Source organism: Vitis riparia, unplaced genomic scaffold, assembly GCF_004353265.1.
Source record: "Vitis riparia cultivar Riparia Gloire de Montpellier isolate 1030 unplaced genomic scaffold, EGFV_Vit.rip_1.0 scaffold835_pilon_pilon, whole genome shotgun sequence".
Classification (NCBI taxonomy): Eukaryota; Viridiplantae; Streptophyta; class Magnoliopsida; order Vitales; family Vitaceae; genus Vitis; species Vitis riparia.
Window position 1 is genome coordinate 34018 of NW_023269807.1, and position 72089 is coordinate 106106.

Sequence of the window (72089 nt, forward strand, 5' to 3'; positions counted from 1 at the left end):
AATAACATAAATCAGGTTTTGTTTAATGGTAATTGTCCAAATCCCTTTGACATTAGAGAGAATTAAGAAGAAAATTTCTTATAATTTTGTTTTTGGTGAATTGTAGGAGCTGCATGACATGGTTTTTGGTAGTTAAAACTTTCATCCAGATCATGATAATGATGCTAATTCAGCAGCAGTAGCTTTTACTTTGTAAATAGTTTCAGATACCTTATTCACAGGCGGCGAATAAGGTATCTGAAAACAGTTGCTTATGCTCGTCCAAAAATACCCTCAACCCAGAGACATTCTTTGCAGCATAGGAAGCATTATGAATGAGGGTCGATTATCTAGAGGGGATTGTCCTGATTCGATTTCACATTTCTTACGAACAAAAGTTACTAGTAAATTGTAATCATGTTCTTGGGTGGAGGCATGCTCCACATCTTCTCCCTCTCTGTCATGGTCCAATACATAGTGATCTTCTTATCAGTCAATATGCTTGCCTAATGGTTGAATAGCTCCATTCATAAGAATTAGGATGCTTGCTTGATGATTACCCATTTTGATTTTTGGCGAATCTTTTATCTTTTATCTTTTATGTCTGTTCTTTTCCTTTTTCTAGGTTCTGATTGTTTCCTGGAAAGTGAAAGGGAAAAGCAACAAAGGAGCCAGAAGTGGAAGAGAAGAAGAATAGAAGGAAAATAAGATGCTGGGTTTTTCCTAACTTTTCTCACCCTTCAAACAAGAAATGAGTGGTTTTAAAACCATATAAATCTTGACCAAACTTGAACACATCCATGTGTTCAAAAAATTACAAAATATTTAAAGTCAAAACGTTTAGTTATGGATTGTTTGAACCTTGGGTGCTAGGGTCATCCCTCTACTCTACACCACCTATAAACACCAAGGTCGTCCCTCTAATCCACACCACTTGAATACAGTAGTCTTAACTCTTAATAGTCCGATTAATTATGGTACCAATTTAGGTCAAAATTAGTAACTTGGTCAAACTCGATATTACTATTTACCTTATTTTATTTTTAATCTTTTTTGAATTAAGCATATGAAAGCATAGTTTCTTTGGAACTAATTATTCTTTATGTTGGGTTAGGTTGGGAGAGGGGAGGAAGAGGTTGGTACTTGGTGGAGGTGTTTCTTGGTGGGTGGCATTGCTAATTTGCTTGCTGATCCTGGGGCCAGTCTTAGTGATTTTCTTTCCCATCATCAAGTTTCTGCACTTTCAGAAATAAAAACCCCACTTTTTTTTTCTCTTTTTTTGGGTAAAGTGGAAATAGTCCGCCTTGGTGGGCTGGGCTGGAGCACAGATATCCTTCCCAAGTTCCAACACTACCAATGGAGAAATGGGTAGGGGAAATGGAGTGGTTTTCATTGATGATGTGGGCATCTCAACTCTCAAGCAAAAATCGACACCAACATGAGTAGAAACTAGAAACCATCCTCAGTGGATGAGCTTTATTTATTTACAACTGACATTTTGTCAAATTTTTTCTTTTTGGGTACTACACAACTCATTTGAGCGTAATTTGCAGTAGCAGGGGGGAGCTCTTGGAATTGTGAAAACAATGGAGTTGAAGGACGTCGGGAAGAGAAGAGCAGCTGCTGATACAGGCTAAGCGTGTTTGGCGGAAAAGGAGGAGGGTGAATTGTGGTTGGACCATACAAAGACCCTCCAGAAGGGGCGGTGCTTCCGTTTTGTATGTTGAGATCCGTGCTCCGACTCCGACCTACTCAGCATCATATTCCACATCCTATGCACATCATCGTACTCACACGTCTGCACGTCGTCATGAAGCTTCAACAGCCCTCCACCTGCCCATTTTCACCCAATCACATTTCAATCCAACATTTCTTTTTCTTTTTCTTTTTTTCCTAATCCTATAAGATGGCTTTTTTATCCATAAATAATCTTTCCTTAATAATGTTTTCGCTTCCTTTAAAAAGTATTATGATAATAATTTTAAAAAATATTTTTAATTTGATAAAATTTAAAAACACTTCGAAAAAACACTTGGTTCGTGATTCTTATAAAAATAAACACGACAAACACGAATAAAAATATTATCGAATACACTCTAAAGCAGACTCTTATGGTCATAAGCAAAATTAAAAAATTAAAAATTAAAAAAAAATTGAAACTCAATCCACAGGATTAAGATATGATTTTGTGTTAGGCCAAAAGGTATTAAATTATCAACAAAGTGGTCTCTGATTGGTACCGAACAACCACACTTCTTGTTCTTAATGGCTTCAGTCTATTGGATGTGCCCCGCCCCCAATCATCTCTAGATTCTTGTAATCTACACATCATTTTTTTTTTAGATCTTTATTTGTTTATTTTCTGAAAATAATTGGACAAAAAAAATATAAAAATAAAAACCCCACTAAAACAATTTGAAAATTTTGAGAGGCATGCAAAGTGGACAATAAAAGTATAAATAGAACAGACAAAAATGTTGTGATCAGAAGGAGAAGAACAATAATGAGTCATGCCTATAGTCATTATTAATTGTACTATAGATGTTTCTATGCGTCATATCCCAATTTGAAATTATTACATATCTTCTGTTAATCTCAACCGTATTTAATAATTATTTTATAATTATTTTATAATTATTTTAAGGATAAAGTCTCTGAAAATTGTCCCATCTTCAACAGAAATTTGTTTTGATCGCAACAGACTCCACCATTTCAATTTTTGAATATTCTATACCCTAAATTTTTTTCTAAACTTTGATTTCATTTAAAAAAAATCAAACACTTTGGATGGTGAATAAGGCAGAGATAGAGCAGAATTTGGAATATTCCTTTGACATTTAAGAGTCACTGTTCATAGCTCACCAGCAAAAATTAAAAAATTAAAAATAATTGAGGAAAAATTAGAAAGAGAAAAAAATTCTTCCGAAGAGCTTGCTTTATTCAAACGCAAGTCATTAAAAAGGAATGAATCTAATCGTTTCCGAATTAAATTGATTTCGACTAGTATTTTCCAGAGCGATTTCTTAGAATTTCTAGAAACCGAGAATTATCCTCGATAGTAATGTCATTCCCTCCAAATCAAACTTTCGCTGAAGTTATTGAATTAAATCAAACATGAAACGATATCTTTAAAAAAAATCATGAGATGAGAATTTAAAATTGAAAAGGAAAGCTAATTTTCCGGGAAAATATGGTTTTGTATTTTTCAAAACGATCCGGTGAAAGAAAAAAATGAGGAGGAGAGAGAAACTGACCATTTTTGCGGGCCTTGACGCGAGAAGAAACGGCTAGCCAAGCTCGTCGGACAGGGAAGATCATCTTGTGCCACAATTCCATCAACTGATCCTTCACCTTCCTCTTTCTCCGGAGGCGACGGCCCAGGCCTACGCGCAGCGCTATTGCCCTAAGCCCTGCCAGACCTGACGTCTGAATATCTCCGCCGCCGCCTTCCACCCCCTACTGCTACTGTAACCACAAGGCTAATGCTGTACGCGAAAAAAGAGAACGTTTGGATTTATGGAGAGGCGAAAAGAAATTCAAAGTAGTGATCAGTGAATCAGTGGATGAGAGAATGAGAGAGAAGAGGCGGAGACAGAGAGAGAGACTTCTGCGCAATTTCTGAGCGAAAAGCTGAGAGACAGAGATAGAGAGGGGACGTTTATTTATTTATATATGGAGATGTTGAAATAGGAATGTACGCACCGACACGTGACGGTGTGGTGGGCGATGCGGTGCCTTCTTATTTTGTTGTTTTTTCTGCGCTTCCTTCCGCTGTTCCTCTTTCCATTTTTATCCTTATTCGTATAACAGAAAATTAAATAATAATAAATTATTTTAATCAATGGTATATTTTCAATATGATCACGTGACACTTTTGCTCTAATAGTCAAAATTAAATAAACAATAATTATTAATCATTCCAAATTATTTTCAAAAATGAAAATTAAATTATAAAAATAATTTTTATTTATTATTCTTAAATATTTTTATTTATTTTAATTTTTCTTATATTATTTTTAAAATATACTTTAAAATATTTTGAATATAAATATTTTTATTGAAAATAAAATTAATAAACATTTTTTTTCGGTTCTAAATTGTTTATGTTTAAAAAGGAAGAAAGAAAGGTGACTGTGGTTTTTAGTGTGAAACAAATTGTGGATGTTGAAAAGGCTTTTCCACATATCTTCGTGGTTTTTCAAAAAAGCAGTTCAAAACTTGGGTAACAAGATAGCGTTGTTCTTAAATGCTAAGAAAGCTTTGACAATTTCAAGTAATACTTGTAGATAAATGTTTAATTTTGAAGAGAGAAAAAAAAGTTACCAAAGGCTTCTACAACAACCTTAAAATCTAGGTTTCTAAATCTGAAATACCATGAAAGGCTGAGGTGATGTTTATATTTTTCACTTACTTCTAAATAAAACTTTAAATTAAATAATGCTTAATAATATTATATATTAAGTGATTGTTTTTTTTTAATTTTATTTCTATTAAGTATTAAGAAGTAAATAAAAACCAAAAAATTATTTTTTAAAAATTTGAAAAATAAGTAATAAATTTATTAAAAAAAATGCAAAAACAAATAATTTGTAATTGAAAAGCAAGTTATTTTAATAGAAAGTTAAAAAAAAAAACAACCCTTTAAGTTGATTATTTTTTCAAAATTTTATTTTTATTAAGTATTAAGAAGTAAAAAAAAAAATCAATAAATTACTTTTAGTATCAAGAAAAAATTAATTATTTTGACTAATTTATTCGGTCAAAAATTTTAAGAAATGAGTAAAAAAAAAAATTTAAATACAAAAACAAATAATCTACAATTAAAAACAAGTTATTTTTAACAGAAAGTTAAAAAAACAAACAATCCCTTAATCTACCTTTACTAGACATCAATTGATTTTCATATGAAATTAAAATCCAATCCAATAATTGATATCAGAGGGAAAAGTCACGAGTTTAAAATATGAGAGCTTCCACCACTCTTATTATACTTAGGGATGGATCACGTGATTGATTAAATGCCATAAAATACTTAATATACCCTCATTGCATATTAATTAATTTTCAAATAGAATGGTCAAACCCTAATGAATCTTATTATTTTGTATATTAAGATTTGTGGACCAGCATTTTTTACGTGCGTCCCCACTCGATTGGCGAGACTCGCTTTTTATTATTTGTGAAAAATTAATTTTTAGAAAAAAGTTAGAGTCGCCACTTATTTTATTTTTATTTTAAAGGGAAAATAAAACAAGAAAGAAAAACCCTAAAATGTGACTCCATAATTTTTGGAAAAAACATGTCTTTGAAAAACTCGAGTCTTGGTCCGGGGATCAGGTTACTTATTGGGAAGGTACCTCTAGGAGGTAGCACCCCTCTAAGCCCTAAAAAGGTCTCTACTGACTGAGTTGAGGGAAACGTGGCAATTAATCGGTTAGTTATGGATACCTAAGTAGGCTAGGTGATTTTGAAAAATAGCATGCTTAGTAGGAAAACCAATCACAATCATGAAGAAGATTTAGGGTACGTACCTGGATAGCAAGCTAAAGCGCCTTTATGGGAAACAAGGTTAGCCCAATAACAAATATAAAACAAATTCAAGCATATCTCCGAGAGGAATCAAAATCAATTAAACACCAAACAATCATCTTTAAAATCAATATTAGTGAAGATATCAAGAATGTAGGACCCCCCACCAAAGTCCATATTACTTTAGCACAAATAAACCTCATGATTCCAAACAATGGAATTCATTGAATCGATTCGTGCAGTTTTTCATTATTTTTATATTTATTTGCATCGTATTATTTTTGTATTTATTTGCATCATGATACTAAATGTCAAGATTTATACGGTACTAAATCAATATCATACATATTTCTAATATATTGACTAAAATTTAATTTAAGTAATTCATAATTCAAATAATTGTTTTTGAAAAGTGAAGGTACAATGATTCTTTGAATGAAATTGATCCATCTCACCAACTCCCATCCCATGAACAAATCATAAGGTTACTACATTGAAAGAACATTAAAGGAGGTTGGTACAATTATTAAAAACTTTCGAGAAAATGAGTGAAATTGTTTGGTACTTTTAATGGCATATCACAAATCAATAGCCCAAGGCTATTGTCTTGTCATCATCCATAGGGTCCATTTTCCCCAAAGCTCCATTCCAATTCATGGAACCTACTCTAAATTTCTCTTTTTTTTTTTATTTTCTATTTCTAATCCAACACAACATTGTTATATTCAATTTTTTTTAAAAAAAATTAATTGATATAATTTAAAATTTTGTCTTTTTGCTATGCCATGTCATTTAGTTCCTTTGAGGATGAGAATGAAAATGATATTTTGAAAAACTTTCCTCTAAATAGCATATTGGAGAAAATATATTTTAGGTTGATTTCATCCTACTTACTCTAATTTATTTACATCATTTTTAAATTTTATCAAGTTATATTAAAATTAAAAAATATATAAATCAAAACCCTATTTATGAATTTATTCTTTTTTTTTCTCTTTATAAAAATAAATAAAGGATTCTACCACCCCATATCTGTCAAATTACATCACCGATTTAAAATTAAATTTTAAGCCTAAAAAATTGAGAGAAATATAAGGGAAATTTTTTTAAAAAAATTGAAGTAAATAAATTATTTTTATTTATTTATTCAAATTTATTTGAATTAGTTTATCTTATTAATATAATAATTAAATAATTTTAAAATATATAAATTCATAATTAGTTAATAGATTACCTTTAACATAGATTTTAAAAAATATTTTTAGATTTAAAAAAATAATTATTAATTATATTTGATTTTCTTTCATGATTTTTATAAAATAATTATACGAGAAAATATCATTTTTCTTAACTTTAGTATTTTTTTGAAAATTAAATATAATCTTATAATTAGATTTTTTTTATTAAAAATAAAACTATTGAATAATGATAATGGGACTTGACGAATCACATTCTTTTGTTAAATTTAATAAACTATTTAATAAAATTAGGAAGATTTTTTTAAAAAATAATAATAATATAATATGGTGCGGTGCAACGTAACAATCTCTCAATCCATAGAGTTTATTAGGGGAGTGTCGGTTCGAATAGTTTAATAGATTAGGTATGCTTTTGACTTGGGCTTTGAAACGTGTCTTGTCCTTATTCACAAAGCTGTGATAAGGTGTTGACTCTTCGAGCAGGCTTTTTAAATTAATTTTTTTTTATATAATTTAATATTAAATATTAAATAAATAGGATGGATGTATATATATAATATATAAATATAGATAGTGTCGGCAACATTCTAGTCCACGTGGGTAATCCCATGAACATATATGGTGAGTGTGAAAGGGATTGAGTGGATGGCGCATCATATGTGGCCATTTTGTTTAATTATTATTTTTTTAACTTTTTCAAGTTTCAAAGTTTCCTCCACTTAGCGAGAAAAATGTGAGTTTTAATTCAATTTGTTTTGAATTTTTATAGGGGGAAGACAATTAGGACTTCTCTCTCCCTCCCTCTATTTTTTATTTTATTTTTTAAATTTTCATTTAGTTCAAATTCTCTCTTTTTTTTTTTTATTGGTAAGAAAAAATCAATCTCTCTCTCTCTTATTGGTAAGAAAAATTAAACTTAGGGAAAATTTGATAAAATCTAACACTTATTACTTAATTAAGAATTAAGATTGTTTGATAAAATTAATTTAAAATTTATTCTATATTAATTTATTCTATATCATTAAATTGATATATTTATTCTAACAAATTATAATCAAATAAAGAAAGTCAAATATCAATCAAGGCCTGAAATAGTAAAAGAAATCATGTAGATAATTAAGACGAATGATGATAAAAATGTAAAATAAAAATATAGATTTACGAATAAGTTAATCATTTTTATTTATTACTTAAAATTGTTTCTTATTTTAATTATATCATTAAGTTATTTTACCAAATATACTTAATTTACTTAATAATTTAAATTATACTATTAAGTTGATTTACCAAACACCACTTAATTAGAAACCTATATAAATTTAAATTATTTAATATTTATATGAAAAAGAAAAATATATAAAATATGTTTGAAGAAGTACGTAAAATAATTTATTAACTTTAAATCTATTTTTTATTTTCTTATTTTTTTTCTTTTCTACTATTTCTTTTCTTTATTTTCTTTCTCATATATTTTTTCTTTCTTTCCCATGTATTTTTCTATCAAAATTTCCAAAAAAAATCAAATATAGGATAAATATTTTCATTTGATTTGATTTAAAAATTACACATTTATAGAAAAATTCACTCAAAATCACTCAAAAAGAAACAAAATACTGCCAAAATTGGGGACTTGCATAAATCACTCAAAAAGTCAAGCCATAGCATTTCATTTTATAGAAAAATTCACACATTTCTATAATTATAATATTTTTTCTAATAATAAAATAAATTTGGCTTCTTTATTTACCTAAAAAATGTAAATATCATTAAAAAATATTTTTAAAAACTATTAAATTTGAGGAAGTAAATTTTTTAATAACTCAATTTGTTTAATCAAATTTTAGAACTCAGTATCTTTTCAATGTTTTTATATAGAAGTTATTCTTATTTTTTTATTTTAGAAATAAAAAACAAACTTAAATCCAAAATGTACACTAAATAAGATGTTTTTACTTATATATAATTCAAAACCAAACATTTTGCTCTTAATTATAAATGAAATTACGAAAGAGATTGATTTTTTTGTACTTTCATTCAAGCATTAGTATAAAATTAGATAAAACCAACTTTAAATTAACAACTTTGAAGTAAAATTTCTTAAATACTTTCAAGATATAACAACTATCAATTTTAATTTTTTATTTTAAAGAAATATTTACACGATTGTTCATGATTTTCACATACAATTATAAAATGTGACAATTTTGAATGTGGGAAGAGATGTTTTTCTTTACATTTCCACCATGTTTCTTCATATTTTATCATTATTTCTTTATTTAACAAACTATATATTGACTTTTTAATAAGTTTAGGAAAAGTATTATATTTTAATAAATTTGGGCAGAAAAATGTGGAGTATTGAATGTAAGATGATAAAGTGTAAAACACGGTCAAAGATCAAGATGGTAAAATGTATTTAATATTTTTTTTTTAACAAGAAGATGATTGCATGCATGCTTCTATAAAAAGCTTAAAAAATACTATTAAAAAAAATAAAATAAATGCCCTTTTGAAAATTTTAAACAAGTTTCATTGAGTGAGTCAATGAAAAGCCTTTTTGGCAAAGCATTGGGAACTTGGAACTACTTTTGAAGAGAGGTTCAATTAATTGAGCCAATATGGAAGCCTTGTATCACAAGCAGAAGAAAAGTTACATCATAGGTCTATTTAACTCTTATTATTTTGTATCAAATTATGTCTCATTACTTTATACCTAATTCCAATATTTATATCTAATTGTATTTTTTTATGTTTTAATTAGGAATAACAATTGGGCTGGTTTGAATGGATCACCTCCATCCCAACCTCGCCCATTTTTTAAAATAATTTTGATCATCTTCCTATTTAAAAAATTATATTGACAGATGGGTATGCGAATTTTCTATACCATTTTTTCTTTTTGAAAAATTCTTAATTTTTAAAATAATTTATTACATTAAAATAAATATATTTTTATAAATAATTAAATATTGTAATTTTCATAACTTATTTTATTGAAAAAAAAAATTATTATTATTATAATTATATATGAAAATAAATATTAAATTAAATTAATTTTATATATTATCAGGGGTGAGATGAGGTGGAATAAAACAATATCAAAATTACTCCAAACCTGTTACAAGTTTTAAAAAAAAAATCTCAAATTCGTTTATTTAAATTTCAAACTCATCCCGTTAAAGATGAAACAGATATCTAGAAAAACTCACTTCATTATCATCCCTATTGTTAATCCTATTATTTGTAACTTCATTTAACAAACCCTATTTAAGATATATTTTCAACCGTCCAAATTGCATGTTCAATAGTCAGCGATTTGATATTCTAAAATCTTGCTATAATTATTTCGGTTAACGTATATTTTCAACGGTTCAAATTGCAAGTTCAATAGTTATATGATTTGATATTCTATAATCTTCCTATAATTATTTCAGTTAAGCTATCATTTCAAAATTTTACCTAAGTATTATTAAAAATTATTTATAATATTTAAATAATATATTCGTGTTAGGTTTGACTCTCCATACCATCACATTTAGGTTTTCTCCTACCATGATTTAGGAACATGTAATATTCAATAATTTTGAAAATGACATGTGCTATATGAAGTCCCCACAATACAAGAATTCAAAATTTTACTTGTACAAGCAACTATCAAAATGACAAAATATGAATCACATAAAAAAAATAAAAAATAAAAAGAACTTTTATTTTGTAAGTTATCAATCAACTTAATTTAAGTATTTTTCTCATATCGTCTTCAACATGTTGTAGCAAAAGAAAGGTTACTTATCATTGTTGTGGTTTGATGTTTTCTATGAAATAAGATTTTAACCTATAAACATCCTTATCAATGGTGGCATCTAGCTTCGTAAGTCTATTACCATGGAAAGGAAACAAACAAATAAATAAAATAAGAGTACAAATCATATATTTTGTGTAGGGATGACAACGGACTTGTCCTTTTGGGTACGCGTCTTATTCCACAACGCTTCGTCTTTAATGGGAAGAGTTTGAGATAAAGATAAATGAGTTAAAGATGAGTTTGAAAAGTTCCTAAAAACCCAAGATGGGTTCAGGTATGATTTTGTCTCGTCTTGCTTTTGCTCTGATTATATATAATTTTAAATAAAAAATTATTTTTGTTGATTTTTTTCATTTTTAATTTTTTTAACATGAATAAAATATGAGTTTTCATAAAATAAATTATAAATATTTCTAATATTTCTTTATTTATAAATCATATTTATTTTTAAAAAAATTTTAAAAATGGGTGGAATAAGGCGATTGTGAGAATTTTCTACACCTATCCCACTTTATCGCATTTAAATTTTTTTATTAAATCGAACGGAATTGTGATGGCATGAGCCATTCCAAACTTGACCCATTTTCATCCCTAATTTCGTATCATTTGACATGTTTTCCAATTCTAAATGTCCTTCAATTAGCATAGTGGGTGGGTGAATGAATTTTTGGATTTTTGGAGAAAAAAAAACTATTAAAAATCCACTCCATTCCAACACGAACAATCATGCTAACGTGATAGGTCAACAAAATAATTCCTTAATGAACATCTTAACATGCTTAATAAATAAGTTAAATTGAGTTATAGATGTATGAATTAATATAAGTAACTAATTAGTACAATTCTAACTCTATCAACTTGTCCAAACTAATATATAGATCTCCTATTTCTTTAAATATTAAAATAAATAAAAATAATAACTTATTCTTGTATAGTTATATGTAATATAAACTTTTTTAAATATTATTTATATTTTCAATTATTTCTAAATATAGTTTTAATTAACGGTCATTTTTCTCTTCATACTTTTCTTCTACATTTTCAAGTTAAAAAATGAATGAAATAAATTCCCTTTGTTTCCAAAAAAGTACTAAGGTGTTGTTTGTTTATTTAACTTAATTTTTAAAGCAGGTTGTTTTAAGATATAAGATAAAAGTAATTTTTTTTCTATTAACACAAAATCGTGTTATAAAAAGTGATAAACTAAAAAATAAATAATTTTAAAAATGATTTAAGTCTTGAAATAACTTATGGGGTGTTTGATAAAACTTAATACTTATTATTTAATGACTTAAGTTGACTTTAAGTTAAATTATACTTAAATTATTGACTTAAAACTTATTACTTAATTGTTACATTAAGTATCAAAGTTGTTTGATAAAATTAATTTAAAATTTGTTTTAAACCATCAAATTGACATATACATCCTCATAAATTATAATTAAAGTAAAGAAGGTTAAGTAACAATAGAGGTTGTGGAGTAACAAAAGAAACCGTGAAGGTGATTAGGATAAATGAGGATAAATATGTAAAATGAAGATGTGGACTTAAGAATAAGTTAATTATTTTTACTTATTACATAAAATTGTTTTTTTATTTTAAATCATACCATTAAGTTATTTTATCAAACATATTTAATTTACTTAATAACTTAAATTAAGTTATTAAGTTAATTTACCAAACATCCATTAATTTTAATTATATTTGATTTTCTTGGATATTTTCTATGACAAAATCAAACATAACAAAATTATTTTCTTTAATATATATATTTTTCTTTCTTTAGTATTTTCTAAGAGTCAAACATAGCCTAACAATTTAAGTTCATAAGATTTGGACCTACTCGGGATTTTCTTGACTTCTTGGTCTTTTCTTATTGGTTTTAGTTTATTTATTTACTCATTTATTGCCAAGTCTTTTGCTTAGGTTGAACAACTTGGTATATCGTAGCAAAATGTTTTAGGTTATGTGGGCTCTTGCGTACAACATTGAAGCTCTAGCACTCTTGTATAGGACTGGGTCTTGGTCTTTCCAGTTAGGTTTGAACATCAGCCATCTTCAGCCTAACTTTTAAGTTTTAAGACAACCTTTTCTTACGTCACTCCTTCAGTGGAGGAAACCATAACCAAGGTTTGAAAAAATTGAAATATATCGTTGATATTTCAGCGAAATATCGGATATTCGAGGTGGCCGAAATGAAATTGGTCACCGATAATGGGCAAAAAAATCAGGAAAATTAAATATTTTCATGAATTTTAAACTATTTTTGTTCAATTGATATTTTTATCAAAATATCCACTGATATTTTTAATATATTTATAAAATCCAAGTATAGATATATTAATGTTTACCGATATTTCAAACATTACTCATAACCCACCTCGTTGTGTTTCTTTTACCTTTTTGTAATGGAAAAATATGTATTTATGCATTTTATTCTAAGGATATATTTGGGTTGAGAAGTGGGTATTTGATAAACCAACTTAATAATTTAATAATTTAATTTAAGTTATTAAATAAATTAAATATGTTTGGTAAAATAACTTAATTATACAACCTAAAGTAAAAAATAACTTTAAATAATAAATAAAAACAATTAGTTTATTCTAATTACTTCCATAATATCTTTTATTATTCTATAACCTTCGTTGTTATTCGATCTTTTTTACCCTAATTATAATTTTTAAAGATAAATATATCAATTTAATGATTTAAAATAAATTTTAAGTTAATTTTATTAAATAATCTTAATACTTAAAATAAGAATTAAGTAATAAGTTATAAGTTAACAATTTAAGTATATTTGAACTTAACGTTATCTTAAGTAATTAAGTAATAAATATTAAATTTTACTAAACACCTCTTTAGAGCATGAATGGTTTCGGAAAATACTAAGGAAAAAAAAATATAGAAAAATTATTTTTTTTCATGTTTGGTTTTGTTATGGAAAATACGAAAGAAAGTAAAATATAATTAAAATTATTAAAAATTTATATATTTTTAAATTATTTAATCTTTATATAGAAGAGTTAAATAAGCAAAAAATAAAATAAAATGAAATGATGAATAAAAATAATTTATTAATTTTAAATCTAATTTTTATTTTCCTTCATTTTTTGTTTCCTTATATTTTTCCTCCCTATTTTGTTTCCTTTGTATTTTCCTTCAAGCTTTTCCGAGAACCAAAAGCAACCTAAGGAAATAGAAAAAATATTAAGAAAAAAAGATTTGGGAAATTCATTTTCTAATATTAGATTTTACTATAAAAAAATATCAAAGAAAATCAAATATAATTTAAATTTAAAAACTTATGTATTTTCAAATTATATATATATATATATATATATATATATATATATATATATAGACACATATATATATATAAAGTTAAAATAAGGAAAATGATTTTGAAATAACATAAAAAAAAAAAATGATCTATTGACCTGAATTTTTTCATTATTTTTTATGTTTTCTTTTGTATTAATTCCTAATAGCATAAGTGATGTTGATTTTTATTTTATTTTTTTCACATGATGTTAGGTTTTATTCAGTCCATTCAAAATTTTCATAATCAAGTTAATTTGATAAATTAGAGTTAGAAATTAAGGTTATGTTTGTTTCCTCGAAAATACTAGAGAAAGAAAAAAAATGGTAAGAAAAATGGTTTTCTAATGATTAGTTATCATAGGAAAAATCCTAAACAAAATAAGATGTAATTAAAACTAGTTGGCAACTTATACATTTTAAAATTATTTAATCTTTATATCGATAAGTTAAAATAAATAAAATGAATTTAAAGTAGTAAATAAAAATAATTTATTGAGTTTTATGTTTTTTTTTCCTTCTACTTTTCATTTATATTTCCTTTCCTTTACATTTTTCCTCAAATTTCTTGGAAACCAAACATCACCTAAATATTTTATTTAGAACAAAATTTCCTTGAGTTGCTTATTTCTAATAGTATGTTGATTAAACCTTTCCATAATTTTAAATATTTTCTTTCCTAGTCATGTGTCTTTCTAATAATATATATGTATATTAATAACTTATTATTTAGTGTATTCATACAAAAAAAAAAAACCACCTAAATTTGTTGATTTGAGTCCATGATAGGGACAAGGGTATCCTAAGTTGCAAGCCATGTCATTAAGTACAATAATAGCATTCTCTCTTTTGTGTGGGATTTTGCTTTGCCATCACATAAAACTAGAAGTCTAAAATTTGAGTCAAAGAACAATTATGATATTATAAATATTTTATTAAATATAAAGTTAGATGCATATATTTTCAAGTTGCTATTATAAGATTAGGATAAACTAAAACAACGAGGACTGAGTTTGGAAATATTATTTAAAAACCCTAGTCTGATTCAAGATAGGTTTAGGTATTGTCTTATATTGCTTCATCCATTATTTATACATATAATTAAACAAAATTTATTTTATTTTCTTGTTATTTTTCGTTTTTTGAACACATAAAATAAAAAACTATTTCTTATTAAAATAAATTAGAAAATTTAAATTATATTCATTTTTACTATAATTAAAATTTTAAAAAATTAAAGGTGATGGAACAAGGTGGGTCACACCTAATTTTATGTTATTTTTTAAAATAAAATTACAGGATGAGATTGAAACGATAGTAACTCTTAAACCTGTTCAGTCCTTTAGATAAGACCACTAAAGTTACCATTGTTGATAAATTCAATAATGTGATCTTATCAACTAACCCTCGATTAAAATTTAAATGATTCAAATATCAATAAAATTTTATGTACTTATAATTTTTCTTTTATGGAAGGTGAAGTCTACTTTAAGCATTGATATGATCATCTTTAGAAAAAGAAAGAAGATTCTACACCATCCAATTGTGGTCTCACAAGCAACAAAATAAAATTGTGTGGAATAAGCCATGAGATACGACCAACTCTATGACAAAGACGCATTAGGTAAAAGTAACCTCAATTTTAGTTTCTTTACTCACATTTTTTGGGAAAAAAATTGAAAAAAAATAAATGGTAAGAAGTGGACAACATTTAAACATGGATAAGGCCTCTTTTTGTTCCTCCATGGCATCTTCTTTTCATTTTAATAATCTCTCTCTCTTAGTGGGTTTCAAATGCATATGTCACTCTCCAAAAAAACTATAAAAATTAAAAAAAAATATATATATATATATATATATATATATATATATTCCTTTTATTTATTTATTTTATTTCTTCTTGCAAAGTTGATGTCATGGCCTCCTCATATTACGCCCACCAAATCTCTCTCTCTCTCTCTCTCTCTCTCTCTCTCTCTCTCTCTCTCTCTCTCTCTCTCTCTCCCTTGATCTTAGTGGGTTTCAAATGTATATGTCACTCTCCAAGAAGCACTATAAAATTTTTTTTAAAAAAATATTCCTTTTTTATTTATTTGTTTTTATTTCTTCTTGCAAAGTTGACGTCATGACCTCCTCATATTACCCCCACCAAAGCCTCATTTGATGGATAATATTGATGTAATAAAAAAAATAGTAAAACCTAAAGTAATTATTGGTATTTTGAACATATAATGGGCCTACTTTTAATATGTTTGAAGTTTTGATTGTGAAATAAAAGGAGGAATTACCAAATTACCCCTAATTTTATTGATAAAATTAATGGTTTAATTAATTGATTGATCATAATTCTCATGCAATGTTGTTTCAAAAAAAGAAAATTAAGTATGAATTTTTATTAAACCAACTAAATTGGATTAAAGAAAATGATAAGAGTGTGTTTGACGATAATTTTAGGAAATGATTATAACTTTTTTAATACTAAGAAATTTTTCTCAAAAGAATTGTTCAAGTGTTAAAAAAAAAGTAAAAAATGTTTTTTAAAATTATTGCGAAACAAATTCTAAAACTTATATATATTAGTTTATTATAATTTATTTGATAATTTGATTACTTCAAAATTAGATAATAATGACTTCATTCTTGGCATAAACAAGTGGTGTTGGTATGATTAGCGTATATTGAAATATGTTGTGTAAGTCAACATCAATGCTATGTAATTAGTACCTTTTTCACCCCATAATGTTTTTGTGGGATAAAAGAAACTTGTAAAATTTTAAGATCTTTGACTTTAGACAATGTAGCATAGGTTGAGAGGTGCCACATGGCATTTTGGTGTTATAAATGGGATATGAGAAGAATGTTTTAGGACTTTTGCTGACTCTTGTGGATAACTTCGAGCTTTGAATTATAATTTTGAATTTTTCTTTTCTCTAAATGGGTGTTTGGTAAATTCATTAAATAATTTTAAGTGACTTAATACATTTGGTAAAATAATTTAATGGTTTGACTTAAAGTGAAAAACAACTTTAAGTATTAAGTAAAAATAATTAACTTATTCTTAAGTCTACATCTTCATTTTACTTTTTTACTTTCATTTGTCATAATTACCTCCACAATCTTCTTTACTACTTCACAACCTCTATTGTTATTTAATCTCTTTTATCCTAGTTATAATTCATGAGGATAGGTGTGTCAATTTGATAATTAAAAATATATTTTAAGTTAATTTTATTAAATAATCTTAATATTTAAAGTAATAATAAATAATAAATTTAAGTTAACAAGTATAATTTAACTTAAGTTATTAAATAATAAGTATTAAATTTAACCAAACACCCCTTTAATCTCTATCTTCATTCTTTATGATATTCTTGATTAACAGACATAAGAATTAAGATTGAATTCTCAACTATAAGTGGTTTCAAAGATCTCCAACATGAATGATTAAATTCTTTACAATTCTTTCAAGACAATACATATTGATGCTTATTTAGGTTCAATGAATGCTTATTAATTAAATATGATTCATTGACAATTGAATTTGATCAAGTGCATGCATCATTTTTGAATTAAATCTTGAGATAAACATGTGCTTGAATTGTGTGAGATTTTGAAAGCAAAAGAATGTGATCATCTTTAGATTGAAAGATATCCTATTCATGGCTAAGGTTGGATCTTAGGTGTATGAATCCCCCTATATAATTCTCTTCTTTTGATTATTATTATCAATTGATGAAATCAATTAGTTCTTGGTGATGAATTTGAATTATAAGTGAAGTGGTCAATTAGGTGTTGGACCTCAAAGATCACTAGGGAATTGGAACATGGGCTCTATTATTGTATGGAAGGAAAGGATGTTAAGAGCTTTTGCTTAATGCATAGCTCAACCAAGATAATTTTTTGGTAGTGTAGATACTTAATTAACATGATTATGAACAACATAACATGGATGATTAAGGATGACAACGAGATGAGTTCAGAATTGAGGTAGGTATGAGAAATCCCCGTACCTTTCCTGTTCATTAACTTTTTTTTTTTAAAAAAATTATTTAAAAATTTCTTAATTACATTAAAATAAAGACATTTTATAAATAATTAAAACCTTATAATTTTTTTGTAACTTATTTTATTATATATATATATATATATATATTATATATATATATATATATATATTAAAATGGGAATTTTAAAATTTATTTTGATTAAATTTTACATATGATCCGGGTAAGGTGGACATGACAAAATAATGTTCAAACCCGCTTTGGACATCCTAAACATGTCCTAAACTCATTTATTTAAATTTTAAATTTGTTCCATTAGGGATGATACCTGAAAAAACCATCTCATTGTCATCCCTAAATTGATTATAAATAAATTGAGACATCTAATCAATCTTTTCTTAATATAGAAAAAAAATGAGATATTGTTAAGAAATAATTTGAACTACGAGAAGGTACATACTCTTATGTTAAGGTAATTTTTTGGCCATTGCTTAATATAAAGTAATTTTTACAAGTATTTATAAACTGATAAATATTATAAAACTTTGTAATTTAATAGTTTTATTTCCAAATATTATAAGATTATTTAAGAAAAAAAGGGAAAATTGAACTTGCTTCACCTTCTTGTTGTAAGAGCGGTAGGGCAGAAATTGGTGGGCCTTTTGGATGAAGGGGGTTGGTTATATGTGGCGCCAAATGCTCCATTTAATTCTACGTAGTAATCTCCGATGGCGCTCTGCAACTTCCGCAACACGCTCCTCTCCTCCTCCTCCTCCTCCTCCTATTCTTCCTCTTTTTCTCCTCTGTCGCCATTTCTTAAACCTCCAAATGCTCTTAGATTCTTCAACAAATTCTCCACCTCTCCTTTCTCTCTGCGCCTCAACTCGTCTAACAACGACAATCCCACCGGGGAAAGCGCCGGCGGCGAAGCTGGCCCGAGAAGGATTTCCGAGCAATCCTCCTGGGAGGCCAAGGACTCCGAGGGAAGGGACTATCTGTACAGGCTGGGGAAAGAGGCTGATAACATGAATATCGCGGTTGGGGCTAGGGCTGGCATGATTGATGATCTTTTTGTTGGGAATTTTCTCGGCCGAGACTGTAATTTTCTTTTCCGAATTGGGTATTTCGTTGGTTGGAAATTGGGTTTGTGGCTTTCTTCCAAAAAATGAAATACTTATCCATTGGCTGAGTCGAGTTCATAACTATTGGGAATTTGAAGCACTGTGAAATGTGTCACTGAGGGTTGAATTTTCCTCGGTTTTCCGAGAAAGCAAACGGTCATCCCTTGGTTGCTTGAAAAATGGGATTTTATTTTGTTTGGGAGAGGACATAGTAAAAAGTGTCGATCAACTAGTGGTTACTTCCTAGGGAATTTTTGAGGGCGAGCCTGATTTTTACCCCCTTTGGAATTGGGGTTTGTTTTTTTGGGGAATGTAGCTTTGCGAGGTTTGATTACGGAAATGACAATGGAGTTTGGGGAACATTTTCGTGTTGGAAACTGTAGTCAATGAAGATGATAGTTTTATATGATTTTTCAAATTTTAAAATGTAAAAGAACAATATTTTAAAAGAGAAAAAAGTTCTCATATTCTGCTGTTAACATGCTCTGAATTTTCTTTTTGATCATCTTTGTTACTAAACTATTGGCCTAGTTGAGGTGATAAGGAACTGATAGTGTGAAATGTAGGACATGATTGAAAGTGATCTTAAAACCAATTTTCCGTTTTCGTTTAAAATAGTTTTTGGAGGATTTGTTCTGTTATTTTTTGCAAAGTGTCATGAACAACAATTAAAAATACTAAGAATGTTCTGGAAAGTTTTGCCTTGTATATAAGTGTATAATAACAATTGAGAATTGTTTTTAGAAACTATTCTCAAAAACTATTTAACTGTTTTTTAAAACATTGCCAAGCAGGCCTTCAGGGTTGTATTTTCCTTGCTCTTCTCTGCAACCAACTGGGGTTTTCAATTTTGATACATGATTTTCACTCTTTGGATTTGCTTAGAAAATGTAATTTGGCTTTTTATTGGTTATGGGGCCACAAAGGGTATAAAACAAAGACATCCAAATATTGGGTTAGTTAACTTTCAGTTATTGGGAACCTGAAACAGTGTCAAGTGCATGATGTTTGGTTTTCCTTGGTTTTCTCAGCAACCAAATAGGGTGTCTGAATCTCTGATAACCATGGTTTCTCACTTTGAATTTGCTGAATTTGCTTAGCTTCTTTGAGGATTTAAATTCTTTTTTCCTTGTTTGCAGCGGATATTGTGTTTGATTACCGACAAAAAGTGACTCGCTCATTTGAGTATCTTCAAGGGGATTACTACATTGCTCCTGTCTTCATGGCAAGTTACATGGTTTTATCTTGCTTTATTTCTCTTATTTGTTAGGATGATTTTCTCTCTTTATTGTTTGTGCTCAATATTCTCTTTCTGGTTTCTCTTCATTGTAGTTAACTGTTGTCACTTACTTTTGTTAGACTGTTGACATTAATGCTTCAAACAAAAATAGTTATTAAAAGTATATTGGAACAATAGAACATGAAGTGTGCAATGTGGGATTACTTTAAAAATGCAAAATTGTTCTTTAGAAAGCAAAATCTATCTAATATGCAGACTAATGTTAAAATTTGTTTGGTCTAAGAAACTAGTTCTATTGAAAATCAATAGCTAAAATAATACACCTTGAAATGCTGCTTTTGTTTACGTTGTTTTTCCTGGTAGAATCCACTTTTGGACACAAAGTAACTATAGCAAATTTCAAAATAAGTTTCCACTGGTTACTTAGAAATCAATCAGAGGGACACCATAAAACATATTAAACTTTGCATTATTAATTTAAATTAAAAAAACCCTATAATCCCCTAATTTTATGTTAGCTTGTTATATATTTTGTTTTTTAAATCAAGGGCAACAACCATATCATTAAATAAATTCAGAAGTATGAAGAAGGATAAGATATCCTTTACATGAACACAGAATCTGATCAAAAGAAGAAAGCATCTAACTCCAAGGTTGTGCATTCCGCTGATGATCCACTAACTAGTTTATGGAGCAAGGAATCCAAGAATAGGAACAAAGTCTTAGAAACATTGATGATTTGACATAATCACGTAACATAGTTTCACTTATCCTGCTTCTTCTTTGGCACCCAAGAGATAACGATACCAGAATTTCCTTCTATATAAAGGTTGGAGAGATCCATAGATTTCACCTACAGCTATTGGCTCAGAAGAGCCAAAATCTCAGCCTCAATAGCCAACCTCAATCCAACAAGATTCAAGGAAACTCTTTGTACCATACCACAGTGACAGAAACTTGTTATGCACACTGATGAAATTCCTTCCTCATTTTAAGTTACTCCTAATTGAATCAAAATTCAAGTGTTAATTATATTATTGTTTTTTATTGAGAAGAATTATTGATTAAAGAATAACAAAAAATTAGAAAAAAAGCAAATAATTTTATGAAGAAGAAGCATCATGAATAAAAAAATTTGGAGATTAACTTCTCATTTTATTTTTTCTTATTTCTTGAAAGCCTTGTGTGTTTCCCTCTTAGGCTTCTTTTTCACATCGAGTTTCAGGCCTCTCCTTCAGAGGTCTTCTTCAAATGAATGGTGCTCATCTATTTATGGAGGAATGCCCTTAAATTATGATGTGCTTTTCAATTCTTAGTTGACAATGAAAACTAATATAATTTGAGATTTATCTGAATTGGCCTTTACGGGTGGCTCTTGATTAGGGTTATCTCCTTAGTAGCCAATGATGGCTTCTCACAACAAGATTTGTCTGAACTAACATGCCAATTACTGCTAACTTCTTTTAAGCTGTTTCATTAAATGTTCATATTTCTTAGGTCAAGATTTATAGCTTGTTATTTTATACTTTCCTATCTTAACATGCATTGTTTTTCCCCTTTACTTGACAGGATAAAGTTGGTAAGTTCTATGAAACTTTGTGAAGATAGAAAACTTTGATGAATCATGCAAAGCAGTAAGAAATTTGCACTGTGTTTCCCTTTCTTTTGTTTTTTGTTTAATTTTTCTAGTATATTTTTGTTGGAAAAATGTTACATCGGTTGATAACTTTCAATAATGTTATTGTAGAAGTATAAAAATGATATGGCCTAGTCTTTGTCACATTATCTTTGTATTATAACTTTTAGTTCAAAATTTGTGTTGGCAAAATTTTGTCTCAAAAGTAATGTTCTATGTTAGGAAAGCAACAATATGTGTAGCCGATAAAAATAGATAGTGTGTCAGAGACAGCATTTGTTCATTGGTTGAAGATTTTCAACCATGAGTTTTTGGAGCAATTTGGGTTTGGTGACTTAGAAACCTTAGATTGATATTTAGTGTGATTAATCCTTGAACTTTGATTAATTGGTTTAGGATGAAGTTTAAGAAGCAAATTAGAAGTTGACAAACTGTAGTTTAATTGACTGAAGCAACAAAATGGGAGTTCAATTCATAATTGGTTTCTTGGATCGACCAAGCTAGATACTCTGACTGGATGTATTGGGCTAGAAACTCTAGCTGGATATATTGAGCTTCAAGGACAAACACAGTTGATTTAATTCTTCTAGAAGTTTATTCAAGAACAAATTCCTACCCCTTAAAGAAATTTGAGAGAGATTTTATGATAAAGTTCAGTAGAGCTTTTTAATCTCCTTTCTAGTTTAGATTAAACAACATCTTCAGAAGACATAATAATGTCAGTGAAATATCTCACCACTTGTGGACTAAATCTTCTTGTGGATTTGGGTGGTGAAATTATTTATGTTTAACCATCTATGTCTATTGATGTGAGGGGAGGGTCTTGCTGGAAAGGGCTATTCTAGCCACTTTTTGGATGATTGGCTTGAGAATGGTGTTAAAATCTTTGAGGACAGACACAGATCTATATATTGGATACTGTTCCTTATCTCACATGTCTTTGGGTGTCTGGAACCAGAGTTCTCTGCTATACGTGTTAGCTTGATCTTGGTCAAATGAAGTGAGGTTTATTGTTGTCTATTGGAAGTGTAGCCTGCTGAGCCTAACTTAACTTTGGTGGTTGTTCAATGAGTAATCTGGGGCATAAGAAGATTGATGTATGCTTAGGAACCATGTGAGTACTGTGGTTAGAGTATCTTCTGTTTGATCCACCTATCGAGGTGGAGACCCTAGCATTATTGTAAGGATTTGCAGGAACCATCTTCAAGGGGAGTTGGTAAATTTAGGGGGAAAGGGACTCAGCTATTGCCCTTTCTTGGGAACTCAGGGTACGAGAGGGTCTGGAGATGCAATTCATGGATGTGTTGGATACCTTTCTAGAGGTCTAGGGCTTTCTTTAGTGGGAACACCATATTGCAAATTTTGGCTAAATGAGGAGCTTCGTTTTTGGCAATGTTTGTTAGATACCTTCTCCACCACTGAGTTTCTTGGTGTTTGATGTGGCCATCTTTTGAGTTGTTGTTGGTGGTTGATTGTATTTATTTCCTTGAAAGATACTAACCCTTGTACTAGAATCCCTTTTCTCTAATAAATATTCCTTTTTTTTCTGTTAACAGAGGAATAAGAAGGAGGTGAAGACGCAAGATCTCATACCAACATTACTGGGTCCTTACTGTTTTTTCTTCCCATTCTAAAGAAACATAGTAAAGATTCTTGGATTTTTTTGTGTAGTAATGAACACTATTCACCCTGCTACTGTATTTTGTTCTCAATTTTAATAGTAGGTCTTTCATCAAAATTAATTGAGAGAGTAACTTAACTGTTTAGTCCAACTCAACTGGTGCTCTGATACCCAAAAGAAAGTAATAAACCTCATAAAAGTAACTATGGGGAAATTTTGGTGTTATAAATAGGAAGCAAAATCTGATGGCTTGAACTTCTTATGTTATCACTTCAATGTCTAAGTTGCATAAATCATGACAATTCCTAGATAATTTCAGTTCGTTTTCATTTTAGGTTTGAATCTGCACATGTACTTGGCTTCTTCATGTTGAAATCAGTTGGAAAGGTTTTCCATAGTCATTTAGTATTTATCCCTTCAAGGGTGCGAAATGAGTAGTTCCATATCTTTTGTTAATATGGTATGATAAAATTGCAGTATTGGTTGTTGGACTCTGTTATGATTGGTGCTATTCCCACTTGTGTTTATGCAGTGTGCCACATTGTGAAGAACTACATTGCTCATCTTCTCAACACCAAAGTACCTCTAATACTAGGTAATATTCACAATCATTTTTCACATCTTACTAGAAGATGTTATCAATGATAAAATGGCTACCTAAAATACCTGGATTCTTCAATGTCACTCAACTTAGCTGTGTCAGAATGACATGATATGGGTGTTGACATGGGTTTCGAGGTACCTTTAACACTGGATTGGTCATCTTCTCAAGACCAAAGTACCTCTAATGCTAGATAATATTCACAATCATTTTACACAGGTTACTAGAAGATTTTATCAATAATAAAATGGCCACCTAGGATACATGGATCCTCCAATTTCACTCAGCATACCCATGTTGACATGCAATGACATGAGTGTGGGTGGGGATCTCTACCAAATGCTCATACTTTTCTTTGGATTTGGCTATTTAATTTTTATTTATTTATGTTTTATTTTCCACCTTCTTGGCAGATAATTACATTATAAAAGAGAGTTTGTTATTAATGAACTTTATAAAAATATTTGGAGATAAGAAAGAAAAAATAAGGAAAAAAAAGAGATCATTCTTATCAGAAGATATCTTCGTTTTTATTAATCTTTAGTTGATTTTCACTCCTTTTGTTATATTGTATCTAACTATCTATACTAGTTATTGAGATCCTTTTTAGTGGAACCCCCTTATCTTAAAATCTTTGGGTGTAAAGGATCAGACACCTAGTTTCATACACATACCTGACCCTCACACCCAAACCTGTGCAACATAGATGGCTACAAATTAATAATTTCTTTTATAAAACTTGTACACTCATAATTGATGTCATATTTTCTAATAATTTTCCAAATGTTTTGTCATATCTTATCATTTCCTAATGGTCCATGTACTTGCTTATGCTCTAAAGCTCTTAGAGGAGAATATACTTACTTTTCATGGCCTTAATATCCTTCCAATGACAAAAAATTGTACATAAATTATTTATGTTGTAGCCTGATTGAAATAGCTTTAGTTTCACCCCTCAGTTTATTAATTAAGAACACTTCATGCATGAGATGTAAGTGCCTTTTCTCCCATGAATGGAAAATTAATTTCACGTGCTTATGGTTATTTATTTAGAACATATTTCCTGATAACTAATGAAGCTAGTTTAATTATATCATTTATTTTGCAGGCATTTGGGGAGGAAAAGGTCAGGGAAAATCATTTCAAACAGAACTTATTTTCCAGGCCATGGGAATAGAACCTGTCATTATGTCTGCTGGGGAACTGGAATCAGAAAGAGCTGGTACAATGGATTCCTTGCTTATTCCTTCCCCCCTTTTTCTTTTGGGTTTATTTACTAGCATGCTTCTTGTATTATGATTATTTCATATTTTACTTTTAGTTTTATTTATTTTTTATTTAAAGAAATAGAGACTAAACTATCATAAATTAAGGGGTACTTGTGAATGCAAGACAAATTAATGATTGTACATATGAGTCTTAAGGGATGTTTTACAAGTTTTAAGATTGTATTTTTGCTTTAGTATCAGAAAATAGCCGGGTTAATTTTTTAAAATTCATTTTTGGCAATATTGGTGCTTTATGTTGCATGGACTTCTAAAAATTTGCGAGGTACCCATGTCATGACATGAACCTAACATGAATGTAAAACAGAGGAAGTGAAGAACGATTCCTGATCTAGTGTTAAGTTCCATCAGATGCTTTAGTAATTCCCACCTTTGTTTCATGGGTATTTCATGCAAGTTATGGACCCATGTCAGACATGCTAACCCATTTCATTTGGGCGAGAGGGAGGCTGTGAGTCACTGTCTTAAGGGCTGTTTTATAAGTTCTAAGATTGTATTTTTTTGGTTTAATATCAGAAAATAGTTATGGTAATTTTTAAAATTCATTCTTGGCATATTAGTGCTTTATGTTGCAAGGACTTTTAAAAATATGTGAAGTACCCATGTCATGACATGTATATGGGTATGAGTATGTTCTCAACATGCTTATTGTTGGTTATAAACCTAACATGAATGTAAAACAGAGGAAGTGAAGAACTATTCCTGATCTACTGTTAAGTTCCATCGGATGCTTTTGTAATTCCCACCTTTGTTTCATGGGTATTTCATGTCTGTGATGGACCCATGTCAGACATGCTAATGTTTCACCTATACTTCATTTTTCCCTGTATAGAAGAAGAAAGTTGGACATACACCTGTACTTGACGCTTTGCCTTGCCTCAATTGCCTAAGCTTTGGGGATTAGATGTCTAATATTTAGACCAACTCCCATTACCTGACACTTGTATGCGGAATCAATGAAATATGGATGGTATTATGGTTTTGTGGGCAAGAATGAAGTTTTTAAAGGCGAAAGCATAACACTAGGTGTTTGAGTTCCCGTAAGGGGAAGCTTAAGCATCGAGGTGTTGAGGCGCAAGCCTTTTGGTACTCTAATTTCATAATTAATGGAATATTTAAAATAATTTGAAATATAAAAAATAAAATAAAATAAAATAAAATATATAATAAGCTTTATAATAAGTCAATTTAAGTCAACTAACAATCATATTATTACTTTCACACTTTCGTCGAAGTCTTAAAAAGTCACAAAATAACGAACATGATAAATCAGACATGTATAACTCAAAAACATATCAACTGAAGTCCTTCTCTTCAATGTCATCATCATTCACATTAGTCTCCAACCATGCACCTCATCCCTTATAGTGCCAAAACCACACCTAAGGTGTGCCTAATCAATGCCTTGACCCTTAAGGTGTATGCCTTTGAGGGTTATTGCTTAACTTATTCTACCTTGATGCATTTTGGGAGCTTGGAAAGGAGCTCCCCTATGTGTCCGGTGGACAATATGGAAAGAGAGAAGCAAAAGAATTTTCAAGGTGATGGAGCTATCAAAGTTAGTGTTGAAAAATTATTCCTTACAGAGCATTGTATTTGTGGTCTTATGGCAAAACAAAAGCTAATGCAACATCCATGTTAAATTTTGTAGACAGCTTGGGGCAGTTTAGTTTGGGCTTTCCTTTTGTACCCTCATGGTGTGCCTTGTATGCTCCCCAGTATGCTAGGTCACACCCCCTTGTTCCGTAGAAAATATGTTAATGATATATATATTTTTTTAATTTGGTTATTAAAAAGAACTCTATGTTTCTCTTGCCATATTCTACAAACTCCTTTCCTAAGGTATACCATGTCTTTCCAGCTAATAATTCTCCTCATTAACACAAGATTTGGATTACTTTTTTAACTTTTTATTTTACTTGTAATATTTTATAATATAAATTTTTTATTTCCTTTAACAGGAGAACCAGGGAAATTGATACGGGAACGGTATAGAACAGCTTCTCAAGTGGTCCAGAACCAAGTTAGAAGCTTTACTACTTTCACTGTTAATATATGTATGTCTAGGGTCATGACATTGTTGCTTGATGTGATTTCATCAATTTTTCATTTTCATTTTTTTTTCAGTTAATTCATAATCCCCACATGAATCTGCATCATTTCTTGATTAGTATGTTGAGATTTCACAATGGATCTAATAAATTGTAAGTGAAGATAATCTAATGGATATGCTTTGTGAAACTAAAGGAGATAAAAAGAAAAATCCTTAGAAATGAGTATATGCGTTGTAACTAGGGTTTAATTTGTTAATCTAACAGGTATGCTCTGTGAAACTTAAAGATATACAAAGAAATGTCCTTAGAAATGAGTATACATCTGGAGTAACTAGGATTTAATATGTTAAAAGTACAAGAAATTATGAGTACATGTTATGATATTTGATAAAGATATCAGCCAAATACTCTTATCACATTTAAGATATCCTCTTAGTTTTTGGCAAAATTCAATTTGTGTTGGTAGAAAGGTATTCGTTTAGTCCAGGTGACATATCCATGTGGACCTCCTCCTCCAAGTCCTTATGTAGAAGGGTATTTTTTTACATCAAATTGCTGTAAGGGCCAATTAAGATTGGTAGCTGAGGATAACAAGAGATGACTAGTATTCATTTTTGCCACCAGTGCGAAAGTTTCCTAATAGTCTCTTGGATAAGTTTATGTGTAGCCTTTGGCTACTAGCCTAACCTTGTACCTACTCTATACTTCACCACAAACAGCCGCTTACATCCAACAAATTTCTTTCGAGTAAGAAGATCAACTACCTCCCGTGTTTTATTTGTTCACATTTTTTATTGCATTCATGTCCTGCACCATTGCCTCCCTTAAAATGTCCTCCCTAACTGCCTCTTGAACTGTTTTAAATATCTTAATGAAGTTTAGTTTAGTAGCAAAGGCTCGGTATGGTGAGGACAATCTATAAAGAGGAGAATGTTGGGCAGATGGTGTGTTAGGTACGTTGTCTTTGTCTTCTATAAAAGCAATAGTTAAATCTAGATCATCAAGATTGTTAAAGCTTGAGTTGGTTTAGCTTTGAGTACTTGTGACAGAGTCAATGATTTGAACATGAAGAGTTTCTTGTGATGCTTGCTTTGTTCTTCAATAGACCATGAGTGGCAGTACATGATCCTCCTCTTTTCTCCTTTGCAAGGTACTGGGTAGAGGTTCCATAGCTTCAGACTTAGGTTCAAATTCAATGGCATTAGTTGTGATTTTAGATAATGACCGTTTCAAATGTTGTAGGGGTTGTAACTAGAGCTGCAAGTACTTCAAACTTGAGAAATGCCACTAGTAATAGTTAAGGCTTGAGGAAAAACTCCTCATCTTCTACAAAAAGGCTCCCCTTGTACATAAGACTAAGAGTGATCAGGTTCCAAAAGGGAAGGGGATGACTGGGGGGTGGAATATTTTGGCAGAGAAGTTGAGAGAGGTTGGGGTAGTCCCCACTGGAGGCTCAAAAAATCCTGAGCTCGTTGAGGCGCTGAAGAAGGAAAAGGAACCAGAACCAAGGACTTATGCGGAGTTAGCAATCTCAAAAATGGGAAGATTAGGAGAGAAGGTTTGGCTGGAGTTGGGCCAGAGGGTGAAGCCTGAAAGACTAGAGCAATTGGATCGCTGTTTAGTAGGTAGATGGGAAAATGAAGCGATCCCTCCCCCTGAGTTGGATTCTCTGAAAAATTGGGCTGGTCAAGTTTGGCTTCTCAGAGGAAAACTGAATATATCCGTATTGGGAAGAGGTCTTTTGCTTTTTGAGTTTGAACTGCTAAGTGAAGCCGAGCGTGTTCTGGAAAGAGGGAAAAGAAGAGTGAAAGACAATGCCTTATTCCTGGAGAAATGGCACCCGGAGGTGGGGTGTTTTTGTAACAAAGCCAGTGCAAACGAGGCATGGGTGAGAGTAGTAGGTCTTCCTCTTCATCTATGGAGTCGCGAGGTTTTTAAACTGATAGGTGATGGCTGTGGTGGCTTCATTGCAGTGGATGATAAAACGGATAGGATGGCAGAAATGCAATGGGCTAGATTATTGGTGAAGGTGGTAGGTAGAGACTTACCTACATCTGTCTAGATTGTGGTTGGGTCGGGGTGTTTCTCAGTCCAGTTGTGGTGGGAAATCCCACCCTGGTTCTCTCAGGTGGTGCCGGCGGGATGTGTCAACGGGAAGGGCGTCACAGTGGAGGAGGAAGACTCAGGGAGTGGTTCTCGTGGAGTGTGCAGAGGAAGAGTGTTGGAAAAGAAGGCTCAGTCCAAGGTGCAGGCGGAAGTACAGTTCGAGCCGCCCTGTGGTTGGTCTTCTAAAGATGCCACAGGGTTCTCCTCTGATTCCGCTGAAAGGGGGTGTGGTTTGGAGGCGATTGATGGAGCAGACAGCATAGGGAGTAGGGGCCCTGCAACCGGTTCAGTAGTTAAAAAGGGTAGTTTCCTTCTTGGGGCTGTAGATATTAATGATGGGCTTGCACTTGGGGAGGCCCAGCTTAGATGCGGGCTTGGGGAAGAGAGCCTTAAGTCAGCCTTTGAGGAAGCCCAGAAGGTCGGGCCGTTGCCAAGGCCCGTTATGTTAAAAGGGTGGCTGATGGGCTGTGAAGAGAGGCCCTTTTTCATTAAGGGCTCTTTTTCGGGCTGTGAGGGCTTACCCGATTTGGGCTTTGGGCCCGAGTTGGAGGGATTTAAATCAGTTAGGGCTCGTTCTTGTTCTGAGGTTGTGGAGATGGGGGAAGCAGAGGATTCGTCGCGAGGAGAGGATGCTGGGGTCGTCTGCTTTCCTGGAGGGGACCGGAGGACTTCTGAGGCTTTTCCGACGAGTGTTAGGGCACCGATAAGTGACGAAGCGCTGATAGCTGAGGTTTCCAGGTACGAACCCTATTCTGTGGTCTTTGGGGGGGAAAGGGACCTCTTCTCTTCTACTCCTTCTTCTGGGTGTGACCGAGCCTTAGTGGTGGGAGATGTTTCTGGTTTGGATGTCGCCGCTGAAGGTGCTAGTAACCATGCTCCACTACGGGCGGTGTTATCGGATGGTAATCCGTGGGTAATGGACTCAGAGGGGGAAATGGCTATTGTGGATAAGCCGGAGGTTGGTGAGGAAATGCAAGATAGGGAGGATCCCAGTAGTATTTGGGATGAAAGTAACCTGTTGAAGTTCAGTAAGGCATTGGGGTTCGCGACAGAAGGCGTGGAAGGGGAAATTCTAAAATTATTGCTTAGACTGAAGACCAGAAGGGATCTAGGCAAGAAAAAGGAATCGTTAGGACTGACCAGGTTTGATCGGGAAGTTAAAAAGTTAGAATGGTCGGTTAACTACGATGGAAAGAGCAGAAAGAAAGGTTCGGACAGAAGAGGGGGGGACAGATCCTTGTGTTTTAAATGAAGATTAAGATCCTATCTTGGAATGTTCGAGGGATAAATGATAGAAATAAGAGGAAGCTAATTAAAGCCTTAATTAGTTCCCATAAAGTGGATTTAGTTTGTCTGCAGGAGACTAAAATGACTGAGATGTCTTTAGGGGTAGTACGAAGCCTAGGTGTGGGGAGATTTCTGGAGTGGGGAGCCCTGAATGCCAGGGGGGCTGCGGGAGGGGTGGTAGTTTATTGGGACAATAGAGTGTTAGAGTTAATGGGGATGGAGGTGGGCCTTTTTTCCATTTCTTGTCGTTTCAAGAACTGTGAAGACGGGTTCAGATGGATTTTTTCAGGAGTTTATGGTCCTACAATGAAAAGATATAGAGAGTTATTATGGGAAGAGTTAGGGGCCATCCGAGGGCTGTGGAATGACCCCTCGTGTATCGGTGGAGATTTCAATATGATCAGATTTCCGAATGAGCGTAGAAGAGGAGGGAGACTGACTCATTCAATGCGAAGATTCTCGGAGGTGATCGAGGACCTGGACTTGAGGGACTTGCCCCTTCAGGGGGGTCCGTTTACATGGAGTGGAGGGTTGAACAACCAAACCATGTCAAGACTTGATTGTTTCCTGGTGTCGGAGGACTGGGAGGGCCATTTTAATGGGGCTGTACAGAGTACTCTTCCAAGGCCAGTGTCAGACCACTTTCCCATTCTCTTGGATGGAGGAGGGGGCCTGTCCCTTTCCGCTTTGAAAACATGTGGCTTAAGGAGGAGGGTTTTAAGGATTTGATGAAGGGGTGGTGGCAAGGTTTAAGATTCAGCGGGTCTTTTAGCTTCATCCTTGCAGAGAAATTGAAGGCCTTAAAGGCAATCTTAAAGTCTTGGAATAAGGAAGTTTTTGGGAAGGTGGCAGTGAATAAGAGATTGGCTTTGGACAAAGTGGATTTCTGGGATTCTCAGGAGAAGATGCGTACATTATCATTGGAGGAGCTGGAAGCCAGAAAGGAAGCTAAGGGGGACTTTGAGAAATGGGCTCTTATGGAGGAGATTTCTTGGAGACAAAAATCGAGAGAAGTGTGGTTGAGGGAGGGTGACAGAAATACCGGCTTCTTTCATAAGATGGCCAATTCCCATAGAAGGAGAAGTTGTATGACTAAGATTAAGATTAATGGTAGCTGGTTAACAGATGAGCAGGACATAAAGGGGGGTGTGGTTGGAGCTTTCGAGAACCTGTTAACAGATCCTGGAGATTGGCATCCATCAATGGAAGGTTTGGATTTTAATAGGATTGATGGTGAGGATGCAGCTTGTCTGGAAAGGGTTTTCACAGAGGCTGAGGTCTTCTCTGCTCTCTCAGATCTGAACGGAGACAAGGCCCCGGGTCCAGACGGCTTTTCTCTTAGTTTTTGGCAGTTCAGCTGGGAATTTGTGAAAGATGAGGTCATGGGCTTTATGAAGGAGTTCCACGAGCATGGCAGATTTGGGAGGAGCCTGAATTCAACTTTCCTAGTCCTTATCCCTAAAAAACCAGATGCGGAGGACCTTAAAGATTTCAGACCCATTAGCTTGATAGGTGGATTGTATAAACTGTTAGCAAAAGTGCTAGCAAACAGGATCAAGAAGGTGGTGGGAAAGGTAATATCTTCAGCTCAAAACGCCTTTGTTGAACGAAGACAAATTTTGGATGCTGCCCTAATTGCCAATGAGGCAATAGACTCGATGCTGAAGAGAAATGAGAGTGGGGTGTTGTGTAAGCTAGATATAGAGAAGGCGTACGATCACTTGAATTGGAATTTTCTACTATTGGTATTGCAAAGAATGGGGTTTGGGGAGAAGTGGACTGGCTGGATCTCTTGGTGTATCTCCACAGCGTCGTTTTCAGTTTTGATTAATGGCACTCCAGCCGGGTTTTTCAATAGTTCAAGGGGTTTGCGTCAGGGGGATCCTCTCTCTCCCTACCTTTTTATTATCGGGATGGAGGCTTTTAGTAGGCTCATCCTTAGGGCAGTGAGGGGGGGTTTTCTTTCGGGCTGTAGGATACAAGGAAGAAGTGGAAACGGGGCTGTGGTATCCCATTTGCTGTTCGCCGATGATACTTTAGTTTTTTGTGAAGCTTCCCAAGATCAGATGACTCATCTTAGCTGGTTGTTGATGTGGTTTGAAGCCATATCAGGATTGAGGATTAATTTGGATAAGAGCGAGATTTTGCCGGTTGGGAGAGTAGAGAACTTGGAGGTTTTGGCTCTTGAGGTTGGCTGTAAAGTGGGAAGGCTGCCAAATTCATACTTGGGGATCCCTTTGGGGGCAAATCACAAGTCCGTGGCTGTTTGGGATGGGGTGGAAGAGAGATTTCGGAGAAGGCTTGCCTTGTGGAAAAGGAATTATATCTCCAAAGGCGGTAGAATTACCCTAATTCGGAGTACTTTGTCAAGTATGCCCATATACTTGATGTCTTTACTTCGAATGCCAAGAGTGGTTAGTTTAAGATTGGGAAAAATTCAAAGGGATTTTTTGTGGGGGGGAGGAGCTTTGGAGAGGAAGCCTCATCTAGTAAATTGGGATTCCGTATGCTCAGACATAAGGAAGGGTGGTTTGGGAGTTAGACGCCTGTTTATTCTCAATAGAGCCCTGTTATGCAAGTGGAACTGGCGGTTTGCGAATGAAAGGGAGGCTCTTTGGAGGCAAGTCATTAGTAGGAAGTTCGGGGAGGAAGAAGGGGGTTGGTATACTAGAGAAGTTAGGGAGGGGTTTGGAGTAGGCTTGTGGAAGGAAATAAGGAAGGAAGGAGCTCTAGTGCAAAACAAAGTTGTCTTTTCTGTGGGGAATGGTAGAAGGGTGAAATTTTGGAAGGATAATTGGTGTGGGAATTTCTCTCTCAGTAATTTGTTTCCCTCTTTGTATGCCTTTGCATCATCTAAAGAGGCTTGGCTAGTGGAGTTATGGGATCATTCGGGTGATGAAGGGGTTTGGAATCCTAGCTTTTCTAGGTCCTTTAATGACTGGGAGGTGGAGGGGGTGGAGAGATTACTTTTGACAATCCGGGGTAGGAGGCTTAATCCTCTTTTGGAAGATAGAATGCTGTGGAAAGAGACTAAAGATGGGATTTTCTCAGTTAAGTCCCTTTATAGTTCGCTAGCTTCAAGAAGAGATGTTCAGTTTCCTTATAGTAATATTTGGAGTATTTGTGTGCCTACCAAAGTGAGCTTCTTTGCTTGGGAAGCTTATTGGGGTAAGGTGCTAACCTTGGATCAACTTAAAAAGAGGGGCCGGTCTCTAGCTAACAGATGCTTCCTTTGCGGTATGGAAGAAGAGTCAATTGATCATATTCTTATTCATTGCTCTAAGGCAAGAGGGTTATGGGAGTTATTGTTTGCATTGTTTGGTGTTACTTGGGTCCTCCCTTCTTCGGTTAGAGATACTCTTAGTGGTTGGTGTGGCTTCAAGTTGGGCAAGAAGCGTAGGAAGGTGTGGAACGCAGCCCCTTTGTGCATTTTTTGGGCGGTTTGGAAGGAAAGAAACAGGATAGCTTTTGATAATGAAGAGTTATCAATTCATAGGTTGAAGAATTCTTTTGTTTGTAATCTTTGGCTGTGGACTAAATCGGTTGTAAATGAGGGTCCTCTTCCTTTGATTAATTTTTTTGATTGGCTAGGCACTAGTTGAGGGCGGGTATTGTATCTCTATTTCTTTTTGGGCCTATTGGCGCCTCTTGTATACATCCTGTATGCTTGGGTCAGCCTCAAGGCGCCCTTTTCTAATATATTTTTGTTGTGTGTTTGCCTATCAAAAAAAAATTTTCAATTAGGGTCATATCCATGGGCACAAAGAATTTTCTAAAGGTAGATAATAGTACTTGTACCTTTCTTTCTACGAGAATAATTAACCTATATTTAAGAGCCCAAGGATCAATTTTAGTTCTTTGATTGGGATGAGTATGATTGAAAGCCACACATTGAAAAAGTTTAGGAGGAATACCACAAAACCCATCAAAATGGGGATAAAGTTGGGTCGGGGACTTATTGAATATTTTAGTCAAGAATCCTAAATGGTAACCCATTAATAAGAGGAGCAGCAGAAAACCGATTTTTCTCCAATATGATTTTGGCGAATTCAATTGAAATAGTAGGGTTCTAGTAACCTTAAACAAGTGTCTGTTTTTTTGTTTTACAACCTCATTTATTTATTTGTGGGTTATCAATATGAAAAGATCGATAAACATTACCTTCCATTCCATTTGAAAATAAGATAAAAGATGTTGGTTGAAATGTTCTCTTTTATTATTGGATTTGACTATCTAAATCTTAGTATCAAATTAGGTACACACTATTTTATGGAAGTTGGAAAAAATATTGCTAATATTTGATTTTTTTCTCTTCAAAAGATACACTTATGCAACTCTCATCAAATCGTCAATGAAAGAGACAACCCACTTATCATTGCAATATTTTGTGCCCAAGAAGGCCCCTAAACATTTGAATGAATTAAACTAAAAGGGATTGAACTTTTTCTATTACTTGAAGGAAATGAAAAATGATGGTGTTTCATAAATCACAAACTTCATAATGGAGACTTTGAACATCAAGGTTTTCAAACGGAAACTTTCTTTTTAACAAAGCAAAAGATGGATGTCCAAGAAAATGAAGTTATCAAACTTGATTTTTATTGTATGTAGATTACTCTGAAAGGGGCAAAGGTGAATATGGTCATTATTGCCACTCTCATCTTCAAGGAAGTACAACCTTTCTTTCTTGCTAGCATGCATAATCATATTCTCATGGCAAGCTCCTAAAACACAGTGAGATAGATTCAGGTCCCTAGTGATCTGCTGAATGGACAGAAAATTAACAGGGTTAAGGGGCATGCAAAATGGTTTTTAGAGACGAGGAGGGAGTCATAGAGATGGTTCCTTGACCAGCTACTGTAACTAAAGTTCCATCAGTAACCTTTACTTTTTAATTACCAGGACAGGAGCTGTTTCTTCCTTGGTTTTCTCCTTTCCATGTCCCTTTCCCAAAAATGAAGATCCTCCATGAAGCTTCCTACAGGCCTCTCAAGTTTGTCTCAGCTTGTTGCAATAGTTTCACCACTCTACAGCTCTCCTCTCCTTTTATAATTGAAAATACCTCTCTGAAAGGGGTAACAACTTCTACCCTATGACCTAGACTCCAACTTGATCCAACTCCGTATTGGGACAGCAAGAAACACGATATTTTCCTCCTTCAAACAAAATTTTGCAAGTTGGGAGCATCCTTACTGCACTCCATTCTAATATGTTGATAATGATCTAATTCCATCCATAGACCCTCACAGTGTTATAGTTTTTAGTCACACACTAATTTCCTTGTATAATTGCATGTTTTTTCAATTAATTTTATAAATCTGTGCTATCATGTATATCATTGAATTAGTTTGCAAGAAGGCTTCCCAAATCTCATGGGCAGTAATTAGAAACATGTGTGTCTTTCTAAACTCTGGTTGCATGGCATTCCATAGCTATGACATGACCATGGAATCTTCTTCATCTCAAGAATTAAATTTGGGATCTTCCTTGTTCCTTTTCCTTTAATGAAAGTCTTGACCAATTGGGACCACTCAAGATAGTTACTGCCACGCAATTTGAAGGGAACTCGGAGGCTTTGCTTATTGTTGGAAAGATTTCTAGCAAAAGTTGTTGATCTTATCTGAACTGTGGGAAAGGGTAGCACCAAATTCTTCAGACATGGTGGATTGAGAATTAGCAATGAAGGTAGAACTTTTGGTGATTAAAAATCAGGAGGGCTTCACAGGACAAATAGGCATTGAGACTAGATTATGTTTTCAGAGATCATATAGTGATGCAAGCATGGGAAAACATGAAAAAACACTAGCAATGAAGACCAGTAAAGAACTTGGCTATGAAGGCTGAAAAGAACTGATCAATAAAACCTGAAAACCAAACCAAAAACCCCAGGGCTCTGATACCATGAAGAACAATTAGAGGAAGAAGAATAACATTTTTCTCTCTTATTCTGTATTGACAGGTATCCACCAATATGCAGTGATCACAGACAAATTAGAAAAAGGAAACACCTATATAGCCTAAGGTTCAGGTAATCATCGGAAATCATGAGTCAACCATGCAAGAACTATACAAAAAGGGAAACTCCCTAATTTACAGCCTATACATCTGATTATACAATTGGTTTCCCTCTTCAACACTAATAAAATGTTTTAAACCAGACAGCAAAGCATCCCCAAGGATGGTTGACTTGTATCTGAAATTAGAAATTAGTCCTGAAAAAGACTGCACTCTTGTTCCTGGCATTATGGTACTTGCTCCTTCCTTGGATCATTTAAGTTGGAAAAGTATCCCATCCTTATATGAAAAGGAGCAGCTCTTAAGCAGAATGAGTGAATGGGTGTTTCTTTTTTCCTTTTCCCTTCATTAATTTTTCATGATAAGAAAAATGTATATAAAGAACTTCCTCCCAGGTTACAAGGATCCACAAGCTACTGTACACTTGCTAAAACCAGACGAATCATGGCAGTTCAAAAGATGGCGATCCAAAAGAATTAATTTTTAATCTACATGTTTTCTATGTGAAGCTTCAGTGAATATTTCTGATTTATATCAATGTCCTAATGGATGTTTCTTATTGACTTTGTTTGAGTACTTAATGCAGTTATGGTTGATTTTCCTTGACTACTGCAGGGGAAGATGAGCTGTTTAATGATCAATGACATTGATGCTGGCATTGGGAGATTTGGTGAGATATAGTTGATAACTTTGATTTGAATTGCTGGATGGAAATGCTGTGCTGTATAGTTTGTGTTTTCCAATGCAGTCCATCAGCTTGACTTCTGTTCTATATGCATGACTTTGGTTCTATATGCTTATACACACTCATGCACACATTGGGTAGTCCTCATATTGAAGTCATTCATTTGGCATTCCAAACCTTTTTGTTCACTCACTTCCTTTCATTTCTTTATACTAATCTTGGAAACAATGATTGGAAACTCCAATTTCCTTTTGTTCTCTATTTTATTTTTATTGTTTTCCTTTTTTTTTTTTTTAAATATATTGAAATGTATATTTTTCTACTATAGGAAACACTCAAGTGACAGTCAACAATCAAATTGCTGTTGGGACTCTGATGAATTTGTCAGATAATCCTACAAGAGTCAGTATTGGACAAGATTGGCGAGAAACTGACATTACGAATAGAGTTCCTATAATTGTTACAGGAAATGATTTTTCAACAATCTATGCTCCCTTGATTCGTGATGGAAGGATGGACAAGTTCTACTGGTATGTGTTTATTTTGTGTCTTTGATAAACACTTCTTGTTTGCCTATAAAAAAGGAAAGAAACTACTCTATGCTTTTCATTTACATATCTATCTTAACAACTCTTTACAGTAAGCTATGATCATGTCAGTATTTATTCAGTAGCTGTTTGAATGCTTAAAAAAGTCTGTCATTAGTAGATGACATAGATTTACTGTCATTTCAATCTTATCAAATATAGTCATACATGGCAGAATGAGGAACAAAAGAGTTACTCATCATACACAACTGATTTGTGGCTCAAAAGCCATGAGTATGATAGATAAAGCTAGACCTGTACATCTATCATGAAATAGATATATTTGATCTATGGGCCCAGGGACTTCAATGGTTCCAGGGACTGACACCAATATTGTCATAAAAATAGAAATCTCTGTCCTCTGGGATAATATGATTAGATCTATGTATTCTGAGCAGAGTTACTGAATCAAAATTCTGAGGATGCTAATCCATTGTTGCTTGCTGTCTTGGTTTCCAAAATTCATTATTTTTTTTCACATATCTGGTTTATTATAGTACTCATTATTCAATCATCTGTTATCACAAATATTCAAATTTATCCTTTAGACCAAAGCCACATGTGTTGCATTATTTTAGCTTGTGAATCACCTTGAGGTAAAGCTGTTTCAGTAGGTCCATTGTTTTGGAAAGGATAGCAAGGTAAGAGAAATATCAAGGTCAGAAATTAATTGTTAGTACAAGAACATATTGAATAAATGAACCACCGAAAATCCATATTTATAGATGCTTCCCCCTTGTTCTGTTGGCATGTGTCTTTTAAATAAAGGAGTTCTATCCCTCCATACTCGTCTTTTGCATTTGGATTTCCAACTTCAACTTTTCCATATCTGGAAATCACAATTGCATTGATTCCGATGTATGAAAGAATGTAATTAGGAAAGATTATAGCAGTATAATTTTGTAATTAAGGAGAGAATTAGGACATACCCGTAATCAAGGGGATATGGTATAATTAGGCTAGGAAGCTTTCTATTTTATGTGCTAAGAATATTTGTATAAATATGTGGGTCTGTATAGATTGAAATTTAAGGAGGAAATTTATTCTTTTTACCTTCCAATTCTTCATATTCTTCATATTCTACATGGTATTAGAACCTTGTTTGGTGGAAGGTCAAGTATATCTCACCATCATATGTCTAATTACCTGATTTATTAAATGTGAGTGTAAGCCCCAGAAAATGGAGTTTACAATGAGGGAGGGTGTTAGAGCGCATGATATACATTATGGGTCTAAATCCTACAAGCTTAAGCTTTTAGGAAAATTAGAAGTTCAGCATGGTATCAAAGCTCTATACTCGTAAATCTATAAATCAAGAAATATATATATATTTTTTAGCCTTCATTGTTGAGCTCAAATTTTAATGTCGGCCTTCATTGTTGATAAGGTTTATTTTGTCTGAATTGTGCCCCTGTTGCAACAGAAATTGCGTCGTTGCGAACGCAGAGATCCCGTCACTGCCTTTGCCTCATTGTTGTGACACGGGTTTCCTTCATTATGGGTCTAATACTTGACTCTTTGATTTTTACATGAAAAATTAGGGCATCTAGGTTTCTCTTCTTTAAACTTTTTTTTTTTTTTTTGATAGTTAAGTCTCTTCTTTAAAAACCTTCTACCCTGAATTATCTTTTAAGCTAGATTTTCTGAAGTTCAAAGAGTCAAGTATGTGACTTATTGAAGAACCATCATGTTCCTTATCCTTTGAGTGATAAAAAAAGTGAAGTACCTTTTTGTATCATGCATAATAATGTTTAGGGTTGCTTTTCTGGAGCAAAATGGTTGCTAAGCTTTATTGTTGATTATACCCGAACCACATGGATTTATCTCTTAAAAGAAAATTCTGAAACTCATTTTATCTTTAAACAGTTTTTCCAAATGATCCAAATTCATTTCCATGCTAAGGTGCAAGTAGTAAGGTCAAAAAATGGAGGGGAGCACTTTAAACAAAAACTTTGGTCATACTTTCTTGAGAAAGGAATCGTTCATCAAATCACTTGTATTGATATTCCACAACAAATGAAGTTGCCAAGAGGAAGGAGAGGTACTTATTAGAGGTAGCTAGAGCCATAATGTTTGCTAGAAATTTTTTTGGGAGATGCGGTTCTTATAGTAGCCTATATTATCAATAGAATGCCCACAAAAATTTTGTACTCCCAAACTCCTGCTGACACCTTGAGAGCCTCTGTTTCCTTCCTCCAAAAGTCTTTGTTTATTGCATTTGTCCACATTCCAAACAAAAGTGATCCAAACTTGATCCTAGAGTCAATTACATGTGTTTTTTTTAGGCTAATCTCCTACACAAAAAGGGTACAAGTGCTAATCCACCTAAAAGAGGAGATTTATTTCTATGAAAATTTTTGTAAAATCTGCCCTATTTCCAGAAAACTGAATTTCAGGGGGGCAAACTGATTTGGGTTCCTTATTTACCTATTTGGAGTGAAAAGAAAGATAACGGCAATGATGGAAATGTTACTAACAGCAATGACAGAAATGTTACTAATCATGCTGATTTGCAGGAAGAAGTGGAGAAGTTAGTTGAAGAACTTGAAACTAACCTTGGTAATATACTAGCAAGGGAAAATATGAATTCAAATCTACTAGTGTACTCTAGGAGAGGATGAGAATCATTACCAGTCAAGACCCTATATCCCTCACCCATAGCCAATCATCATCTTGTGAATTAGGTGTGTTTAATCCTTCTTTTCCTTTTAATCATAGTAATACTGATCTAGGTATTCTTTTAGCCATTTGGAATGGTCTTAGAAGCTGTACTAGACACCCTTTGTCCAACTTCTTGTCCTATCATAGACTTGACCACTGACATAAGGTCTTTACCACACATCTGTCTGTGGATTCAGTTCCTATAAATATACAAGAAACTTTAAGTGATGCAAGGTGGATAAAGGCTATAGGTGAGGAGATGAATGGTTTGCATAAGAATGAGACATGGGATGCTGTTTTGCCATTGAACTTAAAAGAAAAAAATTCCATAGGATGGAAGTGGATATTTACCATTAAATACAAAGTTGATGATTCAATTGAAAGGTATAAAGCCAAATTGTTGGCTAAGGGATATACACAAACCTATGAAATTGATTGTCAAGAAACTTTGCTCTAGTGGCAAAGATGAATTCTGTTGGGTTACTCCTGTCCTTAAAGAAAGTATGTACTTGATATGCTTGATGAGGGATGTAAACTGGTGGACACACCTATTGAACAAAACCATAACATAGGTGATGCCATTGAAAGAGCTCCAATTGATAAAGGGAGATATAAAGGTCTTGTCTGGCATTAATTTATTTGCCCCATACAAGACTTGACATTACATATGCATTCATTATGATAAGTCAATTTACGCATTCTCCTTTGGAAAGTCATATGGATGTTGTGTTGTGAATCTTGAGGTATTTGAAGTTCACACCTGGGAAAGGATTATTTTTCTTAAAGAACAATCATCTTCAAGTTGAAGCTTATATAGATGCAGATTGAGTGGGTTTAATTATAGACAGAAGATCCACTTCAATATGCGTTTGTGGGAGATAACCCAGTCAAATGGAGAAGCAAAAGACAACTAGTGGTTGCTCAGCCTAGTGTTGAGGTGGAGTTCAAGACATGACTCTGGTATATGTGAGCGTATGTGGTTGAATCCTACTAAAGGAAGTACAAGCAATGGTGGAAGAACCTGTAAGGTTGTATTGCAATAAGCATTGTGCACAATCTGGTGCAACATGATAGAATTAAGTTCTTGAAATCGATAAGCATTTCATTGAGAAGATGGATAGTGTACAGATCTTTATCCTTTCATCTCAACAAAGTTGCGACTAGTTGACATCTTTACGAAGGGAGTTTCAAGTCCTACGCTCAACTCTATGGTAAGCAAGCTGGGAATGGATGATGCCATCAAACCAGTTTGAGGGGGCTTGTTGGAACATATTCTCCTAGCTGGCTCTCATTATTATTAGGATCGTTTCCTGATTTTAGGCAGTAAATTAGTTAATTGACTTTTCTCAGTTAGGAATGTTGTAATTGTTAGAGGATTCCTAGGTGTCAGTGAACCATTTTAATTAGTTCTTTCTATGTCATTATTATATTTTTTTTTCTGTTTTAGTGTGGAGTTCAATTGAATATATTTTTTCTCTATCAAAAAATTAAAAGGATTTCTTATTCTCCAATAGTTATCCTATATATTGCATACTATTTGTTGCTTACATACTTCTCAATGCCTCTTAATTGAGTTATTCTATTTTTCAATATTATATTCAATTTATTTCTTTGATGAGATCATATCATTTTTCACTTGTTTAAATTCTTACATTTCTTAATTTATTTCTGTAGCATTTTTGTGAAATCAATGGATGTCTGCTATTATTCTCTAAACTATTATTTGTGAAACAGGCAGCCTACCCATGAAGATATCATAAATATTGTCCATAGGATGTATGAGAAAGATGGCATATCTAGGGATGCAGTTGTAAGAATTGTGGACACATTTCCTAATCAAGGTATCAGTCTGTTCCACATCGCCTTGTAGTTATTCTATTTTTTGTAACTTGTATGATATGTTTAGCTGTAGGAAAATTTGATAATTGCTTTGGATGTTATTTTGTTCTACCTTACCTTCAATTGAAATTTGTTTTACTAGCTTTCGTAGAATATGGTGAATATAATGTCATCATTTTTTTTGGTGCATAATGTCAATCATCTAAGTTTTGGTTTCCGGCAATAGTGTTATGTTGCTGAATTCCCTTCATTACTTATTTGCACTTTATGTAGCTTGTGTTGTGGTAGATTTTCTATGCTTGTCTGATTGCTTGTGGTGATATCATTGTGTAATATCATGTATAAGCTGGTAACAAAATAGACTCTTGCTGAAATCACATGCCTACGAATGACTTGTGAAAGCTCTTGACATGGAAAGAGGTTTACTCTAATAACAAGGGTTTGTAAATTTGAATTTTCTTGATATTAGAGGCAAACTTGGATGGCCTTTTTTCTTTTTTGGTCTTAAATCTAAGTAGACCTTAATTTGATTGAAGTCTAAGTAGAACTTAATCTCATTAAGTATTAAGTTGTTTATATTTATTAATGTTTAAATGTTATTGATTGCTAAGTTGCTTGTTTTATTATCTTAATGTTGTTATGCTTTACCTAATCAATTTTTATCCTTACAAAAATAATTATTTGATTCTTCTTATTTTTATACAATTAAAATAAATATAATTGAAAACTAATAATTTTAACAAAGCAATTATTTTTTACTTCTATTTACTTTAGATAAAGATATTTGAAAATTAATAATTTTTAAAAAATAGTATTTTAATAATATATTGCCTAATATACCAAAATACCAAAATTTATTACGTTATTATTTTATATAATTAAAATAAGATATTTAGAACCTAACAATTTGAAAACACTAGAAGTAAAAAAAAAATGCTAAAATGGATTACAATTCCAAAAGTTTATAATGATTAATTTTGCAATTAGTTAGGAAATTAGCAATTGGGTACTAATCACAATTTCTAATCATGTTCAGCTGCTGAGAAAATGTTGGAATTTTTCTAGGTTAACTTCATTGATTACTCACTTATTTGTATCTAGTGCATATTTTGATCTATAAATTTATGATAGAAGTGTATCTTCAATTGTTAGAATTAATTCATTACTTTTCGGAATTTTAATTTGGGAAATTAAGAATGTCAAATCCTAACTTTTTATTTTTCAAAATAAGTTGAAATTGTTGAGTTTAGTGGATATTTAGATGAATGTGAGTTTGCTTATGGAGTTTTGATTGGAGAACTTTTATTTGAAGTAATAATGTTTGATTTATTTTAGTTTTTCGGGCCATGTTGGGCTTTGTTATTGGAGGTAGCCTTAAAAGACTTTGTTTAGGCAAGGCCCAATTGGAAGTGGGTCCTGCTTGTCTTTTAAAAGGAGGGGAGAATTTCCACTCTCCTCCCAAAGAAGCACTCCATGATCGATGCCCTAGCTTCTCGTTAACCATGATGATTTCTCCCTAAGGTCCCGATCCTTGTGTGTCATTTCCGATGGCTTCGGAGGCGAACTCAAAGCCATTAGCAGACGTTTGTCACAGGATGCTTCAAATGAGCCTCCCTATGGGTTTATATAGAGCCCAAGAAGCTTTTGGAGATTCCTACACATAGCCATTGGTGGGAAGAGTGTGGAAGGTTCTAGAGATGCCTAGAGATGTCTACACATCTCTACACTATGGTGGAAGGAATGAAAGGAGTCCAAGGCTTTCTAGAGAATTCTAGAGATCTCTTGTATATTCTTGTACATAGAATTGTATAAGTTGTTCTAGAATATTCATGATTTGTAAGGAACCCTCCAAGGTTCCAGAGAGTTCCATTGGTGCCTATAAATAGGTGAAGGTCTCATTTGGCCAAGGCACCAAGCAAGTGAGTTCCAAAGCACTTGTAAAGTTTCCTTTGAGTAATAAAAGCTTCCAAGTCGTAAGCATCTTAGCCTAACAAACTAAGTATTGGGAGTAAGGTTGACTTATCAAGAACAAGGGTCTTGACTTGTCTAAGTGCCGCACGAGCTTAGGAAAAGACTAAGCCCGTGACATGTTGCTCTCTTAGAAGAAGTTCTTAGATTCCAAGGTACTGTTTCTTGGTCCTGTTCTTCTTGGGAGGAAGGGCCTTTTTCTTCTTCTACTTCTTTCTGGTGCTGGATTCTCCTGTTTTGGGTAGGGAATGCAGAGGGACAACGTTGATTCAGAAGCTTTGGGGAGGATCCTCCGAGCGGGATGAGGGTGTGCTGGAGGTAAGGGCCGAAACTATAAAGGGGCCTCTCTCTATGGTTCTGCAAGATGGTTCAGAGGTGGTTTTCCCTGAGAAGGCTTCCTCTGGAGAGGATCTGCCATTTGATAAGGAGCTCTCTAATTTCAAAGATTTTAGTAGATTCTTGGGAATGCTGGTTAAGGGGTGTGAAGAAAAAATTGTTTTGCTTCTGAAGAAGTTGAAGAGGACGGCTGGTGGGGGGACCCCTTGTAAAGGAAGGAAGAAGAAAGCGGTGTCTACATTACGCGCTGAAAGGGAACTTAAGAGATTGGATTGCATGGTTAGCTATGGAGAGCTTGTGCTTGCGAATAGAAGGAGCGGTAGGAACAATTGGGAACTGATTCCAATGGATTGATGAAGATCAAAATCCTCTCTTAGAATGTTAGAGGGCTTAACAATAGGGAGAAAAGGAGGATGATTAAGTTAGTGGTTAGATCCCAGAAGGCAGGTTTCGTTTGTTTTTTAGAAACAAAGGTGCAAGAGATGTCATTAAAGGTGGTGAAAAGCTTAGGTGCTGGAAGGTTTATGAACTGAGGTGCAATTAATGCTAAGGGTGCCTTAGGAGGCATTCTGATTTTTTGGTACAACAGGGTTCTGGATCTCTTCGAGCTAGAGCGCGGTGGTTTCACCATCTCGGGTCATTTTAGGAATATGGAAGATGGTTTTGTTTGGGTGTTCATTGGTGTCCATGGACTAGTCTTTTCGAGGGAAAAAAAGGAGTTTTGGGAAGAATTGGGTGCAATTAAAGGCCTATGGGATGATCCTTGCTGCATAGGGGGGGATTTCAACTCTATTAGATTTCCAGGGGAAGGAAGGAATGAGCTCAGTTTGACAACAGAGATGAGAAGGTTCTCTGAGGTCATTGAGGAGCTGAGTCTAAAGGATCTGTCCTCTTTTGGTGGTCAATTCACTTGGTATGGTGGTCTTAATTCTCAAGCAGCATCAAGGTTGGACCGCTTTCTAGTCTTCGACGAGTGGAAGGACCATTTTTTGGGTGTCTTTCAATGTGCTCTCCCTAGAATCATCTTTGATCATTGCCCCATTTCTCTGGAGGGTGGGAGGGTTAAAAAAGGCAAGACTCCTTTCTGCTTTGAGAATATATGGCTTATGTCGGATGGGTTCAAAGAGCTAGTAAGAGAGTGGTGGACTGGGTACTCGGTTGTAGGGTCCAATAGCCATTGTCTTGCTTAGAAGTTGAAGGCTCTTAAAAGGGATCTAAGAAGATGGAATAAAGAAGTTTTTAGTAATGTCTCTGTTAGAAAATCAAAGGCCTTCTCTTGAATTCAATTATGGGATTCCAAGGAGAGTGTTAATCCCCTGTCTATTGAGGAAGCAAAGGCTCGAATGGGGGACTTAGAGGAATACAAGAATTGTGTTTTAATGGAAGAAACCTCTTGGAGACAAAAATCAAGGGAAACCTGGTTAAAGGAGGGAGATAAGAATACCGGGTTTTTTCATAAGATGGCCAATGCTTGGGTGAGAAGAAACTTTTTATCTAAGGTGAAAATTAATGGGGTCACACTTATCGTCGAGGAAGATATCAAGTCTGAGGTGTGTAGGGCTTATCGGACTTTGTTATCGGAAAATGAGGATTAGAGACCGCAAATTAGGGATCTACAGTTTCGTGTTTTGGGGACATAAAGGTCTAGAAGTTTAGAGGTGCCTTTCTAAGAAGAAGAAGTATTCGAAGCCTTGTACAGCCTCTTCGGCGATAAAGTGTCTAGTCCAGATGGCTTTACTATGGCAGTTTGGCAATTTTCCTGGGAATTTACCAAAGACCAGATTATGGCCTTTTTTGGTGACTTATTCCACCTTGACGCTTTTCAGAGGAGTCTAAACTCCACCTTTCTCATTTTGATCCCCAAAAAGGAGGGTGCGGAAGAGTTGAAAGATTTCAGACTGATTAGTTTGGTTGGGAGCCTTTACAATTTGCTTGCCAAAGTCTTGGAAAATAGGCTGAAACTAGTTGTGGGGGAGGTGGTTTCAGAGTTCCAGTATGCCTTCATTCAGGATAGGCAGATTATGGATGTTGTGCTTATTGCAAATGAGGCTATAGACTCCAGGTTGAAGGATAATTTCTTTGGTCTCCTTTTGAAATTGGACATTGAGAAGGCGTTTGATCATGTTAATTGGGATCGCCTTATGTCAGTTATGTCCAAGATGGGGGTTGGGTAGAGGTGGATTAATCTCCATAGCTAATTTTTCAGTTTTAATTAATGGAACCCCTTCAGGATTTTTTTGCAACACTAGGGGTTTGAGACAAGGCAACCTGTTATCTCCTTATCTCTTCATATTAGTCATGGAGGCTCTCAGCCAGCTACTATTTAGAGCCAGAAGTGGGGGTTTCATTGAGGGGTTTAAGGTGGGAAGTAGTTGTGGAGTAGGAAGGGATATGCTCAATTTTCTGTTCGTTGACGACACACTTTTATTTTGCGAGGCCAATAGTGAGTAACTGAGATACTTGAGTTGGGTGTTCTTATGGTTCGAGGCAATTTCTGGTTTAAAAGTGAACAGGGATAAAAGTGAGGCTATCCTTGTAGGAAGTATTAATTCTTTGGAGAATATTGTTTCGGTGATGGGGTGTAGAGTTGGGAAGCTTCATACTTCTTATTTGGGTCTTCCCTTGGGTTCCCCTTTCAAATCATCAAGGGTATGAGACGTAGTGGAAGAGAGATTCAGAAAACGTTTGTCCTTGTGGAAGAGGCAACATCTCTCTAAGGAGGGGAGACTTACCTTGATAAAGAGCACTCTTTCAAGTCTCCCAATTTACTTTTTATCTCTCTTTTTCATTCCGCGGAAGGTGCGTACAAGACTTGAAAAGATTCAAAGAGACTTCTTATGGGGTGGTGGTGCCTTAGTGAAAAAACCGCACTTGGTGAATTGGAGTTCAATTTGTGCTGATATGAGGTAGGGAGGCTTAGATATTCACAACCTTGTAAACAAAGTCTTGCTTGGGAAGTGGAGTTGGAGATTTGCTGTAGAGAGGCATTCTTTGTGGAAACAAGTCATCATAGATAAATTTGAGGTAGAGGAAGGAGGTTGGTGTTCAAGAGAAGCGAGGGGAGCCTATGGTGTGGGAGTGTGGAAAGTTATTAGAAAAGATTGGGAAAGTATTCGCTCTAGATCCCGCTTTGTTGTAGGAAATGGGAGGAAGGTCAGATTTTGGAAGGATTTGTGGTGTGAGGACCAAACGTTGAAAGATGCTTTCCTTAAGTTGTTTTGGTTGGCGGTCAACAAGGATGAGTGGGTGTTTGATGCTTGGGAGGAGGGCGGGGAGGGGCAGCTGGAGTCCTCTGTTTTCAAGACACTTTAATGATTGGGAAATGAAAGAGGAGGAGGGCTTGTTCTGGAAACTGCATCCTTTGGTTTTGAATAGAGATGTGGAGGATGTCTTGAGTTGGAAGAATAGCAAGAACGACTCCTTTTTTGTTAGACCACTCTACCGCTCCTTCACAAGAGCTTCTAGTAAACCCTTTTCCTTGGAGTATTGTGTGGATCCGATGAGGGTAAGCTTTTTTGCTTCTGGGAAGCGTCTTGGAATAGAATCTTGACCATTGACTAGCTCAAAAGAAGGGGCTGGAATATGCCGAATAGGTGTTACTTGTGTAAAGTGGAAGAGGAAACCAGTGACCACTTGATCCTATTTTGCAAGAAGGCTACAATGCTATGAAACTTGTTTTTCTCCCTTTTTAGTGTGTAGTGGGTCCTGCACTCCTCAATCAAAAGGAATTTGGTTGGTTGGCATGGTGCTTTTGTGAGTAAGAGAAAGGAAAAGGCTTGGAGGGCTGCCCCCCTTTGTTTAATGTGGACCTTATGGAAGGAAAGAAATGAAAAAGTGTTCAATGGCATAGAACGGTTCGACTAAGCTTTAAAACTTTCCTTTTTGTACACTTTTATGAATTGGGGTAGGGTGTGTTTAGAGGATCATTCTTTGTCCATGATTGATTTTATAGAGTGACTTTTGTTTAGTTAGGAGAAAGGTTTTCGTCTTTCTTTTTGCCTAGCTTCTTAGGCGTTGTTTGTATGCTTCGTGTGTACTTTTTTTGCCGCTTCTAGGCATTACTAATACAATCTTTTATTTACCTATCAAAAAAAAAAAAAAAAAAAAAAAGAAAAAAAGAAAAGAAAAAAAGAGTTTCAATTTTGAAAAAAATATAGTAAACTCTTTTTATCTAACTTTATGATTTTAGTGTTACTATTTTCATTTTTGAATGAAGAATCTAAAAAATTTACCAAATTTAATTTTATTGAGAAATGGATGAGTTATTAGACAAACATAGTGACTGCATGTAGTTAAGTATCTGTTTGATTTTTGAAATTTGTGGATTCATTTTAGACTCGTTTCCTATTCAAATCAATTGGTCCTTATGTTGTTGTTTTCTTTATTAGTAAGAATTCTTCAAAAAATTTTAAATCTACTTTTTCTTAAGAAATAAGACAGAAAATGGTTAAAAATAGAACTTATATCAATTATATTCAATTTTCTTGATGAAAATTTTGCTAATTTGTAGTAAATTCATTTCTCAATCAAATTGCATGAAATTTAGGTACTTTGATTTCTTTTTAAGTTACAAATAATAGAAATTTTCAAAAGTGAATTTGGTTTCAAAAGTTGATCGAGAAATTAGCTTTGAGTTTTGTCTAAGTTAAAAGTTGGAAAGAAAAAAGAAAAAAGAAAAAAAGGAACTCCTTCCATTAAGAGAATGGTAAAAAAATTTAAAATTTTTCATTAAAACAATGTTGTTTTAAATTTAGGATCATCCTATACATCTGCACGGTATGTTTATTTAATCCCTTTGGTGGTTCATCAAGCACACGTACCATTTAAACAAGGTATTTTCAATCTTTTTAAACTTCAAAGATTTGAACAAGACTAGCAAAGATTTGGCCAAATTAAAGGCTTTATAGAATATAGCCCTTGGATTGCAATCAATATATATGTATATTTTAAATTTTAAATTTTTTTGTAAATGATATAGAAACATAGATTGGACCTATTTATTAATTAATACAAAACTGAATTTGTTTGAGTTTTGTTATTTGATTTGAGACATGGATACAGAGTTACATCGCCCTTCAATCTATCACCAGTGTAGTAAAACTCTATTAACATGTGGATGTATCCATTCCTGTGGCTGATACATGGGAATACGTGTAGATTTATGTATTTTTCTCAATAGGAAACTACACAAAAACGGAAAGGTATAAAGGAAGAATGGCTTCTGTGAATTGTTGAATTTTCTAAACATCAAAATGTTCATCAACACATCAACTATCCATCAATATCTTATTGATTGTTTTTTAGTTCAGTATATTCAGAAATAGTTTCTAAAATTAGCATGATATTATTATTGTTATTGATTTTCTTGTTATTATTGTACTTTGAGTTTTATATTTGCCATTTAGCACTTCTGTTGCTACTCAAATATGCCTATATTCTTCATTTTCACGTGTTATGATTGATTTGCATTCCATTGACTTAACACTGATTGGAAGTGTACTGAAGAATTATGAGCTTTCCATTTTGGGCAGCTTTGGATTTTTATGGAGCTCTTAGGTCCCGAACATATGATCGGTCAATCTCCAAGGTAAATGACATTTTGACTTGAAACATGGAAATTCTTTGCCACATTTTCCAGGAAATTATTTCTCATGGACCAGGATTTTTCAGTTTTTTATCACCTATTTACCATCATATTGTATTTGTGATGGTGTTATTAGCTATTTGCCATGTAAATCATGGCATTATAATTTTCTTCTTCTATTTCTCTTCATAATTCCAATATTATTTGCAAGAATAATTTAATTTTTTGGTAATTCATTTTTAGGCTAGAATAATTTAATGCTGGTTGTATGTGATATTCTTTTCTTGTTTCTGGACCCTTGACTCATTAATAAGTTTTTGGCATATTAGATGCTTAATAGTGTTAGAAGTTAACCAAATGTCTTTGGAGGTTCCTAGTGGTGGATTGGACCATTTTAGTGCTCATAATTAGAATCTCTATATACTATGAACATGAAGTTAGAAGGCACAGATTGATCAAACATAGGAAGTATTAATAGACAGATAGGTTAGATATCTCTTTTAATGAATTACCTGATTTTTGTGGAGATCTTCTACTGGAACTAGTGGAAACTGTCTTGCTTGGAAACAATAATCCATTTTGTTAATTGAGTAAAGATGAGCTCTTCTATCGATAGATAAAAGAACCCAGCCCTAATGACTATTATGGAAGTGGGATGTCAAAACTCAATTACTATGTCTTAGTTGCTTAAATCGATCAATGGCATCTGTTCTTGTGGATTGTTAAGGACATTTAGGATGTCCTTGCTCATAAATACTTGTGAGGTGGAAATGCTGCTTGGTTTTTCAGCAGAAGGAAGACACTCTTGAGAGAACACAGATGATTTAGGTAACAAATCTCTGGCAGTAGCTGATGGAAATCTTAGAGATGCCCCTACAGTCTCTAAAAGTGACACTTTCTCATGACGACTGGATATTGGATGCCAGTTGTTGTACTTTTGTATACACTAAGAAACAATACTTGAATGTGTTGCAAGAAAAGAGGCTAGGCATGCTGCTCAATTGGCAGGCATTCTTGCTCGAGAATGGGTGCGATAGAGTTAGTCCTGGGCTTACCTGATACACAGTTTATCACACACAAATTGTGTATCCATGGTTTTCCATGGTTCTCCAAAGCTGGGCTAGTGGGTTTTAGAGTTGTCCTGAAAAAAGGAATTTACAAGAAGAGGGGGCAGTTATATCACCTTAGGTAGCTTTATTTCAATACTTTATCTGTGGATGAGGTTATATAAGTTGAAGAGAGAAGAATGAGGTGGCTTAAATCATTGGGTTGGGAGTACAATAAGAGTATTCCCAATACCTCGTGAGTGATGTGATTCCTGCTCCAGGAAAGGGACAATTATGGTCTCTCTCCAGAGTTAAGTAGCTATGCATATGCTTTGGCTAATTGTTTTCCAGAATCGGCAGCATCAGGTCATGATGACTTTGGTCGTGCTAAGCAGACATTTCTTTTTCAAGGCCAGGAGTTCTAATGTATGTTGATAGTATTGTAAAACAGGTAGTAGATTCAGAATTATGCCACAACTTCAACTGAACCATCACTTGCAAATGTGCTGGGGAGGATAAGTACAGGGTGATCAAGGACACAAAGGCCACAATTCTTGTTAACCATACTGATTTTCTGCTTTGTCTCCAAGTCCTAGAATACACGATGAAGGAAAAAATTGATGTTACTCATAACCCTGCTAGTAGATATCCTGCTAGTAGACACAACAGTATTTGTAAATTTGGAATGTGAACAAACACATATGCACCCATGAACATGTGTCTTACTTGTTTATGTTTCATCTTGATGGAGTCAAACATTACAACCAGAAGCATGTCTCCTGTTCCTACCCATTTTATTTTTTTGCCTGCATATTTTTCAAAATCGTCTCCTATAAATACTACCATTATGAGGTATGTATCAGACATAGTCATCAGGCATATAGTGGCTGTTGGCCCAACAAATTAGCCAGTTGGGTGTTGTGTAGGAATGTTTGAATACGAACCTGTGCTCTTTCTGAATTGAGCAAAGTTTTGTGTGGTGCAGGAAGTGTGTGAAGACACGTTGAGGTTAACTTGTTTCCATGTTGATTGAAGTTTTGTTGTGAGTTGATTACAGGTTGTTTATGGTATCCACGTTACCGCTATCTGCTGATCTACAAGGCTATAACCACTATATCAATCCTCTAATCCCATTTTAGACTCTTCATTTTATATTTTTATATGCTTATCACATTTCTTACACGACACTTACAAATATAACGTGCCCAATACTTCTTCCTAGAGAGAAAATACAAATTTGCAAACTATTCAAAGAGATACATAACCTCCTTCTAACCTCTTAAAATCAAATTTCTATTTTCTACTATTTTTCAGTGAAATAATATTATTTAATATTTTGTGGTTCTACCAGCTAATAATAGACAATTGGACTATTCACCCACTTACCTAGTGTTAAGAAATCTGTGTATTGAAAAGCAAGAAATGGGAGAATATCACTTACTGGCTTATAAATAACCTTACAAAGATAACTCAAATAGAACTGAAAGTAACCCACGTTTAACAATCCTAGAAACGTGGTCTATCACTAAAGAATAGATCAAACTAAATAGCACGTCCCTTATCAATGGGGAATGCAAACAAATCAGTAACAAACCACTTAAAACAAATACTTTAACATCCTCCCTTAAACTGAATGCTTTAGCAATCAGTTTACTCCAGGATCCAAACAAACACCCAACAAATCACGTATTTTCAAGAATGCATCAAGCTTTAAAGGTTTAGTCATTATATGAGCAACTTGCTCCTGTGTATGACAATGAACCATCTCTACAATTCCATCTTTTGTGAGCTCACGAAGGAAATGAAAACGAACATCAATGTGCTTGCAGCGACCATGCATCACTAGATTCTTAGAAAGCTTGATTGCTGAACTGTTATCACAATGGACTGTTGTGGAATCATGTTGAGCATGGCTGAGACCTTCAAATATCCTTCTTAACCATATTGCTTGACAAGCATATGAAGTTGCAGCGATAAACTCAACTTCAGTAGTGGACAAGGAGACTACAGGTTGTTTCTTCGAGGACCAAGACACTGCTCCTAAGCTCAACGTAAACACATAACCTGAAGTGCTTTTCCTATCGTCTAAATCCCCAGCATAATCACTATCTGTGTAGGCAATCAGTTCCTCACTTCCTTCTAGAACACACCAAAATCAATGGTACCTTTCAAGTACCTTAGTATCCTCTTTGCTGCTTGCAAATGAAGTTCGGTAGGACAGTCCATGAATCTGCTGATGAGACTCACCACAAACATAACATCCGGTCGAGTGGCAGTCAAATACATAAGACTTCCCACAATCTTCTTATAGAAAGTACTGTCAATCCTCACTCCATCTCCATTTTTCGTAACCTTGAATCCAGGAACCATAGGGTGTGAACTGGATTGCACTTGTCCATGTTGAGCCTTTCCAACACCTCCTGTGTGTATTTCTTCTGACTAATAAAGATGCTATTTGATCTTTGCATCACCTCAATGCCAAGAAAGTATCTCATTTTTCCAAGATCACTCATATCAAACTCAAGCATCATGGATTTCTTAAACTCAGCGAACATAATTTCATCATTCCCAGTAAATATAAGATCATCCACATAGAGACACACAATCAAGATCTTTCCTCCTTTTCCAGTCTTGATGAACAAAGTATGTTCATAGTGGCATTTCTCAAATCCTTCCTTCATAAAATAGGACTCTATATGACTATACCAAGCTTGTGGAGCTTGTTTAAGTCCATACAAAGCCTTCTTCAGTCTGTACACCTGCTGCTCATTGCCCTTTTGTTCATAGCCAGGAGGCTGTTTGACAAAGACTTCTTTACTTAGTTCACCATGGAAGAAGGCTGACTTTACGTCTAACTGGTGGATTGTCCACTCTTTTAGAGCTGCAAGAGAAATCACCACTCAAATTGTATCTAACCGAGCTACAGGTGAAAAAACCTCAGTATAACCACCCCATGTTCTTGATTGTAACCCTTTGCTACCAACTGGGCCTTGTACTTATCCACTTCTCCATTCTCATTGAGCTTTGTCTTGTAAACCCATTTTACCCCAACCTTCTTTGCTTCAGCAGGTAAGTCTGTCAACTCCCATGTATCATTCCTCTCTATGGCTTCTATCTCTGCATCCATTGCTTTTCTCCATTTCATACTTTCCACAGCATTGCCAAATGAGACTGGATCACTGGCTGCAAACAAAGCTTGATATGCAGTGTCTTCTTCCTCAGATAGACCTTCTCCACTTTCGTAATCTCTCATCCAAGGTGGTGGCCTTTTGATTCTTCCTTCATTAGGATTAAGTGGATTTTCTTCATTTGACTCATCTGAATCATTACCCTCCATGTTTTCCATTGTATTGTCGTGGTGATCATCTTCGATGTTTCCTTTATCGGGTATCAACTAGGACTACTTCTTTGTCACTTTCTCCCGAGTCTAGATCAGCTATAATGGCTTCTTCATGACTCTTGTTCCAATCCCAACTGTTTTCTTCTTCAAACTTCACATCTCTGCTTACTATTATCTTCTGAGAGACTAGATCATACAATCTATATGCCTTCGAATCCTCACTAACTCCGAGTAGAACACATCTCACACTCTTGTCATCAAGCTTAGTCCTCTTACTATCAGGAATATGGACATGTGATATGCAACCAAACACCCTGAAGTGATCAACTCATGGTTTAGATCCGCTCCAAGCTTCTTCTGGAGTCATGTCTTTTACTACTTGGACTTCTATTCAGAACATAGGCAGTCCAGTTGACTGCTTTAGGCCAGAAAGTTTTTGGAAATTTTCTTCCTGAAAGCATGCTTTGCACCATATTCATAATAGTTCAGTTCTTTCTCTCTGCAACACCATTCTGTTGTGGAGTATATGCAGTTGTCAGTTGTCTACGTATGCCATTTTCCTTACAAAAATCTGTGAAGTTGTGTGATGTGAATACTCCTCCACGATCAGTGCAAAGGCATCTTATATATGAACCAGTTTCTTTCTCAACACGACTCTTATAATTCTTGAAAGTGATGAAAGCTTCTGACTTCTCTACCAAGAAATAAACCCAAGTTTTGCGGCTAAAAATCATCAATGAAAGTGATCAGGTACCTTTTCTTGCTATTTGAAGTGGGATTGATTGGTCCACAGATGTTGGCATGCACCAGTTGAAGAATCTAAGAAGCCCTCCATGTGCTCTCTTTTGGAAATGGATCTCTTCGTTGTTTTCCTACCAAGCAGTCTTCACACACCTTCGAAGGAGCTTGAAATCGTGGCAGTCCATTCATCATTCTTTTCTGCTGAAGAGTTTTCAAGCCATTGAAGCTTAAATGTCCATATCTAAAGTGCCAAAGCCGAGCTTGATCCTCTCTAAGAGAAGAAAAGCGGATTTCTTCCTTTAGCAGTTTTTGAGCAGGCAAGATAAACATTCTATTTGAGGACATTGCAGTCTCCATGATTAATCCTCTCTCTGGATAATGAATCTTACATTTCCCATGTTGTATGAGAATTGCAAGCCCCTTCTCTTGTAGCTATCCCACACTTGGCAAATTATTCTTCAATCCTGGGACATAAAACACCTCAGTGATGACCTGCACAATTCCATTCACAAGCATTTGTATATTTCCTTTTCCTATCGCAGCCATGATTGAATTATCTCCCAACTTTACAGAAGTGCTGAAACTCTCATCAAGCCTAGAGAAAAGCTCCTTCTTGCCACACATATGGTTGCTGCAACCTGAGTCAAGAAACCATAACTCCTCTTTACTAGCTTCCTTGACATCCACATGTGCCATTAACAACATTTCTCCACTAGCTTTTGCATAGTGTGCCTTTGTCTCTGTCTCCTTGTTTGGACATTGATATTGAAAATGTCCAAGCTTATGACAATTGTAGCACTCAATGGTAGACTTGTCAAAGCTTTGTCTGCCTCTACCTCTTCCTCTAAATCCACCACAACCTCGTCCTCTTCCTCTTGATTGATCTTCATAAGTAACCTTTAATGCTTGTTCTTCCACAAAATGGCCATGCATGCCTTGTTCATGCACCAGAAGACTGCTTTGTAGGACATCAATGGATAAGGTGTCTAGATCATTAGACTTCTCAATAGAGCACACAACATAGTCGAATTTAGGAGTCATAGATCTCAGAATCTTTTCAATGACCACAACATCCTCCATCTTCTCACCATGAACCCTCATCTTGTTGGCTATAGTAAGGGTTCAAGCAAAGTACTCATTCACAGATTCCCCTACCTTCATGTTGAGCACCTCAAATTCCTTTCGAAGAGCTTGTTGTTGTGCACGTTGCTCCCATGTCGTCCCCTGGTACTTCTGCTTCAAAGAGTCCCAAATGCTCTTTGCTGTATCCTTGTTCAGAATGGTCTCCAGGACTGATCGATCAATGGCTTGGAAGAGATAACTTTTAGCCTTCAAATCCTTCAGTTTTGCATCTTCAATCACCTTCTTTTGTCCTTCAGTGAGTTCTGCCCCTGCTTCTGCTGTAGGGATCCCTTGTTCTAGCAAGCTCCTTCTCCATGAGCATACACCAGTGATCATAGTGTCCATCAAGCTTTGGAATTACTGGTTGCACAAAGTTACTTTTAGTTGCCATCCTTACTGCTACACGCTTAGAAGACTGCTTCTTCTCAAGTTTTGATCAGGCCTAGTGATGTGGCTCTGATACCAAATGTTAAGAAATCTGTGTATTGAAAAGTAAGAAATGGGAGAATATCTTATTGATTGAATAAATAACTTACTGGCTTATAAATAGCCTTACAAAGATAACTCAAACAGAACTGAAAGTAACCCACATTTAACAATCCTAGAAACGTGGTCTATGACTAAAGAATAGATCAAACTAAACAACACTTCCCTTATCAATAGGGAATACCAACAAATCAGTAACAAACTACTTAAAACAAATACTTTAACACCTAGCCTTTTGAACAGGGGATGTCTTGCTATGCCTGGGAACTCAAAATCTGTTAGCATTTTATGATGCAGTAACTCAGGTTTGGTACAGTTGACTTCTAGTAAAGTGCCTTTTTTTTTTCCTGAGAAAATGCATGAAATAAGAGATTTTAATTCAGATTCCAGTTCATATAAGTTCTGCAAATGCATCAGGACTGATCTGCATTGAGAGAAAAAAAATTTGAAGTCTCAAAATCTCTTTGCTGTAGAGTGTTGCTGTGAACTAAACATACTATAACAACTTCAATTGAAAAGAGCTTTTAGGTAGTCAAAATGCTGCAACAGATGGACTTAAATTAGCATTTGTTACTTATACACATCTGTTATCTAACTCTTTGTTATGGCAGTGGGTGGATGATATTGGAGGTCTTGAAAATCTCGGAAACAAACTCCTCAGGAGAAGGAAGGATGAAGAACTTCCTGTGTTTGTTCCACCGAAGGTTAGTATTTTTCAATCCCTTTTAAACAAACAATGAGTTTTTTTTTTTTTTTTTTTGTGCTGTTGCACTCAGATGTCAGTGAAAAACAGTGCATCTGTAGAATCAAATCAAACTAGAAAAGAATACTTACAGCTATCATTAGTGGACAAGTTTTTACTTGTTCCAAAAATAGAAATCTTCTTACCAATGAGCATTTGGAATAGCATTATGTTTTCTTAAGAAGAGGACTGCCATCGAAGATGAAGACCTTTGGATCAGCACCACGATGGGATTAGTTTCATTTCCGAATGGATGGACTCTTTAAAACATTTAGCACTATACATTGTCTTTTCTTGAATTTCAAACTGCATATAACTAATCTGCTAATTTTTAGACTGACAGCAGTTGTTGCATTTGGTTGAACAGCAAACTATTGATGCTTTACTTGAGTCTGGCTACTCTCTCATCAAAGAACAGCAGTTGATAATGGAGACCAAACTTTCAAAAGAATACATGAAGAACATTGATGACTAGGAAAAATAGGATGCAGCTTTGGAAAGTGTTATTAGGTGAGTTTAATATTTTCAATTTGTAGTTTATGCATAAAAATTATCGGCCATTGGATGATGTCACCACTCTAAAATGGTCTGAATTCATGACTGAAAATAGTTCATGAATAAGGAACCTGATCTGTATGTATAGAAATGTTAAATGTAAGCTTCCTCTTCTGTTTTTTGCTCACAGAAAAAAAAAAAAAAAGGTTGGCATTTTGTTGAATTGCTTGAAGGCTCCCCCATTTTTGTTAGGCCCTTTCTTTGTGTTAGACAACCAATTTTTCTGAAAGCTTTAAACCTATAGAATTTAGCTCTACAATGTATGTCATACTCTCCAACACCCTCATGTGCAGCCCCATACCCTCGCATAGAGAAATGCATGGGCTCAGCTCTTTTGGGTTTCCACATTGACTCAACAAATTGAGGAAACAAATATACGATGAGGTTCAAATATATGATGTCCTGCCAAACAAAGCTCAGACATTATGTTGATAACCAATTTTCTTGAAAGTTTAAGCTTGTAGGATGCACAAGGCCTCTCATCCTCTCCAACTCTTTGGATTGTGTTGCTCAAGTGTTGCAAACAGGTCAAGCATATTCCCTTCTTTTTCTCTAAACATGGCCTACAAGGGCAAACGAGTAAGGTTGAATGAGACCTTTGAGTTTTCATTATGGGCCTCAAGAACCAAAATAGTCTAGGACTGTTTCCTTAAAAGGCCATAATGTTTTTCTCACACCAAACTAAACTCTTTCAAACAGTTTAGTTCTTAAAACCCAATCGAAATGGTGATATCTAAAAGAAATATAGAGACAAGTTTAATTGAAGTTGGGGGATCATGTTGAAGCTGTCTTTGATTATTCAGAATGAATGATATTAGTAATGTTGGCTTCTAGACTTTTTGGTCATGGTTCCATAAAAAGGCTATGTGAGGCCCCTATAAATTTAATGCCCCCATTCACTCACTTTATTCAATCAAAAAATAAAAACCCAAACAAATGAATGAATGATTATGATGTTGAAATTTGAGAGGTTTTCAACATGAATATCATCATGAAATTTCTTTTATATATATATAATCAACATCAACACATGAATATTAGTGAGTTTTTATACAATATGCATGGATATGTTTAATTTGTCTATGCATTTTTCATATGGGTCTTTCTTGGTTTTTGATGAGAAATCTCAGTAAGAGATATTTAGACACAATTTAGAGTTTATATTGCTTTTAAAAAAATGTTTTAAGACTAAGCTCAAATAGAAATATAAGGGTGACTTTTAGTACATACCGATAAATTTTTTTAGAAAAATCTTATAATTATAATAAATTTACTAAAGATACTCATACTAATAAATATAGATAACATGGCATTGTGGAGTATTACAAGGGTAAAAGAAATGTTTTATTTATTTGTGTATACTAACAAATATATCAAAATTTTGAATTATAGAATTAAATTGCGATATATTTTAAATTTGTTAAGTTAATGTACTCTTAAAGCTTTGTTGTGGAGAAGTTGGCCCGTTTACATTCTACTCCTTTAGTTTTTTATGATCATAAGTACAAAGAGATTCATACGGTGTCTTGGGATTTGGAGGTACATAAAATGAGATGACATGCACCTTGGGTACTCAAGGATACTTTTCTCTTTATAATCGACAAAAGGAAAAGTATGTTTTGGCATGCCCATTTGGAAATAATTAACTTTTTAGAACCTAAGTTTTTCAATTCCCAAATTTCTATGTCAATATGGAAAAATATTGGATTTTTGTACACTTTGTGCTAAGTGGATTTTTTATGCCCAATTTGCCCTTACCTAGTCTCCATGTCAACATCCACGTTGCGTAGCAGGTAGAAGGGTTAAAATAAAAATAAAAATTACTATAGTTTGAAATTTTCCAAACATTTTTTTTTCTCTTTTAACTTCGTCACCACTTGAACAGAGTGCCCATCTAAAATTTCCCAAAACAAGATTTCTTGACTTCCTCTCATTTTTTTAACCCCAATCCAAGACGACTGATTCAACAAAAGAAACTTGAGCATTCCCTTCAATTCATCTCTGTTTTTCCTGCTCATTGTCATACCTACCGGGTAGCACCTCTTCCTCACTATCATAGTCGTGTTTGTCATTGCCATTTTAAGATCCAATGCTTCCACCTCTCTCTGTTACCTTTCTCAACGTTCAAAGCCTGAACCTTTCTGGTGAAATCTTCGCTTCTTTGTGTGGACTCCAAAATCTCTTTAACCTCAACCTTGTTAACAATCTCTTCAACCAACCCATTCCTCTCCATCTTTCCTAGTGTAGTTCTTTGGAGACTTTTAATCTCATTTAGGTACAATCCTAGAGTAGATTTCTAAGTTTGGCTCATTGAGGGTGCTTGATTTTAGCAGAAACCATGTTGAAAGGAAGATCTTAGAAAGCGTAGGGTCACTAAAGAATCTGCAAGTTGTCAACTTGGGAAGCGACTTGGTTTCATGTAATGTTCTTTCTATTTTTGGGAATTTCATCCTGTTCTTGATTTATCTGAAAATCCAATTTTGGTGAGTAAGATTCCTAGTGGCATTTGCAAGCTTGAGAAGCTTAAGTAGCTTCTACTTTAAAGCTCTAGTTTTTATGATGAGATTCGAGAAAATTCAAATGGACTTTCTTTGGGGTGAGAGAGGGTTGGAGAAGAAGCTTCATTTGGTAAAGTGGGAGGTTGTTTGTTTTAATAAAAGAAAGGGTTGTTTGGGTGTTAGAAGCCTTTCTAATCTTAATAGAGCCCTTTTGGGTAAATGGAGTTGGTGCTTCGCGAAAGAAAATAGGGCTCTTCGGAAACAAGTGATAAGTAGGAAGTATGGGGTAGAAAAAAGGGGGTCGTGTACTTGAGAAGTGAGAGAGGGGTATGGTGTGGGGTTTTGGAAGGAAATTAGGAAGGAATGTCCTTTAATGAGGAGCAATTTTGTTTTCTTCATGGGAGGTGGAAGAAGAGTGAGATTTTGGGAGGATAAGTGGTGTGGCGATGACCCTTTAAGTTGTTCATTCCTTTCGTTATTTGAGCTGGTTGCTTCTAAAGAGGAGTGGGTGGTTGAGGTGTGGGTTGCTTTGGGGAAGGAGGGGGATGGAACTCTTGTTTTTCTAGGCTGGTTAATGATTGGGAGATAGAGATGGTGGAGAGATTCCTTGTCACCTTACAACGGAATAAGGTGGTCAACAACATGAAGGGTGGGGTTTAGTGGAAAAAGGCCAAGGATGAGTTATTTTTTGTTAATTCTTTTTATAGTATTTTAGAGGGCAGTAGTGTAGTCCTGTTTCTGTACAACATTATTTGGAGCTCTTATGCTCCCCATAAGGTTGGGTTTTTTTGCTTGAAAAGCTTCTTGGGGTAAATTTTTAACCTTGGATCAACTAAAGAAGAGGGGATGGTCACTCTCGAATAGATGCTTCCTTTGTTGTGATGTTGAAGAGACCATTGATCATCTTCTAATTCATTGCTCCAAGTCTAAGGCTTTGTGAGATTTGTTGTTTACCCTTTTTAGTGTGTTGTGGATTCTTCATTTGTTAGTTAAAGAGGTCCTTCTTGGGTAGCATGGTTCATTTGTGGGCAAGAAGAGAAGAAGGGTTTGGAGAGCAGCCCCTATGTGTCTCTTTTGGATGGTTTGGAAAGAAATAAATAGAATTGCTTTTGAAAATGACGAGTTTTCAATTCAAAGATTGAAAATTTCTTTTGTTAGTAACTTTTAGTCTTGGGCTAAGCCGTGTATAGTTGAAGGGCCTCAATCTTTAATCATTTTTTTTATTGGTTGGGCTCTAGTTGAGGGCAGGTTTGTTTTTTGTTTTTTTGTTTTTTTTTTTGTTTGTTGTTTTTTAGTGCCTATCGTATACTTCCTGTATGAGTTGGGTTGGCCGTTAGGCGTCATCTTATTTTTAAATATACTTTTTTTGTGCTTTTACCTATATATATATATATATATATATATATATATATATATATATATATATATATATATATATATATAAAACGGTGAGATTTCTTAATCCTTTGTTGGCTTGCTAAGGTTAACCATTTTGGACCCTCGGAACCAAAAATCCAACGCAAACCTCAATCAACACCTAGACAAAGCAAATTGGAAAAGTATAAAATAACATCATAAGAAATTTAAATGTATGAAATTGAAATACCATAGTGAACTTTCCATTTCCTATAGGAACAATTTCTCTAAGCTGGTTAGCATTAGATCTCCTGGTTTGGCCTAAGAATGGAGTCAATCTAAGACCAGTACTGGAGTTGGCAGTTGTTGCAATTACAGTAGCTACCATTTCTAAATGCTCTATATCAACTTTGAGTTTGGTTTCGGTTAGTTCATACAATATTAGTTCATATAGCTTTGTATCAGCTCTGTATCACAATGTACTTGTCATTAGAATCTTTGACAAAAAAAAAAAAGAAAAAAAAATTACAATTCCTAGAAATGCAGTAACCAATTGTCTACAATAAAATTATTTGATTTATGTGTTCCAAAATTTGCTTAAACCTTTGCAACTCTTCTCCAACTCATACATCCAATACGTAGATGTCAACATGCATAGATACTTTCCTTATGTTAATAAGATTTTTGTTTTAGGTATCCTAGGGGAAAAAATAGAAACAAGAATTCTTTTATGTAGTAAAAAGACCTTCTTTAATGTTTCAAATTGAGATCTCCATGGCCCTTACTTTCAGCCTTATCAAAATAAAAAAGATGAATCTATGAAAATTTAACAATTCTTAGGACCACGTTCATTTATTTGTTTTTTGTTTTTGTTTTTTTTATAGGTAACCAAGTTAATTTATTTGTAACTCCTTGTATTTAGTTATTGAGGTTGTTTGGGTGTGGAAATTGATTTTTTGGGTCTCAACTATTCGTCTTGATTCTTGCATTTGTATATGAATATCTACATTCTTTCTTTGTTAATGTAGGAGCTTGTTTTCAGGATTGCAAGGAACTTCAAGGCAAACTTTTTACCATCTACAATTTATTTTATGACATTTTGGACAAGGTTTTTATTTTATTATTATTATTGTTTTTGTTGTTTGTGTTTTCTTTTTGAGGTTTGCTTGAAGGATAACTCATCCTTCTTGGTACTTGTTCTTAATAGAAACTATATTTGTATTTAATTAAATGATAGTAAGAATTTGTTTATGTTGAAAGAGAGAGAGAGAGAAAACCTTAATTCTCATTCATATGATTAACTTCTTACAATAGAGAAATATATATACAAGGCTAGGTTGAACTAACTACCATATATGTGACCTATATTAAGAAAGGAAAGAAAGATTGTACACTATAAATACATTATATTTAACACTCCCCCTCAAGCTGGAGCATATATGTCATATGCACCAAGCTTGTTACAAATGTATTTAATCCTAGGACCTCTGAGAGATTTAGTGAAGATGTCTGCTAGTTGATCATTTGAATTAACAAAACTTGTAGCAACACACCCTGATGCAATCTTCTCTCTAATGAAGTGACAGTCAACTTCAATATGTTTGGTCCTTTCATGAAAGACTGGATTGGATGCAATATGTAATGTGGCCTGATTGTCACAAATTAGCTTTATCTGTTCATCTTTTCCAAATCTCAATTCCTAAAGGATTTGTCTCAACCATATGAGTTCACATGTTGCCAAAGCCATAGCTTGATACCCAGTTTCGGCACTTGATCTGGCCACTACATCTTGTTTCTTACTATTTCAGGATATTAAGTTACCTCCAATAAAAACACAATACCCTAAGGTGGAACGCCTATCTGAGGGTGAACCGGCCTAGTTTGCATCTGTGTAACCAACAATTTGGGTATGACCCCTGTCTTCATACAACATACCTTGGCCTGATGTTCCTTTAATATATCGAAGAATGCGGATCACAACATCCCAATGGTTGTCACTTGGAGACTGTCGAAATTGACTAACCACACTCATAGGAAAAGAGATGTCTGGCCGAGTGATGGTGAGGTAGTTCAGTTTGCTTACAAGTCGTCGATATCTCCTAGGATCTCTTAGAGGCTCCCCCTGTCCTGGTACAAGTTTGACATTTGGATCCATAGGAGTGTCAACAGGTTTACATTCTAACATACCTATTTCTTCCAAGATGTCTAAGGCATACTTCCTTTGTGACATAACCACACCTGAACTAGATTGAGCTATTTCAAGTCTCAGAAAGTACTTGAGTTTGCCCAAGTCTTTGGTTTGAAAGTGGTTGAAAAGGTGTTGCTTTAGTCTTTGGATATCCTCTTGATCACTGCCTGTAATAACAATGTCATCCACATAAACTACCAAATAGATGCACTGGCTCGAAGAGTTATGATGATAGAAAACTGAATGATCTGCTTCACTTCGAAGCATTCCAAACTTTTGAACAACTGAACTAAAACGCCTAAACCATGCCCGAGGAGATTGTTTCAAGCCATATAGAGAACAACGTAACTTGCACACTAAACCAGACTCCCCTTGAGCAACAAAACCCGGTGGTTGCTCCATATACACTTCCTCGAGAAGTTCACCATGAAGGAAAGCATTCTTAATATCCAACTGATAAAGAGACCAATGACACATAGTTGCCATAGAGAGAAATAAGCGAACATAAGCAATTTTGGCAACAGGAAAGAAGGTGTCACCATAGTCACAACCATAAATTTGAGTATAACCTTTAGCAGCCAAGCGGACCTTAAGGCGATCAACCTGACCATCAGGACCAACTTTAACAGTGTAGACCTAACGACATCCAATTGTAGATTTACCAGGAGGAAAAGAAACAAGATCCCATGTGCCATTGGAGTGCAAAGCAGCCATTTCATCAACCATTGCCTATCGCCACCCAAGATGAGAAAATGTCGCACTAGTGCTCTTAGGAAGAGAAATAGAGGATAAAGTAGACAAAGGCAGAATAGGATGAAGATAATCGATGGTAGCTAAAAAAATTATAAATAGGATGAGGATTACGAGTAGATCGATCACCTTTCCAAAGAACAATAGACAAATGGTTAGTAGATGACAAGGTCGGTATATGAGAAATCGGTGGGACAAGAGGTGAGTCATCAGGTACCTCAGCTGAAGAGAGAGGAGGAGCAACAACACATGTCGACGATGATAAACCTGAAGAGGACGAGAGAGCGTATTTGAAGGGGGGGATATATAGGGAAATGACAATACTTCATAAATGGGAAGAGATTCAGAGGATGAGAAGAATGGAGAGTCCTCAAAGAAGGTGACATCCGCGGAAAGAAAATAACGATGAGTGTCAGGGGAATAACAACGATAGCCCTTCTGAAGTCGGGAGTATCCCAAGAAGATGCATTTCGAAGCCTTGGCGGAGAGCTTGTCCTATCCAGGTGTGAGAGTATGAACAAAACAAGTACAACCAAAGACACAAGGAGGAAAGAAATACAGAGGTTCGGTAGGAAAAATGAGGGATTGAGAGATTTGGTCATGTAATATAGATGAGGGCATATGATTAATCAAGTGATAGGTTGTAAGAACAACATCCCCCAAAAAACGAAAAGTAACATGACTATGGAGAAGGAGGGTACGAGCTGTCTCAACAAGATGTCGATTTTTACGTTCAGCAACCCCATTTTGTTGAGGAGTATGAGCACAAGATGACTGATGGAGGATCCCATGTTGGGACATAAAAGAAGTAAAGGGTGTAGAAAAATATTCCCGAGCATTGTCACTGCATAACACTCGAATAGAAACATTGAATTGTGTTTGGATTTCAACATAAAATTTCTGGAAAATAGAGAATAACTGAGCTCGATTTTTCATTAAAAATAACCAAGTACATCTTGAATAGTCATCAATGAAAGTGACAAAATACTGAAATCCTAAAGTAGACGCTGTTCGACACAGACCCCAAACATCAGTGTGGACAAGTTCAAAAGGAGACTTTGCCCGATTATTCAAACGCTTTGGGAACGAGACACGAGTATGTTTCCCAAGCTGACACTACTCACACGTAAGCGATGACAAAGTGGAAAAACGAGGGACCATCTTCTGGAACTTGGAGAGACTAGGATGACCCAGACGACTGTGAATGAGAAGAGGAGCATCGGTGGAAATGCAAGCTGCAGGAGATGAAGGTGATGTGGGGTGATAGAGGCCTTGAGACTCACGCCCTATGCCAATCGTCTTCCCCATACTCCAATCCTGCAAGATCACAGATTTATCAAAAAAAGTGATTAAATAGTTAAGAGTGCGAGTTATTTTGCTGATGGAAATAAGATTAAAAGGACACTTAAGGGCATAAAGGACAGAATGGAGAGGTAGGGAAGGAAAATGATGAGCCAAACCAATACCTTTAGCCATAGTTTGGGAACCATTAGCTAAAGTAACAGTAGGTAAGGTAGATGTGGTAATAATAGAGGAGAAAATGTGTTTATTACCAGAAATATGATCAGATGCTCCATAATCTAGAATCCATGGGCCAAGAGAAGGAGACTGAGTAAAGCAGACAAAGACATTACCGGTTTGGGCAACAGAAGCAACAGAAGCTGATGTGGCTGCCTGATATCGGAGATAGGCATCATAATCACTACCAGTAAGGATGATACTCTGAGATGTGGACCTTGCAGCAGAGTTAGGTCGAGATAGCAGATGATCAGATGACTAAGCAATGTGGGCAGTGCGAGGAGGCCGTCCATGTAACTGATAGCAACGATCTCGAATGTGACCAAGCTTATTACAATAGGTGCACTGAGGACGTTGTCATCGACCCCGATTGCCACTACGTCCTCCTTGAGAGTTAGTCTGAGAGGCTAACACAGATGAATCTGAAGGACCATCAGTCGACAAGGTCTGAGTAGAGGAGAGGCGTAAGAGACGAGCGAACACATCATCCAATGATGGTACTGATGGACTAGCAAGAATCTGATCTTGGACAGAATCAAGATCTGGACGGAGGCCAATGAGGGTTAACACCATAAAGAACTTGTCAGTTTGTATTTGTTGAGCTTTAACACCATTAGTGAAGGGCATCAAAGTTAAGAACTCCTCCTTAAGAGACGCAATCCGACCAATATAAGTAGACAGATCCATGTCCTGCTGTCTCACATGAACAATATCAGAAACCACCTTATAAAATCGTTGAATATCATTAGTGTATAATCCTTTAGCCCGAGTCCAAAATTTAAAGCAGGATTTGTAGGCACGAAGATGATGTAAAATTTTGGGATCAACAGATTGGCATAATACACTGCATAATTGTGCATCGATTTTCTTCCATTGCACTTTGTCAACATCAGGTATAGTATCCTCAAGTGTAACAAGATGATCCTTATAACCTTGTCCCATAAACCAGAGTTCCACGGACGCTGACCAGAAGAAATAATTCTCACTACCAATCAATTTTTTCAATGTGATAGTAGGAGATCCAGAGATGACGGATGTAAAAATAGGATTTTTAGTCGCCATATCCACTTCACCTGAGATTGAATCACGTTTGGATCGAAGAGAGCCCTAAAGGGAGGTTGGATCACAACTATGGAAGAAGAACCTGGTACGTCGGGACCCAAACAAAGGAGAAATGTGACTGGAGATGAAGAAGAGGCCTTCCCAAGGCACACACAGGTCTCGGCCAAGGAAAGGAGCTGGCGTCGGAGGCCGGAGGAAGCTGAAAGAAGACCCATAAAGGTTGAAATGCAAAAAAAAATGGAGAAGCAGGGTTCGGAGAGGACCGACGGAGACTTAGAAGTGCAAGACGGCGCTGGACGAGCCTGCTGGTAGAAGCTCGGCACTAGAAAGTGGGTCGCGCGCCCTCACTCGTCGGTGCTTGGGATTCAGGCCGTTGGAGAAAAACGACGCGTGGATAGGTTTTTGGCTCCGGTGCTTTGAGAAAAGTTGCAAACCTCCTCTTTGCGCTCCTGATGATGTGGTCGGTGTCAGAAAATATAGTCGAAAAAAAAAGTCGTTGGAAAAGTATTCGGAAAATATTGCTAGAAGAATGTTGACGGTGATGAGGGTATTTTGACCACGATATGGCTGACCGGAAAGCTTTGGGAGATGGAAAATGTGACCGGAATGAAACACGGTCACTGGACAGATTCCCAGAATTAATTACACGGGTAAACCAGAAAGAATAAAGTTTTATCCCTTGACTCTGATACCATATTGAAAGAGAGAGAGAGAAAGAGAAAACCTTAATTCTCATTCATATGATTAACTTCTTACAATAGAGAAATATATATACAAGATTAGGTTGAACTAACTACCATATATGTGACCTATATTAAGAAAGGAAAGAAAGATTGTACACTATAAATACATTATATTCAACAGTTTAAAAGAGAGAATGATGAGAAATCCTTAGAAAATGAAAAGATTGTACATGCCAATTGAGGTAAAGTACCAAAATCTCTAAGAGGCATACGGTCCCCAACTAAATCATCTAGAGAAGAAACTCATATGTTAGCCAACCTATCAACATCTTGATTACTAACTATGCTTCTACAAGAATAACCTAACTGGAACCCTACTCAAGTCCATAATCCTTCGCACTTGATGGTAAAATCACCAAGACCCTCTATAACTATTAGTCATACAAGACAAAGTTATTGCTTAACCACTTTATAGTACTAAATTGGTGACACCCAACTCTATTAGGAATTTTAGACCCTCAACTAAAGCAAGAATCCCATACTTCAATAGCTAGTCCAAACTTAGCTCTATAGAAAAAGCTAAAAAAAATCTAATTCCTTTGATCCTAACTATGTCCTCTAATACCCATCTTATTAAGGAACATCTATCTAAATTAAGCTTAAAAAAAACTATGAAAGGAACCCCCTCAACTTGCCTTGTATGTTCATGACTTGTTTAATTTTGAAATAGATTAGTTTCCAATCTTGTAGAATGATAGTTAAGGATCTACAAATAACTCCTTGATAATTTGCATTCACAAGTAAGCAAAGAGATTCTCCGAAAATTCAAATACTGATCTCTTTTCGTTCTCAAAGGATCCATAAGCTTTTTCACCAGATATCTTACAAGGTTGTAAGAATAGCCACTTCCTCCAAGGCCATACAACTTAGGCTTCCTAAGGAAACCTAGAAAATATATAACCATCATAAAAGAAAAACATTCAGAAGCTACTTAGGTATCTATGCTATTGAAAAAAATTTGTATCACAACTAAATGAGACAATGTAAGTTAAATGAAATCAGATCTAAAGCATGAATTATATACAATTGCATTGAGAAAGCAGGAAATCAGAATATAAGTCAAGACTTATGTTCATGATAGGCTTCCACCATAAATTGACAGGTCATGTTGGAGGTATTTTGGCAAATATAGCAATAGATTAGGGTATCTTACATGGTGTATGGTTAAAACTGCAAACATTGTTTCCACAGCTCTAGTGACACTAAGGAGATGATTGATAACACATTGGAATTCAATTGGATTGAAAAATAAATCACCTAAGAGGATCATATGAAGTATGTAAATCCTTTACAAAGAAAGGTGATCAAAGTAAGCAACATTTTGTTCACCTTGTCAAACAGATAAGATGTCTAGAAAACAAGTTGGTAATGCAAGGCCTACCTGCCACAAGTTATGCCTATAAAATTTATACTCACGTTTTACTTAGAGATCTTTAACTTAACAAATATATTAGGAAAAGAAAAACTAAATTTACCTTTGTAGAGGACAATCCTAAAGAACCTGATGTTGCATGGTCGGAGAATATGAATTTGGTGGCATTAGCTTCTATAACATCAATCAAAGGACACATTTTAGCAACATTCTCAACTTTTTCAATAGATTCAAACATTTTAAACTTATGGCATTACATTGCAATAATTTTTAAAGATCCACATGGTTTACCCAAAGGAGTTGAAGTAGCATGGGCATTTATATAATCCACTCAATCAGGGTAAAGGCTAGAGTACAAGTCATGCAAAAGGAAACTCATTAAAAGACCAAAAAAGATCTCTATAGACATATTGACATTACAAAATGAAAAATATTCAATGAGTTCATTTTAGAATCCCAATCTGATCATCCAAAAGAGAAGCAACTAGCTACCAATATCAAGCCAAGACCATGAAACACAAATTAAGAGTGTAATTGAATTAGAGTGCTGTATAAAAATTTAAGCTGAGCAATCATCTTAGCCATATACCAAGCCAAAATACTTTTATCCAACACACACACACACACACACATATATCAAAGAAAGGAATAGTACTAGACAAGGTTGTTGTGTATTTGATAAAGCCAAACCTAGACTTGAGTGTTTATATGGACTCAAGAAAGGTGGTGAAGTAGTAATCATCTAAGGATATTATTGTGTTAGTACTCATGTTATTTATGTTTATTCATTTTCATTGATTTTATGCTTGGAGTTAGAGTGAGTTAACGACTAAGGTCAATTCAACAACGTTTCATCTTGTTATAGAACTTATAAAAAACATGACTATGAGGAACATTTTAGTTTAATTACATTGGACTTTAGTTGTATCATCTTGTTGAGACAAAAAAAAAAAAAAAAAAAAAAATGACATAAGGTTTTTGATTTGTTTCATTTCAAGAAATTTAGGTAAAGTATGTTTTCATCATCTTTTACTTATGATTGCATCATTCACTTAATAAAATAAAACAAGAAAGTTTTCATATTTTCAAAATTCCTTCTCTATGTTTGTCTTTTGTCTACAAAAACTGCAAAAAATAAGAGTAACAATCTTTTATTTGTATTAAGTACCTCTCTCAACAATTATTTAGTATAATTAAGGCTCTTCATGCTCACACTTTGATCATCTATAACAATTATATGAAGATTGTTACAAATTGTTGCTTTGCTCATTCCACCATAATTACATGGTTGGATTGGTTTCTTAAACCCCCTACAATATCAACCTATCCAAAGAATCTCATAGAGTACTAATCATCAATTACGAGTGATGTTTTGAAGAACTATATGGGTGAATTGATCCACTATGTCTGTAACTTTGAACCTTTGATTCCTGCATTAGCCAAATGGTGTAGAAATGGAAGAACACATGTTATGTTTGACGGTCAATGCCATATGAATTGATGTCTCGATAATCCTAACTTATTTGGGTGTTGTCATCTATGAGGAAAATCATGTGACAAAATTACCCTTAAAGATTTTGAAACCTAAACTTGCATTGACTTTTCAACACCTATATACAAAGAAACATTCCACCTTATGAAAAGAGAAAAATGAAAAACATTTGGTAGATAAAGCCACTTATTCGAAGTTAACATGAAAGTGGAATTTCAATGGAGTTATTTGCATGTTGTTTGTTCCAATAGAAATATTGCTAGCAGACATCCTCACCAATGGTATTGAAAAACACCCCTTTGAAGTCTTAACAAGGAAGTTGGGAATATTTGATTTAAAAAAAAAATTGAGGGGAAGTTTGGAAAAATTAGGATTTTAGTACATACATGCAGTCAAATAGGGGATAAATCAATAGTCATTGTTTTTTCAAACCAAAGTTTGTTTCCAACTTGCATTCATTGACTAATCTTCCTGCCATCCACTGGAGGTGGAGAGTCATAGGCATACGAAGATGAAGATCAAATTTATCTTCAGAGGTCAGGTATTTATCTATTAAAATAATAATACCTAACAAACCCTTAAACCATCCCATATTAACTCAAGCTAGCTGG

General features: G+C 34.3%; 1 protein-coding gene across 1 annotated transcript; it reads left to right on the forward strand.

Annotated features, from left to right (window-relative positions):
• Positions 1–18552: 18552 nt before the first annotated feature.
• On the forward strand, positions 18553–58644 carry LOC117910749 (ribulose bisphosphate carboxylase/oxygenase activase, chloroplastic-like). The gene is made up of 12 exons (XM_034824902.1): positions 18553–18938; positions 20101–20186; positions 21771–21780; positions 23991–24053; positions 25168–25281; positions 27307–27368; positions 37423–37477; positions 37821–38022; positions 42475–42581; positions 50415–50470; positions 57814–57906; positions 58312–58644. The coding sequence occupies exons 1-12, from the start codon at positions 18569–18571 to the stop codon at positions 58417–58419; spliced, it is 1326 nt and encodes a 441-aa protein (XP_034680793.1). The 5' UTR covers positions 18553–18568; the 3' UTR covers positions 58420–58644.
• The last annotated feature ends 13445 nt before the right edge of the window (positions 58645–72089 follow it).

Coding starts and splice junctions, on each gene's coding strand:
- LOC117910749 (XM_034824902.1), top strand. CDS start 18,569: ATGGCGCTCTGCAACTTCCGCAACACGCTCCTCTCCTCCTCCTCCTCC. Junction 27,369..37,422: donor CTCAAGTGGTCCAGAACCAA/GTTAGAAGCTTT, acceptor TGACTACTGCAG/GGGAAGATGAGCTGTTTAAT. Junction 38,023..42,474: donor AGGATGGACAAGTTCTACTG/GTATGTGTTTAT, acceptor TTTGTGAAACAG/GCAGCCTACCCATGAAGATA.